Source organism: Talpa europaea (assembly GCF_964194135.1).
Source record: "Talpa europaea genome assembly, chromosome: 12".
In the NCBI taxonomy this organism is placed as follows: Eukaryota; Metazoa; Chordata; class Mammalia; order Eulipotyphla; family Talpidae; genus Talpa; species Talpa europaea.
In genome coordinates, this window is record NC_140079.1 from 70,757,280 (window position 1) to 70,820,981 (window position 63,702).

General features: G+C 52.1%; 3 protein-coding genes across 4 annotated transcripts; all 3 read left to right on the forward strand.

Moving 5' to 3' along the window:
* Positions 1 to 27,554: 27,554 nt before the first annotated feature.
* On the forward strand, positions 27,555 to 30,396 carry SLAMF9 (SLAM family member 9; the record flags this gene model as incomplete). Its single annotated transcript, XM_084250107.1, has 4 exons — positions 27,555 to 27,600; positions 28,231 to 28,572; positions 29,583 to 29,855; positions 30,191 to 30,396. The coding sequence occupies 4 exons, from the start codon at positions 27,555 to 27,557 to the stop codon at positions 30,394 to 30,396; spliced, it is 867 nt and encodes a 288-aa protein (XP_084106233.1).
* Positions 30,397 to 36,792: 6,396 nt separating this feature from the next.
* Positions 36,793 to 51,314, forward strand: IGSF9 (immunoglobulin superfamily member 9; the record flags this gene model as incomplete). 2 transcript variants are annotated; one of them, XM_084250478.1, is made up of 20 exons in its annotated part: positions 36,793 to 36,850; positions 37,019 to 37,204; positions 42,190 to 42,342; positions 42,964 to 43,118; positions 43,503 to 43,620; positions 44,837 to 44,978; positions 45,076 to 45,221; positions 45,311 to 45,453; positions 46,535 to 46,675; positions 47,035 to 47,151; positions 47,341 to 47,491; positions 47,626 to 47,749; positions 47,985 to 48,160; positions 48,403 to 48,653; positions 48,735 to 48,819; positions 48,921 to 49,097; positions 49,391 to 49,433; positions 49,706 to 50,548; positions 50,791 to 50,918; positions 51,133 to 51,314. In XM_084250478.1, 20 exons carry the CDS (start codon positions 36,793 to 36,795, stop codon positions 51,312 to 51,314), a joined length of 3,519 nt encoding a protein of 1,172 aa, XP_084106604.1. The 2 variants fall into 2 exon arrangements, with proteins under 2 accessions (XP_084106604.1, XP_084106605.1); XM_084250479.1 differs by having other exon boundaries at positions 45,359 to 45,453.
* A 6,642-nt stretch (positions 51,315 to 57,956) lies between these two features.
* Positions 57,957 to 59,392, forward strand: TAGLN2 (transgelin 2; the record flags this gene model as incomplete). Its single annotated transcript, XM_084251317.1, has 4 exons — positions 57,957 to 58,136; positions 58,413 to 58,587; positions 58,829 to 58,931; positions 59,234 to 59,392. The coding sequence occupies 4 exons, from the start codon at positions 57,957 to 57,959 to the stop codon at positions 59,373 to 59,375; spliced, it is 600 nt and encodes a 199-aa protein (XP_084107443.1). The 3' UTR covers positions 59,376 to 59,392.
* Between the last annotated feature and the right edge of the window lie 4,310 nt (positions 59,393 to 63,702).

Consider the following 63,702-nt stretch of genomic DNA (forward strand, 5'->3'; position numbering starts at 1 on the left):
CCTGGGATTAATGTTTCCAGTTGGCGCCTGCCAGGCTGCTGTGTAGCTGGACTCGGAAGCTGGTGGGTTCCGGCTTAGACCTTTCAAGTATCCACACATGGCTCCCCCCACTGACAGGGCCTGCAGACCCTTTCCTGCCCTTCTCCTTTCTTCTTGTCTGCAATGGGCAGCCTGCACACCCTTCAGTCCTGATCCCGAGACCCGGCCCTTCCGTCCAGGGCCACAGCCAGGGCCTCGGGCACAGGTGTGAGCCCCCTCCCTCCTCCAGGTGAGAATATTATGTTGTTTGGGGCTAACCGGCTCCCAAGTGGGCCTAATTGCTAATTCCTCCAACTCAATGAGATTCACTTCTGTTGAACTCCCCCTTCTGCCTTCCAGCCCTATTTCATGAAGAGGAGCCCCCCAGTAAGACACACCTTCCTCTGCTGCAGATTCTCAGTGATGTGTCTCCTGACAGCCACACTTACTCCTTCTAAATTCAGAATAAATCCAAGACTTAGCTGATGACATCTGCAAAGACCCTATTCCCGAAAAAGGACTCATACTCAGGTTCTGGGTTGATACGAATTTTAGGGGCCACTGCTGGGCCAGGACACACTCCTGCCTGAGTGTAAATCTACCTTGTTTGACTCAGTCTCACAGTCTACTGCTTCTTATGTACTTGAAGTGAACAAATGGCTGACATAAATATTTTTGGAAAACTAAGCATCAAGATTGATAGATTTTTATCAAATTTTATCTCTGGTTAAAATTCATGGGCCGTGAATCTGGCCAAAAGTCTACTAGTTTGATTGAATACTGCTGAGCGGCACCCCCTGGTGTAAATCCAAGAAATGCTTAGTATAAATTCAGTTCCGGCTTCACCTGCATTCTGGACCTAAAGATCAGTGCCGCATACTAGTTACCAGTTGCTTTTTATTCATTTCACTGTAAAATGAAATACCATTTTATACCATGACTGTAGCTGTTTATAAACCTGCTTTCTCCTTAAGTGGGAGGTAAAGCAAGCTCAGAGGAAGCAAAAGGTATCTATTTACATTCGAAAAGTAAAATTTTGGAACAAAGGAATTTTGGGGTTGCATCATACTATTTAAAACACAATGTTCAGGGCCTCCCTGGTGGTGCAAGGGCTAAGTGTCAGCATTATGAAGGTATCAGCAGCACGAGTTCGATCCCCAGCCAGGGAGCTGATCCATATGGCACAGCAGACCTCTCCTGTCTTGCCTGCTGCTCCCCTCAGCAGTGTATTTCCCTTGGTCTGCCTGTTCTGTTCCCCACTCTGTCTCTGGTGAATCCTCTCACCACCACCCCCCACCCCGCCCCGCGCCTGCACCTCTGGCCTTGTACCCCAGTTATATATGCATAAATAAATAAATGTTAAAAAAAACACAATGTTCATAAATATGTAATTGTAGACTTGGAAAAACATGTCAGCATCAAGGTAAAATGCTCTTTTAATCCCAACAATCAGAATTAATCATTGCTAATATTTTGGAGGACATTTTTTTCAGTCATTTTTTCTAACTAGGCACACATGTTAACATGACATTAAAAAAAAGGAGTTACACATGTATGCACACACTCCCAGGATTGTAGCTGCTTCTGCTCAAAGAAGCTTTGTTTTAATTTAGAAACATTCCCCATGTTTCTTCCTCCCACACCCCCAAAAGTATGAATGGTGGGTACTTCTCACCAACATTCCCTTCCAGGGTGGAAGAAGGAGGGGGTACTAAAAGAATAATAATAAATCACTATCCACAGGAACAGGAGGAAACTTGAAGTTAACCTGCAGCTCAGGAAACTGGGGGAACAAGGACCTAGGAACTAGACAGAAAGGGGATTAACAAAGGCAATGGGGAGAAAGCACGGGGGTGGGGGGGAGCCCAGGGCCTCGGAGGAGTGTGGGCAGGAGAGAATTCCCCAAGGCAGGGAACGTCTGATATTAAATGCGAGGTGGTTTCCTACCCTGTGCCATAATTGTATTCCATGACTCAACCCTTCAGCAAAAATTTGCTATTAACAACACCCTTGGGCTCGTGTTGCTTTGGTTGAAATGAAGCATGGAATAAAGTAGTACGTCGGGAGAGCGAGGGCTGGGAACAGAGTCTAGGAGCAGGCATTAGTGAGAACTGGATACTCCAGGGACGCAGAATTTTGTAGTCAGCGCTCTTTGTTTAGCTTGCTAGAGATGTCGCTAGATACAGATATGTCTCAGCAGCATGTCGTCATGTCATTAGATACTCTTCTCCGTCACCATAGGACTCAGCCTTGTATTTCCTCTACATATCCCACACTATAATTTTCAGTGGTACAATTGAAGGGACCCAGACAATATTTTAAAAAGCAACAGTCATTGTGGAACTGTGCTGAATGCAATAAAGTCGCGTCTCCAGTTTCTCTCCCCCAGAGTCTGGGTAGAGACCCTGTTCCTGGTTACCTGTGTGACACTATAACCCTGGTGAGTGCTGTGCCTGTCCCTGCTCATTCATGGCTGGAATTATTTCCTTTAACATCCCAGCAGTGAAACTACACCAGAGAAACCTTTCAGAACATTTGATTGGCATTATCAATTGCCTTCACAAGAAGTGGTAGCACTTGAACTTCAACCAGTCAAAGATAGCTCCTGATTTCAGACCTCCCTCCTCCCATTTATAGTTTAAAAACTAGTACCTGATTGTTTTCATTTTTGCTTTAGTGATTATTACTCACTAGGCTGAGTGCTGCTCAGCCACCTGCATTTTTATTTTATGGATTGTGTGTTATTATCCTTTGTCTATTTTCCTATAGGTTGATCATTTTTTCTTGTTGATTTTTGTGACTTCAGAAAATAAGAACATTAATTCAATGTTGGTTAAAATATTGCTGGCATTTCTCCCCTAATTTATTACTTGTCTTAAATTTTATTACAATGTTTTGGACCAGGTTGTTGTATGTTTTTATGCAGTCAAACTTGTCTATTTTTCCTTTATGGATTCTTTATTTGGAGTTAGGATGTAAGAGACTTTTCTGAACCCAACATTATATCTAATTCTTTTATGATTCATTTTTTAAAACCTTGAGATCTTAATCCTTTTGGAACATATTTTGATATAAGAAGTGAGGTGAGGCTTTAGCTCAACTTTTCTCCTAAAGGCAAGCCAATTATCTCAGTTCCCTTTATTGAATAATCCATCTTTTTCACTGATTGGAAATGCACCTCTGCATTATACTATACCATACTAAATATTCTTGTCTTTAGTGGTCCTTGCGTCCCTATCAAAAATATCCCAGCATTCTTTTTCTCCTTCATCTTTACTAATACACTCTTCTAATCTAGCTGGGTGATGGTTCCCTCACATTATAATTATGTCTCCAGCCTCCCTTATTGCTGGGTGTCAGCCTGCAGCTATGTCTGGCCATCAAGATGGAAGGGAAAGTTGTGTGTAACTTTCAGGACACTTCTGAGTGAGAAGGGCCAACTTTTCTTTATTTCTTTTCTTCCTTTCTGACAACTGTAACGTAAATGCAATGGCAGGAGCTCTGGCAGCTGTCTTGGACCATGAGCAGGAGTTACTTGTTTAGTGTTACTGAGAAATAGAAGTCTTATTGTCCGAGAAATCAACTATAGTCTGTTTATATTTAGACTTTTAATTGAGGATAGAAAAACAAACTTCTAACTTGTTTAAATAATCATATGCTATTTTGATTGGTCATTGCTGGGAAACCCAGTCCTCACTCATGGGGTGTCCTGTTGGAGTCTACTAGTATCTGCCTATTCATGCCATCAGGCTATGGAATTTGATTTTTAACATTGTAACACAGTTAAATATATGACAGTGCAGAATCTCTTCTTTTTCTGTGTTTTCCTGGTTATTCTCACCTGTTATTCTTCTTGGTCGATGTTGTGAAAATTCTATCAATTTGCAAAAAAAAAAAAATTGCTTGGCATTTTGATTGAAATCACATTAAATGTATGAATTAACATAAAACATAGCATTTTTACAACATTGTGTTTTACCAATATTGCATTATGTGATGAGGTTAAATTAAACTGGGTACTGGATTGGCACCCCCACTGGCTCCCCAACCACTGGCAATATTCCTGTACTACAGCTGCTCCCATCAGCACCATCAACATCCTAACCACCTGCAGAGAACAGCACTTGCTACTCCAGTACTTGCTAAGTGAGCAAAAAGAAACCACATGGTAAAGGAAATTCAAATACAAAAGCTAAAGTCCAGCTGTGAGCTTTTGCAGACTGTCACTAACTTCTACAGACCGTGCCTGACTTCTGCCCTCTTCTCCCTTGGAAATTACTTTCAGTAAACTTTGCTTTACTTTCAACCTCTGACTCTGGAATCTTCCACAACCTGCTCCAAGCTAACCTAGACCCCTGCCTACCACATCAGCATGTCTCAAATTTTCCTCTATATTCCTCTGTTTAGATGTAAACTTTTTCTTTTGTCAATTCCACACACTTTTTATATTTATTATTGAGCATCACTTTTATTGTCTATATTGCCAGTGGAATTTATTCCCATAAATTATTACTCTAAAATATAGTTGCTTTTTGCAAAGTTATGTTGTATAGAGGGCAGACAAAAATAGATTTTAAAATATAGCTCAGTTACTCCTGTCTCCTAGGGGAATAGCATCGCTTATCTCTGGAATTTATGATTCTCTTTCTTAAGCAAATGCCTCGTTGGGTATTTTTGGTTGAGAAATTCTCAGCCTGCTGTTTGGTCTGGTTAGACCCAGAGACTTGAATCATATATGTTATTATAGAGTGAGAAGAATTTTCAGGTTTGCAGGTGAGCCAGGAAGGGAGGGTGGAGGGTGAGGAGCCAGAGAGGAATCTAAGGATTGCTTGCAGGATGCAGGACTGGAGTAAAGAGCTGGTGTGGGTTGGTGTGTCTGAGGGGGATTAGGTCAGTGGGAAAGCTCCCTGTGGAGGATCAGGACAGAGGAGCCTTATATTCTAGGCTGGCACCTAAAGCAGTGTTTTACAGTAAATAGACCTCTTCATTTTCTCAGTGGCTTTGGTTAAAAAAAAAAAAAAAGAAGAAGAAGCAAATGCTGTATGTAATGGCAGTGCTTTGGAGAATGGCAGAATGAGGCAGTGTCCCATGTGGGGCTAAGAGATGTAATGGAAATCAAATTGTTATGAGAAGCAAGGTAAGAGCAAACTTAAGACCCCAGTGAAATCTAAAGGTTACAGCAAAAGGTAACAAGGAGAAATATTAAGTCTCTGGAGTGTCTTACTTAATTGGACATTGGATTTTCTACCTGGGATGAATGATCAAGCTATTTTGTTTGAATGAAAGAGAAAGGTAATCCCAAACTGGCTGGATCCTCTAAAGGCAGAAATGGGGGCTGTAGCTATACTCAATAACCTTATTTTGTTATTGGCTTTCATTTATTTTTTGGTTACTATTAAAAGAGTAAATACACAAGTGGAGAATGGCCAGATCATCTATAACCATAGAACTCTGACCCACCACCTTTGCAGCAACCGAGCCAGGAGTCAGATTAAAACATCTGCATCAGGGCCTCCCTGGTGACACAATCTATGAAGCTGTCCGCAGCCACTATAGCATGAGTTGGATCCCTGGCCGGCTAGGGAGTTACCCACATGGCGCAGCAGACCTCTCTTCTCTTGCCCGCTGCTCCCCTCAGCAGTGTATTTTAGTCCCTCTGCCTGTTCTGCTCCCCACTCTGTCTCTGAGGAATCCTCACTCCCCACACCTCTGGCCTGTGCCCCAGTTCCTGTATGCATAAATAAATAAATAAATCTTTAAAAAAAAAAAAAACACCTCTGCATCAGTGGGCTCCAGAAAGTCAAGTCTCAATCAGTGAAAGCCAGCTCCCCCATATATCTTCCCTGTTTCCAACTTAGGACCAACCAGAGAAAGCCAAATACACTCCCCAAAGCCGTCACCTAGGGCCATCTTGTTAGCCAGTCTCCCATGAGGACACTGAGGAGCCTCCCTTTGTATGTATCCCACTGTAAAGCGTCCTTACTCTCCAACCTGCCTTTGAGTTTCTGCCAACTGAAAAGTGAAGGTGGAGACCCATCTGCCCCACAAGCTCCAAATAAATAGCCTTTCTTTGTTTTCAGTTGGGTGGTTTTTGTGTATTTCCACAATATCGTTGAGCTTCAGAGACAGGTGATGATGTGGACTGCAGCCAAGACTTTCTTCCTTTTTGATAGTTACACATGTATGTATTTTTCCATTTTGTTGCTTAAAGCTGAAGCTACCACAACCGTGTTATATGACAGTGGCAATAGCATCTCTCATTATCTTAGCCTGTACTTTTTTGGGATGTTTCTAAAGTTTTGCCTTTAAATACAGTATTGCATATTAGTTTGAAATGGATATTCCTTCTTCTATTAAATAAGTGTATTTTCATCACCAGTTTATTAAGTTTTTTTCTATTTTAATATCAGAATTATGTTTTTACTGTCTATTGAGTTCATCTTTTTAATTTTTCTCCTTATGGATAATAACATATTAATAGATATTCTAATTTTGGTCCTTACTTGTATTCTTATAAAAATAAACCTACTTGATCACAGTGCATTATTCTTTTAACACTCTGCTGCATTTAATTGGCTAATATTTTATTCAGGATTTTTGCATCTATATTCATAAGTCAGGTTGGTTTGTAATTTTCTCTTTTTGGTGCTATTTTAGTCAGACTTTTGACTTAAAATCTATTTCATCTACTATTAATATTATAGAGTCTATTTATTTCTTGTTAGTGTTAACAACTGACGGTTGTTTGAAATACATATGTTTTGTCATGTTAAAGAACTATTTCTAGACTACTGTATTGGAGGATGCAATTCTTTGGTGATACTTTCCAACTTATTCTATATTTGCTAGTCTTTGCAAATCTTCTACATTCTCTTGATTCAATTATGGCAAATTTTATTTATATTTTATTTATTATAGTTTTAATTTATTAAATTTACCATTTTGTTAAAATTTTCATATAAGTTAACCTAAGGTTTTCATAGAAGTAAATTATTCTCTATATGTGTGGTTGTAATGTTTAGTTTTTTGTTTTATTTATTTATTTTTTAATTTGTTTATTTATGCATACAAGGGCTGGGGCACAGGCCAGAGGTGCAGGGGGTGAGAGGATTCACCAGAGAGAGAGTGGGGAGCAGAACAGGTGGGTCTACTGAAATACACTGCTGAAGGGAGCAGCGGGTGAGACAGGAGAGGTCTGCTGCACCATTTGGGCCACCTCCCTGGCTGGGGATCAAACTCATGCTGCAGGGGCTGCAGATAGCTTCATAGTTCTGTGTCTTAACCCCTTGCACCACCAGGGAGGCCTTAGTTTTTGGTTTCAATCTGTGGCTATAACTTATTGAAGCATAGATCTCCCCTAGATATTCAGACATTCCCCACCCCTGCCCCCAAGTATCACTTTGGCATGTGGACTATTTCCAGCTGAGGTCACTGGAGGCCCTGCAGGCTCACAGAAACATTTACTACTACTCCCTTAACTACCTGGAAGAATGAAAATTGGGGGTATTACCCAGAAATATGCTTTTTACCAGCAATAACCTTTCTATCAGAGAAAAAGACCTCCAGGGCAGGGCAATTACAGAGCATCTTCTCTTTGTCAGGTGAGTCACCCGGTCCTCATCACGAGTGTGTCCTTCCTCTCCTTGCACCCCAGGCCCCTACCCCATTCCTCAGCTCACAATAAATATCCCATTTATCCTCACTGTCCTTGAATCTCTTCTGTATGGATTCCCAGAATGTAATTCAATTTGTTCTTTTGTTCTACTAATCTGTCATATGTTAATCTGGTCGCTTGACCTGCAAGAGAAGAACCCAGAGGGTAGGGGGCAGTTTCCTCTAGTGCCCCCAGAAGCAAACAAAGGACGCCTTGTTTCACCAGCCCCTCTTTGCGGACTGGAGCCTGACCCCGGGCCATGGGAAGGGAGAGCATGCCTCAGAGGGAGAGGGTCCTGCTGGCTGACTGGAGGAGCAAGTTATTCACACATTGCTCCTGGCAGGGTTGGTGGGGCTCCTGTGTGTGGAGAGATCTCAGGGTGTTCATTCATACAGCTTGGGTCCGGCGCAAGCAGAAAGACCAGACATCTCAAGATACTGACACTGGAATTCCTTCCCAGGACACCAAAGCCTGGATGCCCTGGGTGGGAGGGACAGGGCACTCCCCTGCCCGCACCCCCTCTGGACTTAGTCAGTTCTGCTTCCAAGCAGTTACTAGGTAATTTTGTCTTTTAGCTCTATTAATTTATTTCTTCTGCTTTTTAAGCTTTCGCGTTCCTCTTGACTTGCATGGTTATTTCATATATTTTCACTTTCTTGGCAATTAAAGCATTTCAGATTGGTTTGAGGAATGACTGGAAAACTAGCTGGCAAAGAGCTTAGCACAGCATCTGTCACATAGTAAGTGCTCAGTAAATGTTAATTATGATTTTTATTGGACACTTTGAAGCTGCTTCTGATTACCCATTTCACCATCTTCTCTGATGGAGATCCATAGTATTTCCCAAGGGTTCTAGAGATCACAGTTTTTGTTTTCCCTTTGATCCATGGATAATTTTAAAGTGTATTTTCATTGCAAGTAGTTGGATTTTTTTTTTTTTTTTGTTTACTTGTTTTTCCAATTTCTAGTTTTATTCTGTTGTGGTATAGGATGTAGTCATGCGTAACTTCTGGATTTGGAATTTAGTTGAGTTTTTTGAAGGCTTAGTAAGCAATTAACTTTTAAAACTATTCCACAGGCATTGAAAAGATAGTATATATATACTTTTTAATATTTGCTAAATGTAGCCCAGTGATGACTTCTGACAGAGACTCTACATCTTTGTTTGCTCATTTGATCAGTTAAATTTGACAGAAAAATCTTTATTATTCTTTATTTATTATTCTTTATTTTGTTGAATGGCTTAGGACTTTAATTCTCCTCTGTTTAATATGTCGTTTTCCATCTTTTTATTTCAAAATACCTAGTCGCTTTGTTTTAGATGTGCCTCTTATGACAATATACGTGAGGATCTGTCATCTAAGAGAGGCATATAACATTTAGGTGGATTGTGATAACTATTACATTTCACTTTTGAATGAATTTGTCTGGATCCCTTCATAATAAGAAAATAAATTTTGATCTTTGCCTGTTGTTCCTGGCACAGATCTCCTAAAACCTTTGAAATTTCAAGGTGATAGAATAATGGAGTATCTTGCTATGTAAAAGGACTCCCTTTCAACCAAACCTGAGTTTATCAGTAGGTAACTCTTGGCCAGCCCTTAGACCACCTCAGAGATCCATAGCCAGAAAGAACTTTTAACACTGTCCTCCCTCTCCTGGGAGGGTAAATGGCCAATGATTAATCAATCATGCCTAAGTAACAAAGCCTCCTTAAAAACCCTTTGATAATGGCAGGGGGCCTCCCTAGCTGTGCAAGGTATTAAGACGCAGCACTGTGAAGCTATCCACAGCCACTGCAGCACCGAGTTCCATCCCCAGAGGCCAGGGAGCTACCCACATGTCGCAGCAGACCTCTTCTGTCTCACTCGCTGCTCCCCTCAGCAGTGTATTTCAGTCAATCCACCTGTTCTGCTCCCCACTCTGTCTCTGGTGAATCCTCTCACAGCCCCTCTGGCCTACACCCCAGCTCTTATATGTATAAATAAATAAATCTTAAAAAAAAAAAAAAACCCTTTAATGGTGGGCTGCAGATTGCTCCTGAATAGGCGCACACACACAAGAGCCTGGATGGTGGTGCCCCCCAACCTTCTGGGGACAGAGACTCCTGACACTCAGACTCTTCTGTGCCTTGACCTACGAACTGCTACCCACTCCCCACCTGTCCATTTGTGAGCTTTATTATGTCTAAACAAACAAACTTAAGGATATTTAAAAATTGAAGAGTTTATTTGAGCAAAACAGATTGGAATTGGGCTAAACCAGAGTGGTGGGGAGCAGCCCTGACGGGAGAGGAGGGATGGATTATATAGAGCAGAGCAGATGCAGTGGCAGTGCAAGGAAACTGTTGATGGGCTGGCGCTAAAAGCCTCAAGGGCTGCTTGTGACTGGTTGACCTTAAGTTTCACTTCATGACCTTGAGGCATTTACAGGCTTAGATTTTGTTTTGCCCACATAGGCCACCACAGTGTGAGAGCTGCCTCTAACAACCTCATTGTTTAAATTTAACAATAATTAGCTGTGAGAGTAACTCTAGAATTTTCCTGAGATCTGTGAGTTGTTCTAACAGCTGGTGGAGGGGGTGGGTAGAACCAAGTGTGAGTAGCTGGGGAAGCGGTGCTGGAGACTGGCCTCTGGGGCCAGACCGGTCTCACTGCCCCCCAGTGTCTGACACCAACTGTGGTACTTCGCATCAGAACTGAACTGAGTGGAGGGCCAGCCAGTTGGTGCTGGAATCAGAGACCCAGTTGTGAGAAAAACTCTCATGTTGGACAATGGTAGAAATCTACTTTTAAGGGGTGTGTGCTAATATTTTTAAATATGTGCTATTTAGACCATAAGGATTGAAGCAGGCCAGCCCCCACCCAGCCTTGTTGATGGTGGTGCCACACAGAAGGGGCGCTGATGTGAGTGGCTTTGGGACAAGGCCCCTCCTCGCTGATCTGCCTGCAGGAAAGGACCCTGTCTGCAGTTTCCAAACTCTTCAGGGTGCACTCCGGTGGCCGGCCTTGACCTCTCAATTTGGGAGTATCTTAGATGTTTCTTCTGTGGCTGCTGCAGAGCTAGGGAAGCTCAAGTCATGCTTCCTCACAGAGAAGAGGGGACAATCACCCTGGCAGTGTTTTCCAGTCTCATTTGCCTGAGTTCCCCAGGTGGAAGCTCATGGAAGTCCCAAGCACGTGGGTGGCTCTCCTCTTCAGACGTGGGTTAAAGTGTCATTTTCAAAAAGATAAAAGCCTGACTCATGTGCAAATAGAAAAGGAACCACATCAAAAATTTGATTCAACTAACTAGTGAATTAACATGGGAACCCGTTAAAAGTTAAAACTGGTTCAAAAAATATGAGAAATTCAATCCATATAGATTAGAGATGTAACTTAATAAAGGTTAAGATGGCTGGCTAGGTACGAAACAGGTGAAAGTGTTACCTGGCAACCAGTTGTAACCTGTGGGGGTCACCTGTTCCACTTGACAAAAAATTATTTTCATTTTTATTGGACAAAAATGTTACAAGGAAATTTCTTAAGTATTGTAATAGAACCTAGTCATAGGAATCAAGCATTGTGCTGAAAGAACACTCAGAAATCTCTTTTGCTGCCTTCCAAGCTACAGATCATTTGGGGACATAGTATTTTTCACCTTTTACTCATGATCACTTTAGACTGGGTAGAGGCAGCGACCTGCCCCCTGCCCTCAGGTCGCCCTCATACACATGGACCGGAGGATATTCATATTCAGCTGCAGCGCCTTCCTGAAAGAGGGTTTTCATTTCTCTTCTTAATGGATTATTGGCAGCTCAATATAGCCTTGGCTAAACGAGGCATCTTAAATTATAGAAGAAGCTTCTCCAAAATTTATCACAAATCTCTTATTAATTTAAAAATGCAAACATAGAAACTCAAATAAAGGAGAATTACATTATAGACTTGTTTAACCTAAGTAAATCCAACTATATACAGCACACAATCTCCTTAAATAGTAGGGAATTTCCACTTGCTCTTCCCCTCAGGGAGTGGAAGCCACAGTCGAGGATGAGAAGGAGGCAAAGATCTGCTTTCATTTTCTTTTTTTTCTTTTTTTTAAAGATTTATTTCTGCATACAAGAGCTGGGGTACAGGCCAGAGATGCGGGGGGTGAGAGGATTCACCAGAGACAGAGTGGGGAACAGAACAGGCAGACTGATGAAATACACTGTGGAGGGGAGCAGTGGGCAAGCCAGGAGAGGTCTGCCTTGCCATGTGGGTTTCTCTCTGGCTGGCCGGGGATCGAACGTGTGCTGCAGAAGCTGTGGATTGCTTCACAGTATGGCGCCCAACTCCCTGCACCACCAGGGAGGCCCTGCTTTCATTTTCTTAAATCTCAGTTTTCTCACGTGAGTGTCTTAGTATGCAGAGTGTGACTCTGATGTTTAAAAACACGTATATTTTTGAACCACATGGTTCCTAATTGAAAGCCACCTACTTCCACTGGTGACATAGTTCCAGTCTAGAAGAAGAAACCCAGCGTCAGCGCCAGCTTTCCTTCAGGCTTCTCACCATCTCCTTAACACCATGTTTAATTTGCCTCATACAAAGTCTTCAGATGTCGCATTAGTTTTCTACTGTGCATAATGAATTGCTGCACGTTCAGCAGCTTAAAAGCACACACACTTGTTAACACACAGTTTCTGTGGGTTGGGGGTCTGGACACAGTTTAGCAGAGTCTTCCACCGAGAGGCAATCAGGGTGTCCCTGGGCTGTTTTCACCTGGAGGCTCAGCCGGGAGAAATCCGCTACCAAGTTCACGCAGGATGTTGGCACAATTCATTTCCTTCATGTTGTACGACTGAGAGTCCAGCTATTCCTTGATGTCACCTGGAGGCTGTCCTCTGCGCTCTGTCCTGTGGACTTTCTCATGACGCCTCTCAGGGCAAGGAGCAGCCTTCCCATCTTAGACAGGGCCTCCCCCTGTCTCCTGAGGGCTTGCACCTGACCACATCAGCTCCCTTCCAGGTCACCAGTTTTTGTTAACTCAAAGTCAACTATGTTAGGATCTTAATAACATCTGCAAAATTCTTTCACCTTTATGTGTCCTATGGCTGGAAGCAAACCACAGGTTCTGTACACACTCAAGGGGAGGGGATGGCCTAGGCCTGGACACCAGGGGCCATGAGTTGTAAGGCCACCCTCAGGGTCAGTCTAAGCAGATCCTCCCTTTTTCTCTGTCTCTCTCTCTCTCTCTCTCTCTCTCACACACACACACACACACACACACACAAGATCCAGCCAGTAGAACAACAAACACTCTAGATATTTAACAGAAAATATCTGGTGTAGGAAATTACCTAAATAGTTATTGGAGAACTGAATAGGTGAAATAATGTAACAAAGAAAGTGCAGGAAGCAGCTATCCCATCCCCCACTTGGCTGGGGAATGAGAGACCAGGCCCAGGGCCCCAGCCCTGTGCTGGTGGAGGAGAGGCTGCACACAGCTGAGCAAGAGGCTGCACACAGCCCAGTAGGGGCCCGGAGTCCTGGAGAAAGGAGTTCCTGCTGGGAGCTCTGAGGTGGCCTCTGCTAGCTCCATTCTACCTCCCTCACCACACAGCCTTCTGCTGAGATTTCTCCTGGGCCCCTTTTATAAGGCCCCTAAGATGACCCCCAGCCCATCTCAGGATCCCTGTTTCATCAAGTCTGCAAAGTCTCTTTTGCCATCTAATGGGAAGTTCTCAGGTCTCAGGATTAGGATGTGGACAGAGGGTATTTGTAAGGAGGCACCGATCTGAGACCTCAGGCTTCCCACATCTCCTTTTCGCCGTCTGTGCCATCAGCCGGCCCAGCTCCTCGAGCTCCGTCAGATGTGGGAAGAACATGTCTGGTCTCTTTCTGGCCTCTCCTGGCCTCCCTGCCCTGCCCACTAGGTGCCGTCAAGGACTCTGCTGGGGGTTGCATGTGTTCCTCCTCTGAGGGAGCTGGAGATGTGTAAAGGGCCCTTCCTTCTGCTTTTGTTTCTCATTTTGGAGAAGAGGAGGGAGGACACTGGCCAGAACCATTGACCAGAGAGCACTTCTGTCTTCTTATAAGCTCTTGGAAAGTCATTGTAGGGTAAGGTAAAAGGTATCAGGCTTTTCTGCCCTCCCGCCATTAGGATAGATGGGGAAACCCTGTGGTCCTGAATGCATGCCTGATGGCGGGCACCTGGAGTGGGTACACCTGGGATGAGAGACTGAGTTTAAAAGGGCGGCGTCACGGGGACGCCAACAGAAGCCAAGAATGAACGGAAGCCGAGAGAAGCAGAGAGAACGCCAGAGAGAGCCCAGATAGAGTGAGGATTTGCTGGGGGCTGGGAGGACTGCCAGCCTCCAGGCCCCCCAGCACCCCTGCCTGCCATATGCCTGGTAAATCTAAATAAAAGACCTGCAAAAGCCACTGAGGACTCTGACTCCTCCTTCACCCGGTCTGCTGGATCAGAAAAGCTGCTCAGTGGTCCTTCCGGACCTTACAGTCATCTAGCCGGACAGCTGCTGTATTGTGATTTATAAGCTGTGTGTGTTTGGTCTTCATTCATAGTGTCTGGCTCACAGCTCCCTAAGCCTTAGAATTTCCTAAGTATTGAGTGACAGAGGTGTCTTATATGAATGAGGTAACTCTGGAAGCACCTAAAGATGGGAGCTGGTTGCCAACAGAACCAGCCCTGTATCTTCCAGTCCCACCCCTGACCTCCAGGGAGGGGAGAGGTGCTGGAGGTTAATCAAATGCCAATGACCAGTGACTTAATCAGACATTCATATGTAATGAAGCCTCCATAAAAGCCCAAGAGGAGGGGCTTCCGGGTGCATGAACTTGTACAGACTGGGGGAGATGGCGCACCTGGAGGGCATGGAAACACCAGGACCTGCCTCATACCTAGCTTAGGTGTAACTTCCATCTGGCTGTTCCTGAGCTATTGCTTTCATGATGAATCGCTTATCTAGCAAGTAAATAGGCTCCCTGAGGTCTGTACGTTGCTCTAACAAATTCAGCGAACCAGGAGGGGTCTTGGGAACCAATGATAATGCAGCCAGTTGCAAGAAGAGCAGATCCTGCCTGGGCTGGCAACTGGTGTCTGAAATGGAGGATGTGATCTTGGGAGACTCAGCCCTTTACCGTGGAAACCGGCACATCTGTGTGTGGATCGGGACTGGGTTGACTTCTCAGACCCCTGCTGGAGTCTGTGACTTGCTTATTGGTGTGGGGAAGCTCCCCCACATGTTGGAAATTGGTCTCATTGCCCCCCTGCCCTGCCACCACCCTGCTCTACTGTGTCGAAGCCATCCCCCTAGGCTTGGCCTCTCTAGCAATTCATTTCTTTCCTAGCAATGATCTTTCAAGTGAATTCATTCAAGTCCTTTAGTTGCAAGTAATAGAAACCAACTTGAATGAAAGCACAGAGGTTCCAGAAGAACTCTCCTTGGAGAGATAGGAGCTCTTGTGGTTTTTTGGCAACTTGAGGACTTCTTCCCTAGGCAAGGAAGTTTTCCTTGACCACCTTGGGCCCCCAACACATTGTCAGGGACTGTGACACTTCAGCCCAGGGGTCCTCCGATATCCTCCTGCCATAGGTGCCTCGCCCACTGAGGGATGAAGAATCACAGCGCTCTGTGAGTGGAAGGGAGGCAGAAGCCAGGAGCAAGGGTAAGTTGATGGGATATAAGCTGGAACTTTAATAGAAGCTGTTGTGTGAGTGTGTGGGGTGGGGTGGGGCTGGCGAGCAGAGGAGGGTGCTCTCTCCAGGGGAGGGAATGAAGCGGTAAAGACCTTCATGTGAAACAGCCCTGATTCTGTGTGATTGGCAAGAGTGTTGGGGGGGTGGTGCGCGGGGTGCGCGGGTTGGTTGGGAGTTGAGGACGGACAATTAGGGACAGGTTAAACATGTAGGGGTTTACATCTTTTGATTTTTATCTTTAAGTGGCCCAGCATCTTGAAAAGAATAAAAGCATAGGGTGTGGTGAAAATTGAATTTAGAGGAAGGATGACCCTTGCACTGTGGACAGTGGCTGGGAGGGAGGGAGACCAAGACCAAGGAAGCCATGCAGGAGTCCTGGCATCGCCAACCTGTGAAGGGTGAAGAGGAGGGATGGAGAATTAATCTCCTCTTATAAGGTCCTATTGTTACAGGGCAGCCCCAATATAAAATGGGCTGCCTGACTGTGGGTCCTCACCTGCGCACTTAAAAGGGACTTAATCACTGCAGGCACACACTAAAGGTTAATAAAAGATTTATTCACAAGGGAAGGGGAAATAAGGAAATGTACAACTCAGGGAGAAAAGTGGGAGATAAAGTCTTAAGTGCGTCCTACCCGATCCGCCGATCTGGAATCCCAAATGGCACTCTGAGAGCTGGTGGTGAGCCAAGAGCCCTGAAGCCAAGAAGAAGGCCCCCCAAGGCCCACGTGTCTGGTTTTTATACCCAACCTGGCTACTTAACTCCACCCTCAGGTCCCAGCAACCTTCCCTTTGGTGGTGACGGGATTTGTCTTTCTCAATGTCCTGATGGCTTTAGTCTGGAGTGGGGGTGGAGTCCACAAAGCCTGTATGGGATTAGCTCAGGACATCCTTTCCCCCTAGCACTGTTATAGGGCAGAGAGAGGGGCACCTTAGAATCCCCAAACTGGCTTCTCTAAATAGGTTCTGCCATTCACAGATCAAGACAAAACATATTCGGGGCCTCCCTGGTGGCACAAGGGATTAAGACACAGCACTATGAAGCTATCTGCAGCCACTGAAGCACGAGTTCAATCCCCAGTCAGGGAGTGACCCACATGGTGCAGCAGCCCTCTCCTGTCTCCCCTCAGCAGTGTATTTCAGTCAATCTGCCTGTTCTGTTCCCAACTGTGTCTCTGGTGAATCCTCTCACCCCCTGCACCTCTGGCCTGTACCCCAGTTCTTTCATGGGAAAGGACTTTAATATGATTAGTGTGCAATACAGAAAAGGGGAAGAATAAAGTTTCCAAATCATGCACCCAAAGTTACCCATCCCCTTGTGGGTAAGTGTCCAATCAAACAGGGTTGGCCCAGAGCCAGACCCCAAAGCATGCCACAAATCTAAAGTACCTTCTGGCAGGAACCCATAGAAAAGGGTTAGAAACAGCCAGACAATTCTGGAGGAAAAGAGCAAAATCAAAATCAAAATCAAAAGAAAAGGGGCTCCTGGTGGCACAAGGGGTTAAGCACCGTACTATGAATCAATCTGGGGCCTCTGCAGCACGCCGTGCAATCCCTGGCCGGCCAGAGAGAAACCCACATGGCAAAGCAGACCTCTCCTGTCTCACCCGCTGTTCCCCTTGTTAGGGGGAAAGGATGTTCTGAGCTAATCCCATACAGGCTTTGTGGACTCCACCCCCACTCCAGACTAAAGCCATCAGGACATTGGGAAAGACAAATCCCATCACCACCAAAGGGAGGGTGGCTGGGACCTGAGGGTGGAGTTAAGCAGCCAGGTTGGGTATAAAAACCAAACACGTGGGCCTTGGGGGGCCTCGCTATCGCTCGCCTCCCTGCTTCACGGCTCCTGGCTCAAGGCCAGCTCTCAAGGTGCCATTTTGGGATTCCTGATCGGAGGATCGGGTAGGACTCATTTAAAACGTTGTCTCCCACTTTTCTCCCTGAGCTGTACATTTCCTCATTTACCCTTCCCTTGTAAATAAACCTTTATTAACCTTTCGTGTGTGCCTGCAGTAGAGCATTGATAAGTTCTTTTAAGCGCGCGGGTGAGGACCCACAGTCAGGCACCCTGTTTTGTTCCCCACTCTGTCTCTGGTGAATCCTCTCACCCCCCCCCCCACACCTCTGGCCTGTACCCCAGTTCTTGTATGCATAAATAAATAAAATCTTTAAAAATTATTAAAAAAAGAAAAAAGTCTTGAAGAGTGAGACTTGAACATACTAATTGGGGCTGAGCTCTCAAATGAGCCCAGCATCCGTCGATGGGGGGAGTGAGTAGATTGCTTTTCGCTAACGTCTGTACATCACTCACATTTACAGTCCCAAGGGTCTCTCTTCAGTCAAGAGAATATTTTTTGGCTATCATACTTTGACTCCTAACTCTTGCCCTTTGAAGCTGAGATTGAGTTAAAGCCTTTTGCTTTAAATGCTTAACCTTGCACATTTACCAGAATGAGCTCATCCCTTCATCTAAGCCAGTTTACCTAGGAGATTTACATCTTTTCCGAGCATTTGCAAACATATCAGAGCAGTTTCTAAACAGAGATATGTTGTGGTTTCCTCTGATCTTCCTAGCAGTATTTGCATATTAAAAGAAGAAGGTCATGACAAACAAAGAGATTTCAGAGGAATGTCAGTGTGAGGCCCCTGGGGGTATCCCCCCCCACCCCCAGATGTGCCTGAGGAGGGCTTCTCTTAAGCAGGCACACCCGGTGGCTGCCTCCTCCTGGTTGTGACCAATAGCACAACATCTCTGCCCACACTGGCTTTGCAGGGTTTCCCACTCACCGCCATGCTAAGACACCACCAAGGGAAATCTGAACCCCACCAATAGAAGTTCAAGGGGAGCAGCTGGTCACACACATGGCCCACTCATGGGGGTGACATTCATCAGGGTGCCTCCTCATGAATCAGCAAATATCCCTCAAAACAAAAGCTACCTGTGTTTCAGTCACATAAATCTTTTCTGGGACCAGCTGGGGAGGGCCTGATGTGGAGTGCAAGCCTCTATGTGGCCAGAGGAGGCACACAAACATTTGTGAAGAACGTCTGCCTTCTTTGAGAGAACAAAATTCACAATGCACAAAGCTGATGCTAGAACTGGGGGTCTCCTGGTGGGGAGGCAACCACACCTCCCAGACCTAAGAATCTCTGGGCCAATCCATAGGCCAGAGGGGTTTGGCCGCTGTCAGGGGTATGCCCAGAATAGAGGTGTGGAGAGCCCTGACCAGCACCGCAGTGCCTGCCTGGCCTCAGAAGGCTCTGTTGTTAGGGGGAAATGATGTCCTGAGCTAATTCCATGCAGGCTTTGTGGACCCCACCCCCACTCCAGACCAAAGTCATCAAGACATTGGGAAAGACAAACCCCTTCACCACCAAAGGGAGGGTGACTGGGACCTGAGGGTGGAGTTGGGCAGCCAGGTTGGATATAAAAACCAAACACGTGGGCCTTGGGCTGGCTCGCTGTCGCTCACCTCCTGGCTATGTTGTAGAGCAACCCCAATACAAAACGGGGTGCCTGACTGACAGCTACACAGCTCCTGGCTCGCGGCCAGCTCTCAGGGTGCCATTTTGGGATTCCTGATCGGAGGATCGTGTAGGACTCATTTAAAACTTTGTCTCCCACTTTTCTCCCTGAGCTGTACATTTCCTCATTTGCCCTTCCCTTGTAAATAAACCTTTTATTAACCTTTCGCTTGTGCCTGCAGTAGAGCATTGATAAGTCCTTTTAAGCGCGCGGGTGAGGACCCACAGTCAGGCACCCCGTTTTGTTTCGGGGTTGCTCTACAACACTGTGAGAGCCCGCCCCTTGGCCAGGCTGCTCCTCCAACCTGTAGCTTGTACAGGGGCAAGTCCAGCTCATGGCTTGGCCAGCTACGGGGCTTGGTGGCGCCTGTACCATGCCCCATGAGCGTTGATTTTTCCTTCTGTAACAGGGTGGTCCCCAGGAAAGGGGGAGGTTCCCTGCCCCTCCCAAGGGAGGGGGGAGCTGAGTAGGAAGAGGAGAAGCTGAAGAAGAGACTGAGGAAGGAAGCAGGATGGAGCCAGGAGACCTGGAGGAGCTCATGGAGCCTAGAGACACGTGAAGAAACTGCACTTGTCTTTTGGTCGTGGACTGGGTGACACAGATGTGGGTGAGACCCGTGGGGAGGTGACAATGGCAGCTTTTATCTGGATGTTGATTTTGCTCTTTTCCTTCCGGGCTTGTCTGGTTGTTTGTGACCCTTTTCTGTGGGTCCCCACTGGAAGATGCTTTAGACTTGTGGCAGGCTTTGGGGCCTTGTTCTGGGCCGATCCCATTTGGATGGAGTTTTACCCACGAGGGGACGGGTAACTTTGGGTGCTTCATTTAGAAACTAGACTCTTTGCCTTACCGGTATTGTTTTCTAGTTTTATTAAAGATCCTTCCCATTAAAGTCTCATATGTTTTGTGTTGATGCGGCGGATGGCAGAACCCATTTAGAATAGGCAGGTTTGCGGGGTTTGGACTGCCCCTCTCCCTGTCCTATAACAGATTTGGCGTCCAATGTGATTTAGGACAGAGCCATCCGTGGTTAGTCAGCCCCATGGGGAAATTGGGCTTCCCTATGGCACTGGCTACCATAAGCGCAAATGTGATTTTTGGTTTCTCCAGTGTGTTTGTTTCATATGTCTATTTGCTGTTGAAAAACTGGCTTGGGCTTTGTGAAGATCTGTGTGTCTGTGTCTAATTTGTTTGTAGTGACTTGCTAAGAGATTTTAATTTGTGGAAATTGTTCTGTGCCAGTTTTACTCAAAAGATTAGGCAGTACATTGGACCATGTGGCCAGATCAAAGATGGCGTCTGAGGCACTTGGCGGGCTCTTGTAAAATTCAAAGGTTCTTGTTGCTAGGACTTTGGAACTTTTTTCTTTCTTTTTGCAATCTCTGCTGTCTCATTAGCATTTCTAAAGGCAATAATGGCTCTTCAGTGGTATGTTGCTTTGTCTTTGGTTACTTCCTGCTCTCTGCCTGATGGATTTTGCCAGCCAATTGTGGAGCAGTGGTGTTTAAATTAGCAAATGTATGCCTGGGTGTTAAGGAAAGAGTAGCCTTAAGCAGTAACTGGTAATTGCTGGTAGCCTTGATGGATTCTTAGAGATAACTTGAATTTTTGCAAAGTCTGGATCAGAAAAATTAACAAGATTTTGTCTGAGTCTGAAAGGATTTGCTGCTGTGAATTTTGTCTACACAATTTGTTTTGGGCATGTTTGCCATTTTGAATACTGGATTTGTTCAATTGCTGGTGTAAGACAAGATTCTAAGTTTCTGCTTCCTACTGAGGAAGGTCTGTTATGGAAAGCACTCTTTAGGGTGCATCATGTAACTATACCAGGTTTTCATACCTGTGTTGTTGTTGTCCCTCCCTAGTGTGGGGGAGGTGTAATTTGTGCTTAGATGTTTAATCTGCTCTTTCAGCTTCTGTCCCAGAGTGGCTAACAGAAGTAAGGAGATAGACTCCTTTTAATTGAAAGTTAATTACTGATAATTTGATTTTGCTTTTTCAGGTTCTATTCCAGGAAACCCAAGGATGCCTGCTTGGTGGCTAACAAGAAATGACTCCTTCTGCTTAAAAGTTAACTGTTACTTTTATTCTTTCAGTTGCTGTACAGAATACCCCAGGATTGACTTCTAATAAAAAGTCTTCAACACTGAAAACCCTAAGGTGATAAACAAGGTCGTGTAACCCTTGTGATTAATAAAACTTTTCCTTCCTATTTCCAAAATCTTAGGTTTGTAGGATGACAACTGGAAATTTTTCTGCCAGCAACACTCCACATTTTTTTTGGACTTTGACATTTTTTTTTCTGAGCCTATGGAGTAAAACTGCAGTTACATAACATTCTACGTGGCATAACTGAAAAAAGAAAACTGTCTTTGTCTATATGTTGTATGTCTGTATGTCCTTGTGTCTAACTGTCTTGACCTCCAGTGATTGACAAATTGGTATACATGGTGCCCATGGACATTGAAAAAAAAGTCTCCACTTATGAGAAAAACAAAAAGTTATGGTTTGATTGCCAACATTGTGCTACTGAACTAAGCCGGTGCCTTCATAGAGATTGAATATTGTTGTTTCTGCTAATTTTCTGATATTTATGGCAAAGCTTCCCAGAAATCTAAATTCAAGTACAAATTTGGTAGCCTGTCATTTGACTGATGCAAGGAAATTTTGTGGAACCTCAGTAGAGCTCCTGAGACACTCCACAAAGTTTCTCCTTTTCCTCCTGGGAAGGCATTACATGAATTTGTTTTATTTGGCTTTTACCTAATGAAGTAAAAACTGGAAGGGAAGCATTGTCACTTGGGAAAATGGTAAAACTTTGGTATGTACAAAATGTTAACAGTAGTATCTGGTATGTATGTAAATTGTCAATGGTGATTGTCACCTTGTAATATTGTATAATTCAATTGTTTCACACCTACAGAAATTGTTTCCGGAAATATAGGGAGAAAAGGTCTCAACAGATTCCTATTGATGGAACTGTTGAGAGTAAAAAAACTTTCCTACAAAGGACTGAATAGACCTGGAAATACACCTGACATTTACTAAGGTTGTTAGGGGGAAAAGGATGTCCCAATGCAAATTCCATATAGGCTTTGTGGACTCCACCCCCACCCCAGGTCAAAGCCAAAGACACTGGGAACTCCAAATCCCATCACCACCAAAGGGAAGGTGGCTGGGACCTGAGGGTGGGGTTAAGCAGCCAGGTGGATACAAAAGGCAGACACGTGGGCTTTGGGGGGCTCTCTCCATTTTGGGCTCTCGGCCAGCTTGCAGCGTCCGGTCAGCTCTGAGAGTGACTTTGGGTTTCCAGGTCGTCGGATCGGGTAGGACGCATTAAAGACTTTATTTCCCTATTTTCTCCCTGAGTTGTACCTTTTCCTTATTTTCTTTTTCTCTTGTAAATAAACCTTTTATTAACCCTTTTGTGTGTGTCTGTAGTAGAGTATTCATAAGTCTCTTTAAAGCGCGCGGGTGAGCACCCACAGCCAGGAACCCGTTTAATATCGGGGCTGCTCTATAACAAGGTTTCTTTGACATAATACTGGAAATTTTTTTATGCATTCTGTCCTGAATCCACGAAGTTTTTTGTTTTGTTTTGTTTTGTTTTGAGTAACCAGGATCTGCAGAAAGGTTGTAATTTTTTTTCCAGCAAAACTAACTTGTCACATTTTCTCTCCCCTTGATACCAACACAGCATACAAATGGTAGTAATTTTTGCTACTTATTTCAGAGTCTGTTTTTGCATAACTTCCATAGGGATTTTGTCTGTTTTAACAAAAAATTGGACGTGAGTTTGATTGTGTGGCTTTGTGTGGAGTTCTTCCAGAAAGTTGAAAAAGAGCTGAACCAAGAAGAGGAGAACCTGTTTGCCTTGTTTGTAGGGTTCCAGAGACCTCCAAAGAAGGTGAGGAAGCTTGCCTCCATTGGCAGGACTGGACAACCTGGCCAACGAAAATGCCCTGGTACCCTCGAGAAGAGGAAAGCCCAGGTGGAGTCTGATGAGACCAACTTTATACCTGAAGCATACATCGACTGGATGCCACCGGTTCGCTCTGATCCTGTATGGAATATTTCAACAAAGCCAGCTAAAAATTGCTATTAGTTATTTCTGCCCTGTGATTTTATGCAAAAATAGAAAAAATGGTTTAAAAGTAAATTTAATTTGCAAACTTTTGCTATGCTGTTAAAGTTTGGGATCAAGGTTGAGAAAATTCGTTTTTGCATAAGTTGAACCAATTTTAAGATTTTTTTTCTTTTGGCTTGGATAATGGACTATTTTCAAGTAATGGAAAACTCATACTGAACATTCATGGACAATGCTGCTGACTAATTGTTGCTTCTCTTACACACATTGTAACCCTGAAAAAAGACTGTCTCCTAAGATTACACCCTGAGATCTGTGCCACCATAGATATGGTGGAATAAAAATTAAAAGGGGGGATTGTAACAGGGTGGTCCCCAGGAAAGGGGGAGGTTCCCTGCCCCTCCCAAGGGAGGGGGGAGCTGAGTAGGAAGAGGAGAAGCTGAAGAAAAGACTGAGGAAGGAAGCAGGATGGAGCCAGGAGACCTGGAGGAGGCTCATGGAGCCTAGAGACACGTGAAGAAACTGCGCTTGTCTTTTGGTCGTGGACTGGGTGACACAGATGTGGGTGAGACCCGTGGGGAGGTGACAATGGCAGCTTTTATCTGGATGTTGATTTTGCTCTTTTCCTTCTGGGCTTGTCTGGTTGTTTGTGACCCTTTTCTGTGGGTCCCCACTGGAAGATGCTTTAGACTTGTGGCAGGCTTTGGGGCCTTGTTCTGGGCCGATCCCATTTGGATGGAGTTTTACCCACGAGGGGACGGGTAACTTTGGGTGCTTCATTTAGAAACTAGACTCTTTGCCTTACCTGTATTGTTTCCTAGTTTTATTAAAGATCCTTCCCATTAAAGTCTCATATGTTTTGTGTTGATGCGGCGGATGGCAGAACCCATTTAGAATAGGCAGGTTTGCGGGGCTTGGGCTACCCCTCTCCCTGTCCTATAACACTTCCTTCCTTCTCCCTTAGTTTGAAAAACGAATGTAGCACATGGCGAAGAATTCACTTCACTGAAGGGAGGTCCAGTGCTGCTGTTGGCCGCAGAGAGGGCTTCTGCTCCCCTCCAGAGGTCACGTCTGAGGAGAGTTTGGTTTGGACACCAGACATCTCCACAGTGTGACTTGTGATTAGGGCTGTGGGCCAGGTAGGGTCCTTTTTCCCTGAGAGGGCTGGAGATTAAAGCTCTGCCCCATGGGCTGTGTGGCATCGGCCCCAATAGTATCTGGCCAGCAAGGCCCAGTGAGCCGCTTTGTGTGCGGCTGCATGGACTCCCAGAGCATGCCCCATGCTGGGAATTGCCAATTCTGGAACAACACTCTCTACCCCTCCTTCCCTAACTACAAATCCAGTGCTTCTGGACCCCCACTTCTGCTCTCATTTCCTGTTCCTGCAAGTAGGGAGAGCCCCGAGGCCTGCCCCACTTCTGCATTTCCACAGCTGGGGAAAGACTTCCTGTTGTTGGTGTTGTTACTGTTAGGAGGAAATGATGTCCTGAGCTAATCCCATACAGGCTTTGTGGACTCCACCCCGACTCCAGACTAAAGCCATCAAGACATTGGGAAAGACAAACCCCTTCACCACCAAAGGGACGGTGGCTGGGACCTGAGGGTGGAGTTGGGCAGCCAGGTTGGATATAAAAACCAAACACGTGGGCCTTGGGCTGGCTCGCTGTCGCTCGCCTCCTGGCTTCACGGCTCCTGGCTTACAGCCAGCTCTCAGAGCGCCATTTGGGATTCCTGATCGATCTGCGGATCAGGTAGGACTTATTTAAAACGTTGTCTCCCACTTTTCTCCCAGAGCTGTACATTTCCTCATTTCCCCTTCCCTTGTAAATAAACCTTTTATTAACCTTTCACGTGTGCCTGCAGTAGAGCATTGATAAGTCCTTTTAAACGCGCGGGTGAGGACCCACAGTCAGGCACCCCGTTTTGTATCGGGGTTGCTCTACAACATTACCAGTCTGTTCCAGGGAAGGGAATCTCTCAAATTGAGACGGGTCCACTCTCACAGTCCCATGGCCAACAGCCAACCCCCCTGCAGTGTTCTGAGATCAGCAGCCCTGGGGAGAGAGATTTGACCAGGAAGCAGAGTGCTTGGCTCGTGAACGGTTCCCAGAGGTAAGTTCTTTGGGAATTTGATGGGAAGAAAGAGGGTGTCTTTCCCACTGAGCTCCTTGTGTCTCTGATGATGGGAGAGCTGCAGCCTTTGAGTATTTAATGTAAGTGTGTGAGTGTGGGGTGGGATACAGGGTGTCATATAATGAGAAAATGACACAAACACTCGGAAGATCAGAAATGAGGTCTGCAAATTTCCTCTAACAAACAAGCCATCAGATGAAGGTAAATGAAGGTGGGTGGTGTGGACGCCTGCAGGAGGAGTCAAGGAGTCATCTTGTTACAGAGCAACCTCAATTATTAAACGTGTTGCCTGACTGTGGGTCCTCACCTGTGTGCTTAAAGGGGACTTACTAATGCTAAACTGCAGACATACACAAACAGTTGATCAAAGGTTTATTTACAAGGGAAGAGGAAATGAGGATATGTGCAACTCAGGGAGAAAAGAGGGAGATAAATTCTTAAGTGTGCCCTACCCATTCCACTGACCTGGAATCCCAATGGCACACTGAGAGCTGGCGAAGAGCCAAGAGCCATGAGGCCAAGAGAACACAACCCAAGGCCTATGTGTCTCGTTTTATACCACACCTGGCTGCTTAACCCCACCCTCAGGTCCCAGCAACCCTCCCTTTGGTGATGATGGGATTTGTCATTCCCAAAGTCTTGAAGGCTTTGGTCTGGAGTTGGGGTGGAGTCCACAAAGCCTGTATGGAGTTTTCTCAGGACATCCTTTCCCCCTAGCAATCTCACCGCGCTGTCCTATCTCAGTGCTGTGCTGTCCGGGGACTGTCAGCCAGACCCAAGGGCCCCGGTAGCCCGGGTGAAGCACTCTATAGAGGTGGATGCCAGGGATTGTCACGGAGTTGTTGAAACACTCATCTCCTTCCCTAACACCATCCTCATGGCAGCCCTCTGGCTGTGTCTCCCCAAGATGACTGTGTCCTGGGGAGGTCTGGACAAGAGGGCTGCCACTGGCCTGTTGGATTCCAGTGCTCCCTTCCCCCTGTGTTCCTTTATCTTCCCTTCTTTTCCTCCATGTACTTTCTTTCTTTCTTTATTTTTTTAAAGATTTCTTTTTTTATGCATACAAGAGCTGGGATACAGGCCAGAGATGTGGGGGGTGAGAGGATGCACCAGAGACAGAGTGGGGAACAGAACAGGCAGAATGACCAGATACACTGCTGAGGGGAGCAGCGGGCACATCAGGAGAGATCTGCTGCACCATGTGGGTGGCTCCCTGGCGGCCAGGGATCGAACTCATGGATCAAACTCATGCTGCAGAGGCTGCGGATTGCTTCATAGTGCTGTGCTTAATCCCTTGCATCACCCGGGAGGCCCTCTCCAAATACTTTATGTTTGGCGTTTGTTAGTTAGTATTGCTCATCTCCCCGCAAGTCCCATCCTAACTGTAACGAAACCTTTCTGCTTTCCTGCTCACAGCTATCGCCCACGTCTGGAGGTGGCCAGCACTTCGTTGGAGCCTCATAAATATTTTTTGGGGAGGAATGCTAACTTTATAAGTCAGTTCACTTCAGCTCTGAATAAATGAGGTGGCGGCCTCAGTCTGATTAGCTCTGGGGCATTGATGAGCTGTTGTGCTCCGCACCCGAGCAAAATTTGCTAAGGAAAGTGTTTTCATGGGGCCCCAATCTGGTTGGAGGGCCACTGTTTGCCCAGCCCCCACCCCCTTCCTTCTAGCCTTCCCACCTCTCTCCCACCCACTGCACGGTGGACAGCTCTGACCATTGGAAAGTCTTGTCTTACCCCCATACCCCGCACTGACTCCCTAAGGCTTTGATCTATATCATATTCTCACACAATGATGTAAAGTCTTTCCATAATATTAACAAATTTGATCAGCACTCTGGGCCAAACTGCTGCTTTTAAGAGGTCAAATTTTTCTTCCCTTGAATAGTTTTTCAAGTGGGAACATGGCTAGCTTGAAATAGAAAGACTGAACTTTTATGCATCCATTCCAAATATCAGTTGAGTGTTCTGAGTGTCCAACCTAGGGACATACGGAGATGACCCAAAGGTGGAGTCTGCTTCTGGGATAAAGATGCCTTTCAGGTCATGTGCTCACACCATGGGGACCACAAGGAAAGTGGAGGCAGAGGACACAGAGAGCCAGCCCGCAGGGCTGATGGAAGTGTCTTCAGTGTTTGGGGCATGGGAGTGCATCTGGGGGTCCAAGACACAGGGTGCAAGCCTGGGATGGCTTCACTTAGGAATTGGGGTTTGAGCTGTTTTGGGTAGACAGGAAGAATGAGTCAGTGGACACGCTATACTTGAGAAGGCAGGGAGGAGCTTCTTGGGGATGGAGGAAGTAGAGCTACTAGCCGGGATGGGACAGAAACCATTTCCTTTCCTTGGAACTCTGGTGCCTCACTTTCACTATCTCAGGCAGCCTCCTGAGTGCTCCTCATCCTCACAGGCCCGAGGTGACCAGGCCACACCTGCTGCACTACTCGGGCTGCTACCATGGGGGCCCTTCGGTGGCTGCTCCTCCTCTGGCTGCTCCAGCACGGTGAGTGGGCCTAGCTCCAGGTGGCAGTGTCTAGCCCTGTTCCCCCACCTTGCCTGCATTCTGCTGGTCTTGGACCACAACGCCCTCACTGTGGGGCTGTGAGCTTTAGCTCCTCTGGAGGAGACAAGACAGAGTGAAGCTTCAGTGGCCTCCCCTGGTGGCACAGGCCAGGCGGTTGAACGCAGCACTGTGAAGCTGTCCAAAGCCTCTACAGTGCGGGTTTGATCCTGGCCGGCCGGCAAGAATCCCACATGGCGTGGCAGACCTCTCCTGTCTCCAATCCTCTCACCCTCCTGCATATCTGGCCTGTACCCCAGTTCTTGCATGCATGAATAAATAAATATATATAAAAAAAAATGAAGCTTCAGAGCAGAATCCAAAAATGCACAGACCTGGCATGTGGGAAGGGAGCAGCCCCAACAGCAAGAGCAGGGGGTGTTTGGATGGCAGGAGAGTGATGGATGCCCAACCCCTGGAGGTGCTCTAGTCAGACACACTGGAGCCAGAGGGCAGGAATGAGAGCGGGGGCCAAGACGCTGCACCAGTTGGGATAGAGACTGGTCCCTGCCAGGCTCAGCAGCCCAGAGACACCAACTGAGCTGTTTCCATTTTTTCTTCCTTTAACTGCAGCCAAAGGGGACTCTGGAGATGATGTGGATCCCATTGATGTAGTTGGGGTTCTTCAGGAATCCATCCTCCTGCCCTTGGAAATACCATCCAATGAAGAGGTTGAGAGCATCATCTGGTCCTCCTCCACGGAGCTTGCCAAAATAGTGCCCCGGACCGAGGCACATCCAAGCACCTTCACTTTGTATGACCTGCGCTACCAGGACCGCGTGGATCACCTGGACCCCAGCTATTCCCTGCGTATCAGCAACCTGAGCATGGAGGACGCAGGGCCTTACCAAGCACAGGTCAACCTAAGGACATCCCAGCTCGTCATCCTACAGCGCTATGAACTCCACATCTACTGTGAGTTTGGTCTGGGACCCAATCATGCCTCTTTTTTGGCTCTCCTAAGCTTCCCATGCAAAGGATTTGGGTCTTAGAACTCAGGTTATGGTTTGGGGACCTAGACAGGAAGGAGGGCAGGTCCACTGTCCCCTCTGGTCTGAGCTGCAGCCACAGAAATGACTCAGAGCAGCAGGACCTGGGAGACGCTGTTTTGAGGAGGTACCCAGCCAGAGAGGGGGGTGGTGTGCATACCTCCAGGGGCCTTCCTCTCCCAGTGATATTCTGCATCCTGGGGGTGGATGCCACCTGCATTTCTCTGTGCAATTTGAAGGCACATGCCTCCTATCTGAACCCAAATTTCTTCTTTTTCTTAATAAGTATTTTTAATTCATTTTTTAAAAGATTTATTTATGCATACAAGAGCTGGGGTACAGCCAGAGGTGGGGGAGTGAGAGGATTCACCACAGACAGAGTGGGGAACAGAACAGGCAGATTGGCCGAAATACACTGCTGAGGGAAGCAGCGGGTGAGTCAGGGGAGGTCTGCTGCGCCATGTGGGTAGATTCCTTGCGGGGGATTGAACTCGTGCTGCAGAGGCTGCAGACAGCTTCATAGGCTGCGTCTTAACCCCTTGCGCCCCCAAGGAGGGCCCCCAAATTTCTTCTTAATATTTGTCTCATTGACTGATGTCCTACTTGGAATCTGCAGATTCCAGGATGAATGGATGAAACTAAATACCCTGGGAAGGGTGCTCATGTTGTTGTTGGATCAAGGAGACAGAATAGGTCTGGAAGGAAGTGGGGGCAAGGGTGAGAGAAAGAAGGTCCTTACAAAGGAGAACTTGAAGATGCCAAAGGCGCCCCTGTTCACATAGCACCTGTCAGGAGCCAGAGGTTCTGTGTTGACTGGGTTTTATTGGTTTTATTTGTTTAGGTGAAGGGGCTCAGGAGGCAGCACCCATACCCCAGGTTGAGGAGCTAGGAGAGCAGACCCCACACATGATTACATAGAGGGCCTTTGTTCACTAGGGCGCCTGTCAGAGCCCCGGATCACTGTGAACATGGAGATCTTGGGGGACATCTCCTGCAATGTGTCCCTGACATGCTCTGTAGAGAAGGCAGGCCATGATGTGACCTACAGCTGGGTGTCCCTGGAGGACGGCACCAACACCACCCACGAAGGCTCTGTCCTCAACATGTTCTGGAGGCCTGGGGACAAAGCCGTTTCCTACACCTGCAAGGCCAACAACACTGTCAGCAGCATCAGCTCTCGTCCCATTTCTGGCAGACTCCTCTGTGCAGGTACAGCCCCTGAGCCGCCACTTCCCCCAGCGCTTCCCTGGAGAGCACGGGGAGTCCAAAACTTGCTCTTCTGCAGAGACTAGATCCCTGGATTGCCCCCCTTTTTCTTGTGCTCCCCACTTCCAAAGATCTGTTCTTCTCTTGCTCAGCTGCACTTGCTCCCTCAGTTCCTGAGCCTCTGTGAGTAGAATATGCATTTCCAGACACTTGCGAAGGAACTGCAGCTGACTATGAACTTGAGACTGCTGTGTGTATGGAATTCGGGGTAGGAGTCTGCCCGTGTGGACTTTGCCCCTCCCTATGGCAAGCTCCTCTCCTGCCTTCTTCTGTCCCAGATCCAGGCTGTCCTTCCCAGAAGGCTGGAGGGCCCTTCTGCATCCTGGCCAAAGGGCTGCTCCTCCTGGTGCTGTTGGCGACGCTGGCCGCGGGGCTCTGGCTCAGCTGGAGCTGGGTGAGACGTGAGATGCCGGAGGGGAAGAAACTCAGGAGAAATAGAATGAGGCTGAGAAAGAAGGACAAGCTGGGCCCTAGCCTGCCCTGATGCCCCTGGGGCCCCTTTCTGTCCTCTCATGGGGCAAATGATGTGTGGCCAAGGGACACAGAGTGAGGGAAGACTGTCAATAAAGTCGAGTGAAGAACCTGTGCCTCAGAGAAACTGCCTTAGGTCCTTCCCTGGGCAGCTCTGGCAAATCCCGAGCCTTGAGCCCCTCTCCTGCCTTCTTCTGTCCCAGATCCCGGCTCTTCTTCCCCGAAGACCGGAGAACCCTTCTTTACTGGGGTCTCTGTTCCCTCAGGAGCCCACACTACCCAGCCTACCCTCGGGGAAAGGCAGTCTAAAGGCTTGTTCACAACGAGGTGTTGGCATGTTGTTATTCCCCATCAACACACATTTCATTTACACTTTAAGTGCCTCTGAGCCACTGACGTGAGCTCCTAAGGGAGGTTGCAGGTGCGGAGGCTCCTCTGCCATCATTCCTACTCCTCTGAAGGCGGGGTGGTGTAACCCCCCGGCCCCCATGCACCTGCCCTGTCAGGAGGCTGTCCTGCATAGGGAGACTCACCCTGAGTGCCCCGCACAGTCCCTCTGGGTCTGAGCAACCCTGTGACCTTTCCTCCCTGTGCCCGATGGCCAGGACCCCGGTGCCTCTCCAGGGGGTGACCTCTGTGATGCTAGCGTGTCCCATCTGTCTCTATGGCCTCCGTGTCTCAGACTTCTCTGCACTCTTATCCTGGATAAATGCTTTCCCCCTTCATCACCCCCTTACCCCGCCATTGCAAATGCCCTTGATCTGAAGTTCTTGTTCTTTCCCAAGCTCCATGATCAGCCAAATTCCTCCCCCAGACTTGGCAAGCCCCTGCTAAAGCCACCCTCATTCTCCCCTTCAGGTATTACTGCAGGCGCTCTGGCGTGTTGTGTGTGCATGTGTGTGTTCCTGTGTGGGTCTGTGTGCATGCATGTGAGTGTGTATGTTTGTGGGTGTGCATGTGTGTGTGTGCTGGGGAGTCACCTAAAGGACTGGACAGTGAATGAACTGGGGGAGATGGGATAGGCAAGGTGGGGACAGCACTGGGCTGGGCCAGCTCTGCTCTGCTACTCGCCTCTGGCTTGGGACACTTTGTTCAGCAAGTGTCCGCTGAGCCACAGCACCTTCCCGCGGGGATACACACTTTGAGGGGGAGGCAGGCATGGGGACCGCTGGTTGGAGCTGTTTGAGAGGCCTGACTGAGAGGCCCCTTGGCACCACAGAGGCGGGGGTTTCAGAAGTGTGTGGGAGACTAGGAGGAAGATAACTCCTTCCCCTTTCTGAATAGAGAAAGTGGATCTCCAAAATGCCTTCCAAGAAAAGGAATATGAAAACTGTGCCAGGCAGAGGGAGGTCTTGGGGAATCTATGGTGATGGAGGACACTGCTTTTGGGTAAACATGATCCCCAGGGGAAGGGGTCTTAGCAGCCCCCTTGACTGGAGGCCAAGAGTCAGGGCCTTTGCTCTGGAAAGGAGCAGGGCCAGGAGGTAAGTGTGGCTTCTGTGTAGGTTTTGTGCTGGAGATGGAGCCCTAAGAGATCTCCAAAGGCTGGTCTGGTAACATTTTCTCTACTCCTGAGGGCCTGAGCCCTAGTCTCACAGGAGGCAGTCCCAGTCCTGAGGCTGACTGTCCTGCCACCTGGCCCTGAGGCTGACTGTCCCATAGCCTCCTGGCCCCAGTCCCTCACTCCTCTGACTCCTTCAAAAGGGTCTGCAGTCCCTAATCTGAAGATGGACTGGAAATGACCAGCTGGGATCCATCTTGCACACAAGGCCAGTTGTTTATCATGCAGAGTCAGATACCCAGAAAGTAAACAAGAATGAATGCCTTCCAAGGCAGGCACAGGGGTCTCCCTGGAATTGGTCCAAGTCCCTTCTTCTCACAGCCAGTCTCTGGCTGGAGAAATACTGAGGCCCTCAAGTAGCCCAGGGCACCCAGAAGAAGGCTGAGCCCCCCAAGACAGTGGCTAATCACCACCTGATGTTTGTAGCCCCTTCTGTCTGAGATGGGGGTGGGTGGGTGGGTACTGTCTAAGCCCCTGAGCCAGCACTGAGGAGGCTGCAGACACTGTCTGCCCTTGGGTGCTCTTTGTGGCTGGTAAAGATATGATTAGAGGGGACAGGACAGGGCATGATGGAGGAGGCAGGGAGGGCCAGCTGGAGCCAAGAGGTAAACAGGAGCCCTGGCCTTGATTAGCAGTGAGTCCAGGCGAGGAAGATGCAGCCATTCAGAAGACAATCCCAGTACCTGGCTTGGAGGAAGAGCTCAGGGAACTCTGCAGCCCACTTGCAGGGTGATAAAACAGTGCTAAAAAGGAAGCTGGAGAGGATGGCAGGCCCCCTGACAGATAAGTACGGGGGTTGGAGACGGGGTTCAGCGATGCACAGAACAAGCTCCAGGCCCTCCATGGAGCTCAGCGCCTCAGTGGGATAGAAAACAGCCAGGTGACAATCTTCTAGAAACCATACTCTTTCCTGATCAGATGGGGCCGTGCTGCCCTGGATGTGCTCAGCAGTGTCCTTCACTGACAACCTTTCTGATCTCCTGGTAACAAGCTGAAAATGTGGGTGGTAGTATCTTAGTTGTTTGAATAAACTTTCCCAGAGGGTAATGATTATGGATCACGACAACCCAGAGGAAAATCTTTAGTTTGGAGCCTTAGGGACTATTTTTATCCAATTTCACTTTTGGCATGGATAGGAAACAACTTGTAGGCCTACGTTCCTTTTTTTTTTTTTTTTTTTACAAAAAGTGGAGCTACATCTGAGTCCAAATGACAATAATAAATGCCACAAAATAAGCTTCTAGAAAGAACGACCCTATCATAAACTTTTAAAAATTGAAAACTATTTTAAACCCCAAATTTATAAAAACTTATTCTACTGTGCAAATGAGATGAGTTTATCGTCAGGAAAGCCCTGGAGACAGCAGAAATGAAAGCCTAGGTAGGAGGTGGGAGGTAGAGCCCGTTTGAACATGGGGGAGGGAGGTCTTTCCAGCATGTTGCTGAGGAGACAGGAGGTAAAGAATGCTTTGCACCTTGACATCTTTCCTGGGCACGCTGCCTGACCTGCTTCAGTGCCAGGTCCACTGAGGTGCTTTCCCTCATCAACAATAAGTCAGTGTATTACTAGGGGAGGCGATACTGAAAGCTGCCTCTCTGTGGGAGAATTTGCAGAAGGGATGGTGGGTGAGACCATACCTGTCCTCACCCCCTCTACCCTGTTTATCTAAGGCTGGGTAAAATGCACCTGCTGCTTCCACTGGGAAGAACTTTTCCACCAGTGCGGATCACTATAGATGGAGCAGGCAGGCATGGTGAGCATCCCATCAGGATGTGGTCCCTGGGGCTGTGGGAGCACTGGAGGGAGGCTGGGGCAGGGTACCTGTGAGCAGCAGGTAGACCCATTTTGTACCTGCTACCCTGGCCATCATCCCATGATTCAGGGCCGGGTGCTCTAGTTTGAGTCAGGAATCAGACTGGGTAACACCAGTGTGCACCTGGACAGGAACACTGTCAGCTTTGAGCCTGGCAGGAAGGCTTGGGGAGGCAGCATCCCTAGGGCTGGGTGGGGCGAGGAAATGGAAAGCTCTGAGGGCAGGTCTACACAGTACCAAGGGAGTAAGTCTCACAGGGGAGTTGGATGAAGTCTGAGTTGGATCTGACTCCAGGTCAGGGATGGGAAGTCTCAGGCCAGGTCCTTGTGCTCCGGGACCCCCATTTTGCGGCGTGTACCTAATTCCCAGGGTTTCCGTGTGGGCTACATAAGGGTCAAAAAGCACTTGTCCAGGGTCTGGCGCCTCAGGGATCCCGAAAATGCTCATCTATTCATGTCTCCTCTGTGGATGTCCATGTCCCGCCGCCTCTCACTCCTCTCGGGGCCTGTTCTTCAAGGTGTTGCGCCGGGAGCTCACCGCGCGCAGCCTTCCCCCAGTGCACTGTGGGCGGCGCCTGCACAGGATGGGGCGCCCGCCACGCAGACAGGTATTTCCAGTCGGGCCAGAGAACCGGGGGGAGGAGGATCCGGCCGAGATCGGAGCAGCCTGGGGCGGTGGATCCCCCGGGAGGAGGCGCTCCCGCCCCGGCTCGGGTTTCCACCGTCGGTCCCTAAGCGGGTTAGGGGCGGGATAGGTGGGGGGCAGGTCCACTGGGGACGACGCCCGGGAGCAGCCCAAGCGCCCCTGGGCCGGGGGTTCGGTCCCAACCTGGGCGGGAGGTGCGGCTCGGGGGACCAGAGCTCCACCCTGCGACCCGAGCGCACATGCACCGCCCCGCGCTCCGAAACTACAACTCCCAAGCGGCTCGGGGTCGCGCCCGCCCGCGGTCCCCCGGCCGCGGGAGGGGATTGGCCGTCTCCAGGCGACTGGGCGCGGGGCGCAGGGCGGGAGGCGGGCCCGCCCCCCATTGTGTGGCCTGAGCGCTGCTGGCGGAGGTGAGGGCGGGGGCGCATCGGGATGGAACGGGGTGAGGGGGGCAGTGCGGAGTTCTGGGGGACAGCAAAAAGCGCGGCGTCGTGGGGTGGGAGTGGAGTTCTTCGCGGGGTAGGACCTGGAGAGTGAAGTGGAATTCTTGGTGGGCTGGGGGTTCCGGGAGAACTGAAGGGGTGCGGGAGGGCTGGCGGTGGGCTTGGGGAGGGATTCTTGGTAGGTTCCAAAAGCAAGGAGGAGTAGCAGGGGTCCGGAGAAAATAAGGGAGAAGGGCACTGGGGCGGAGTGTCAGAGTGCGTTGTGGAAGGGGTGGGTGTCAGAGTGCATTGTGTGCTGAGGCAGGAGACGGAGGGGGAATGGCTGGGGGGAGAGGGCAGTGGAGGGGGGCATTGAGGAGAAGGCAGGGAGTTCCTTGAGGCATAGAAAACCTGGTGCAGCTGGAGATCAGGTGCGGAAAAATGGGAATGGGGGGCTGTGAGAAGTCGGGGTAACTGGAATAGGGATACCGAGTTGTGGGGGAGGCACAACAAGGTGAGGACTTACTAGAAGCAAAGGAGTTGCATGATCTTAGGAAAAGCAGAGGAATTTGGGGATACCTGCTTGCTAAGGCTATGGGAAAGCCAAGCCAGGAGGGACCTTGGCTTCCTTCCTCTCCAGGCAGAAAGAGATTTGTCGGGGAGGTGCTGGGGAGCTGGCTCTGGGAGTGGGAAGCAGAGGGATGTTTGCTGGAGAGTTGTAGGGAGTTAGACACAGGGTGCTGTCAGGTAGAGAGATTGGGCCAGGGAAAAAGGATGTTTTCTTACGGGTCACCACCCTTGAGGCCAGGAGTGGGGTGAAGGCTGCAGAGCAGAGCCTGCTGGGATTTACCAGGCCCAAGGCAGCTCTCCTGTGCCCTAACTCACTGCCACTGCCTTGGAGCTCTGGGGCAGCCAGGAATGCCTACCCTCCGTGCTCTGGGACTGGCTTTGTACATGCTAGGGACTAGTCTCCGAACCTGCCCCTGGGGCTGGAGAATGGGGTTGCTGCTGCACTTGGGTTGTGGTGTCTGGGGAGGAGAGCTGTCTGGCAGCAGCATGAGAGGTGGAGCCAGCTGCAGGCTCAGGACCTGCCCAGACCTGGAAGAAGCTGCCTGGCCCCCTACCAGCAGGTAGGGGTGGCCTCCCCGATCCCCAGCCCCCAGTGCCTAGCTCACTCACTGCAGTAAGCTGTGTTGGGAGCTGAGGGGAAGAAGACCAGCTTTCAGGTTCAGAGCTTGGGGAACTGGGGCAAGGAATTGATGGGGAGTGGGGGCTTGGGGGTATTTCCTGGGGGTTCTAATCCAGGCTTGCCTTGGATGGACTCTGTGCTCCTGGGGAAGGCTCTCTGGATCCCCCAAGTCCTTGTCACAGAGGGGGAGGTGATGGCACTGGCCTTGTTAATAGCATTGGGACTGAGGAAAGAGGAGAGTGAGGAGGCCAGACTGTGGGCTCTTACTTTCTGAGAGTTCTTTTTCTGAGTGTATAAGAGCCCCTGTGTCCTCCTGCCTGATTTCTGAGAACCTTAGTAACCCAGGTATCCCCAGAAGTCTTTGGCTTTTCCTGAGATCTTTCCCCTTCTGCTTCCACGGTGACCTCACCTCTCTGGCTCCCCTACCCCAACATGCCCTCATTCTCCTGTCCCTCCAGCCTCCTCTTCAGTCTCTGATCTGCGTGGCTTCACCCCTTGTTCCCCCTCTTTCTCTTCCTTTGCCCTCATCTCTCTCTGAGTGTGGGTTTCGTCTGTTTTCCAACACTGGCCAACTGGACATGGCCTTGCATTTTGTGTTTAGACCCGGTCTAGGGGAGAGGCTCCATCTGTGGTCACCGGCCAAGCCTTAACTGTCCTGAAGAGAGAACTGAATCTGCTACTGGCCAGAAGGACTGACCGGGCCTGCTGGGCTGTTTGCATCGCGGGCCCCTCCGCCTGGGCCCTGCACGGGAGGGGCCGGCGGGCAGGCGGCTGGGCTATGGTTTGGTGCCTCAGTCTGGCCGTTCTCAGCCTGCTCATCGGCCAGGGGGCTGACGGTGAGGACACCTGGGCACAGAAACCCCCTTATCCTGGGGTAGGGTGGAAGGTGGGGGGCCATTGCCCAGGTTCCCTGTGAGCAGATGAGGGTGGGGGGCAGGATTGCTCACTTCACAAACTCCCAGGGAGCCCTCAGAAAATATGCCCTCCTGCCACCCACCCCGCAGGTCGAGGGAAGCCTGAGGTGGTCTCCGTGGTGGGCCGGGCTGGGGAGAGTGCGGTGCTGGGCTGTGAACTGCCTCCTGCTGGCCGGCCCCCCCTTCACGTCATCGAGTGGCTGCGCTTTGGGTTTCTGCTCCCCATCTTCATCCAGTTTGGCCTCTACTCTCCCCGAATCGACCCTGATTACGTGGGTAAGACTTATCCTCAGTGGGAGGAAGGGAGGCATCTCCACAAAGTCAGCTGGAGTTGGGGAGGGGGGTGGAGGCCTCTTCTTGACCACTGGTGTGCCTGCAAGCGGGGCTTTGCTCCCAGCACTGTTAATTCACAGAAGGATTCCTGCATTTACACGCACACACGTGCACAGGCACACATGTACACTTGCACACAGCATGTTATAGCTGTGTGTTTAGAGCGCCACATGTTCTGTTCCAAAGGAAACCCCTCAACCTTGTTCCAAGTGCCCATCCCCATTCTCTAATTGCTCCTCCTAGATCTCATCGTGAAGCGCCCCCCCCCCCCGCCAAAACACCGTCTTGATCACCCCTTGCCTCTCCCTTAGCCCTCTTCTAGTCACTGGCTCTATCTGCTCACCCTCCCACCCCCATTATCTTCAATGCTAGTTTGGGGGTTTTCAGGGAGTGAGCTGATGGGCTGCAGTGTGGTTGGATCTGTGTGCTTCTCCTGTGGGGGTGCAGCCTGATTCTGAGCACAGGCGAACCTGTGCACGCAGCGGGGCTGGGGAGACTAGATGCCTTAGAAATCAGTAGATAATGGGTTGGGCTGTGTTGCTGCCCCAGGTGGCTCCTGTGCAGACTTAAAATAGTGCATGGGCCTCTCTGGGGCCTCTCCTGCACCCCAGCTGCTCCCTGGAAAGGCTCAGCTTCCACCTAATTCAGATGGAGCCATGATCCTAGTGGTTTAATGCAGGGTGCCGAGGACCACGTGGGAGGACCCAAAGATGATCCGGGCTGCCTGCTCTTCCAAGGAGAAACCCCTGGGAAAGGCCATCTGGGAGGCCTTGAAGGGGGGAGGGGCCCCACCTTTTAGTTTGAATCTGGGAGAAGCCTGAGGATTGGCTGAGCCCTCTCTCGGGGGCAAGCTGAGCAGACGGTGGAGGAGGCTGGGGCAGAGGCTGGGGCAGGTGCCACAGAAGGGAAGGTTTATTTTCAAACTGGGGGCAGTTGCTGGCAGACAGCCTGGTGGGAGCATTTGTGTCTACACAAGCCCATGAGAACAGATGAAAGGGGCCCCATCTAGGACCAGTGCAGAGAAGCTGCTGCTGTGCCTGCCAGCCCCCTCCCTGCCTCTGCCTGCTGGGCCTGGGAGGGGCTGGGCTGGGATGAGCTGGCAGACTAGCTGTGGTTGACTGGGGAGGCAGGGGGAGGAGCAGGGAGAAGGGGTTCCAGAGACTTCAGGAAGATTTGAGCTTCCCCTTCCCTCCTGTTTGGGTCCAGCAGGCAGAGAAAGCCAGAGGAACTCTAGTTCTTTTCCCCCTGTGGGGCTTCTCTGTATTCTGTTCCTTTGAACTGCCAGGGCTGTGAGTAGTAAGCTCCAGGTCTTGTTCTCCCTTCCCCCAGTCCCCAGCTGCTGGTCAGGTCAGAGATGGGTGCTAGGCTCAGGGCCTGGAGGGGGCGCTGCGGCCAGTAACTACCTTGATTCTGTTGGAGTGCAGAAGGGGTGACTTTTTTTTTTTTTTTTAAGATTTATTTATTTATTTATACAAGCACTGGGTACAGTCAGAAGTGTGGGAGGGTGAGAGAATTCACCAGAGCCAGAGCTGGGAGCAGAGCAGGCAGAAGGACCGAAGTACACTGCTGAGGGGAGCAGATGTCTGCGGGCCTTGTGGGACCCTCCTCCAGTGGCCGGGGAGCAGCCGGGGATCGAACCGGCACCGCAGAGGCGTAGGGCAGCCTCGCAACCCAGCACTCAATCGCTGCGCCACCGGGGAGGCCCAGAAGGAGTGACCTTTTTGCGGGGATTCCACCGCAGTTGCTAAGCAAGGGAGGTGGTTGCTAAGACAATGCTGTCTTGTCATAGGCCCTGCAAGTGCAAGGAGTAGAGGGGGGCTCTGGGAGCCTGGAAGGTGGGAAGGATGGAGCACGAGAGAGCTTAGAGTTTCGGGAACCTCACTCAAGGGAAAGTGTCCAGTCTTTGAAGTCTTTGCAGAGTCTGGAAGCATCTAGCAGAGAACACTGGCTGTATAGACTGGGACCGAAGTGGTGACCAGCAGTGTGAGACCAGGTAGGACCAGTCGGCTACTGTCCACCAGGCCCCAGCACAGAATTGGGAAGCTGGCCAGATGTCTGGAGGAGGCTGTTCACCTTATCCTGCTCTACTTCCCTTGGATGGATTGCAGACTGATTCTTCCAGACCTTCCAGGCCTTGGGACAGAACTTCCAGGCCTTGGGACAGCTGTTGGTCTATGGCTTTCATGCTGTGTCTCATTCTTGGGAGCTTCAAGATACCCCACACAAAAGAAGGGACATGAGCTTTCTCTTGTCGTGAGCTGTTTGACAAAAATGAGTTCTTTCAGTCTCCATTTTAGAACACTGCTGCTCCCTCCAGTCATCTCTTCTATGCCTTTTATCCTTTAAGCCCTTGTGTAGTCATGCTTCTGTCCTTCTGTCCTCTCTTGCTCAGTCTCCTGGAACGACTGGGCACAGGGAGCACCATTGAGTGTGAGTCCTGCTGTCAGAGGGCTTGAGAGGACAGATGCTGTCTCCTGCTTCCTTGCCCCTGCGTGTGGGAGATCTAGCGCCCTTTGGGCTCTGACCCTGCAGTGGAGGGTGACCCCAGGAGGCTCAGCGCCACCTGCCCAGAGCCATCTTCCCGTTGTGTGACATAAGTCCCACCGTCCAGATGTTTGAGGAAAGTTGGGGACAGAGTGTATTTACTGGATGTCTAGCCAGCAACCATTTGGAACTGTTGCCCATGAGCTACCCGCACCTCCCATGAGAGACACCAAACGTGCCCAGTGCTGAGTGCCCAAGTCCTTCCTCTATGTGGAATCTTGAGAGGATAGAATACAGCAAAATGCCTAGTGTCTCATGGCCCATATTTGGGGTCAGTCTCCCTTCCCTTGCCTGCCTTCCCTGCAAACTTGAAGATCTGCAGTGAGGAACTGCTATGGGGGGGACAAAGAAGTTGGGGCCTAAGTCTGCAGGGCCCCAGGCCAGCGGATCAGTGTAATTAGTTGGTGGCGGGTGTGATAACATTAAATATTTACCTGTAAGACCCATGCTTATCTCTTAGGTGGGGATTTAATATCTCTTAGGTGGGGATTTAAGCACCATGCTCATTAGCTGGTCCACCCATCTGAGAGAACCCAACCCCTGGATTGCATTTTTTTTTTTTTAAACTCAAAAAAGTTTTCATTTTTAATTTGGCTTTCTGACTGTATGCTTGTGCCTGCAATGCTTTCACAGCTTTCTGCTCCTCAATAAGAAAAGCAGACTTGATGCTGACATATCTGGCACATGTGGAGCCCCTGTAGACTGTGCTGACATGTTTTCTTAGAAGATAAAGCCTGTGGTCAGTCCTCCAGAGGCCTCCCCCTGGCTGTTCTCTTCCCCACTCCCATCAGGGAAACCGCAGGCTGAAGCACACTTTGGAACAATGGCCCTAGGTAGAGGGGAAGCAGACCGGACAGCGTGGGAGGTGCAGGTGTTACAGGGCAGCCCCATATAAAACGGGTTGCCTGACTGTGGGTCCTCACCCACACGCTTCAAAGGGACTTAATACTCCGCTGCAGGCACACACAAAAGGTTAATAAAAGATTTATTTACAAGGGAAGGGGGAAATGAGGAATTGTACAACTCAGGGACAGCTCAGAACTTCTGGCATTAGGAAGGGCAGCTTCCAGGTTGGGATGGGCACTGCTCTGGGGGGCTTGTCATCTGTCCCTGCTGGAGGCCAAGGAGGAAGGGCAGGCCATAAATGAGGAGGGTGGAGAGAGTGCCTCCTCTCACCTGTAGCCCAGGTAAGCGATGCTGCGGGAACAAGCCAGGGGGCCATCACAGGGAAAGAACAGATATTTGGGGGGTAGGATTTAAAAGATTTACTAAATGGGTGGGTGTAGGGTGCTGGGGAGAGGAATCATTACAAGTGGGTAGTTTGGTGCCTGGTGGGGCTATTCACTGGCATGGGGTGGGGTGTGGGGAGTATTATCAGGGGAAGGGTGGGGTTAGGCAGGACCTGTGAGGCTTTGATTTGAAATCTCAAACTACTTGCTCAACACTTATTTGGTGCCCGGCACCATGCCACCTTCCTTCCCCCTGGTATGCCCCCTCCACCTACCCAGACTTTCTTTACTCCTTTCAGAAGAGGAAACAGGTGGGGAGGGGTTAAGCCACTTGCTCAAGGGGTACACAGCAGAGCTGCACCCCCAGCCTCTCTGGCTGCCGAGTGCATGTCTTTTCTACCAGGCTGCCCCGCAGGGACCCATGAAGCTTTTTGTGTGCTAGCGCCACACAGGGGAGGGTGTTGAGGGGCGTGGAGGTGCCCTCAGACTAAGCGGGGTGGTGTGATGTGGACTGAGGGTGGTTCTTGGTGTGCGTCCGTGTGCCCTGTGGCCTTGTGGACTCTGGGCAGTCAGCCCTCTTGATGCCTGGGGCATGAGGGTCAGGGCGAGGAGGCTGCTGACCTTGCTGTACTGACTGGCTGGACTCTTGCCACCCTAAGACGCTTAGGCCTTTGATAATAGCTTTGCAGTATTAGGGGCATTGGTAGGCGGCCTGAGTCCCCGCTTAGGCCCCAACCTGCTGAGGTTTGCAGGAACAGAGTCCCCCTGGCAGGAGGCGCTTTCTGGATGCTGGGGAGAACTGTGAGGCCGAGTCCATGGAGCAAGTCTCTCGCATGTCTGCCCACAGTACTGGAGCTGGGATGGCCGAGCTCTGTGTGCTAAATGTACCCATGACGGGCTCAAGTCTGGCCACCCAGTGCCCATCTGGGTTTCTCTCTGCTACACTGGGGCGCAGCTGCTGAATGGCAGAAGGGATCTCAGGGGCTGATTCAGGGATTTGCTCTAGTGACCCCACCCCTTCTGTGCCTCTCTGCAGCTCTCCCTCAGGGGGACCTAGAAGGACAGTCTGTTCTTGGCCTGAGAGTGACGGTGTGCATAGGGTGTTGAGCTCCCAAGGGGTCTCTCCAGCACCACTGATTCAAGGCTCCTCCCCAGGGCGAGTCCGGCTGCAGAAGGGGGCCTCCCTCCAGATCGAGGGGCTCCGGGCAGAAGACCAGGGCTGGTATGAGTGCCGGGTGCTCTTCCTGGACCAGCAGCACCCTGAGGACGAGAACATCAACGGCTCTTGGGTGCACCTCACAGTCAACTGTATGAAGCTGAGCCCCCGGGGTGGGTGGGGGAAGAATGAGGGGCCCCTGGCTTGGTGGGAGGAGACTATAGCTCCCATGACCCTCCCTTGCTGATAGCACCTCACCTACCCCTTTCGCTCCCCTACCTCGCCTGTAAGTTCTTCATACTGAATCCTGTCAGTAGCCAAGCTCTATATTGGGACTTCCCCTTCTTCTCTCCTCTCTCTCCCGTGCCCCTAGAGGGTGGTGGGTGGGGAAGGGTGGGACTTGTGCCCTAGAACAGCTCACATAACGTAGCATTTCAGTTTTTTCAATGCTATTTAATCCTTTGCCTCCTGATTCTCTGTCAGCTTTTGGAAGCCAGAAGGTCACAGTTTTTCCTGTTTCACAGACGAAGTGTCTGGGTCACAGATTAGGGACAGAGCTGAGTATAGAAGAGGCCTCCCAGCCTTCCGAACGATGTTCTTCCAAGGGCACCCTGCTTTCCCACTTGGTGCCACCCTGTAGGCCACATAGGGGCGGGGTGTCTGACATGGCCTCCGTTTGCTTGGGTGCACAGCCCTGAGCTGGCTTGGACCCTGGGGTCCCGCTCTTTGGTCTGAGAACCCCTTTGTTGGCCTCATTGCCTCTCCCCCCACAGCGCCCCCGAAGTTCCTGGAGACACCCCCCCAGGTGCTGGAGGTGCGGGAGCTAGAGCCACTGACGCTGCGCTGTGTGGCCCGTGGCAGCCCCCAGCCTCAGGTGACTTGGAAGCTCCGAGGACAGGACCTGGGCCAGGTCCAAGGTCAGGTGCAGGTGAGACCTGGGGTTGGGAGTGGGGGGCTTAGGAGCTGCTGTGTAGGGCACCCCTGAAGTGGGCTGATGCTGCCCTCTGTCAGCCATCATTGGGAGTGCAGGATCTGATCCAGCAGAGGCAAAAGGAGTGGGGGCCTCCCTCACCACCACCCCCCCCTTCCTTTACCCACTCCTGCCCTCCCTCACCGAACCCTACTCACCAGTCCCTGCCTTCTCTCATCTACCCCTACCTGCCCCGTCCTTCCTCACTTTTCCCCTTCACCTGCCCCATCACCTGCCTTCCCTCCCTCATCCACCCTCTCCTCACCCACCCCTGCCCTCCTAACCCATTCTTCCCCTCCTCACCCCCTCCCTCTCGCTCCTCCTCCCTCTCCCCTCTCCTAGGTGCAGAACGGGACGCTGTGGATCCGACAGGTGGAGCGAGGCAGCTCCGGTGTCTACACCTGCCAGGCCTCCAGCACTGAGGGCAGCGCCACCCATGCCACCCAGCTGCTGGTGCTAGGTGCTGTCTGGGGTGGCAGGAAGGCGATTCTGTTAGAAGGGGGGTGTACCTTGAGGTGGGGAGGAGATGGGCATGGAGAGAGAGAGAGATGCACTACCAACATGCGCTGCTGCCTAACACCAGCATCTTCACTTTAGAGAATCTGCAGGACAAATAGGTAGATAGTGCTCTGCAGTGTCACCCTTGGAAAGGGCTGGGTGCTGGTGTTCAACGCTGTATGTGGAATCCCTTTGAGCCTCAGTCACTTCATCTATATGACAAGGCCCATGCTGACCTCCCAGGACTGTTCAAGAACTAAATCAGGTTGCACCAAGCACTGTGATGGGTCATAGAAGGTCCTGGCAAGACCTTCCCTTTGGGAGAAAAGCTGGGAGTGGAAGGCCCAGATCTGCCTTCATGGGGCCTCTCATCCCCATGGGAAGGAGGACTGGGCAGTGTTGCTCACCTGGTGCTGTGGGGAAGGCAGGTTGGGTGCAGTCCCTGGTGCCAGGGGCGGCCCGAATGTGGGTCTTGCCTCCATGCCAACCTTGTGTGAGTCGCCTCACTGTCATCTTCACTTCTTCATCTCTCAAGTGCCCACCACAGCAGAGGCACTGTGGGGATGCTGGGAGGTGCAGTCAGGTGCTGAGCAGAAAGCAGTGTGCCCCCAGAGCCTGCTGCATCTGGGGTTCAGAGAGTAGGGGCAGGTGGACATGAATGAGACTGATCTGGGCGCACCAAGCTGCCCAGTGGCCTGAGACCTCGGAGGTCTGGCAAGGGAAAGATGGCTGACCAGGCATGGAGGGTTGGGTCACCGGCCATAGACTGAGCTTCTCATGGCAGGAGAGGGAGCTGTTGCGGGTTCTTGGGCCATAGGGGCATTTCTGCATGGATGGGGAGCCTGGAGTCAGGAATTGCCGCTGAGTCTTGGTAAGGTTTGGGCACCTGGATTAGGGTAGAGGCAATTTAAGATGTGACAGATGAAGGATACAAAGGGTAAATCAGCAGAGTGAAAACATTCATTTCCCTCAACAATTTCTCGGGAGGATAAACTGAGTGAATGGGTTGTCACTGGTGGATTAGGGAGAACTGGGGAAGAAGAGCTTGTTTAGGGGAGAAGAGGAACTTTTATTATGTACAAGGGGTTCAGCAAGGCTTTGTAGCAACCAGCCCAGCATTCCAGAGGGCAGATGGGAAGACTAGGGCTGAGCCTCCTTCCTTTTGTGCTCCCCCACAGGGCCCCCGGTCATCGTGGTGCCCCCCAGGAACAGCACGGTCAATGCCTCCCAGGATGCCTCCTTGGCCTGCCGGGCTGAGGCCTACCCCGCCAATCTTACCTACACCTGGTTCCAAGACAGCATCAATGTCTTCCACATTAGGTGGGGCCTGGGGGAGTAGAGGTGGGGTCTGGGTGCTCTCTTTGAAGGGCCCCTTGACTGAGCAGAGCCTGAGCCCTTCCCACATGTGCCATTGCAGCCGCCTGCAGGCCCGAGTGCGGATCCTGGTGGATGGCAGCCTGCGGCTACAGGCAGCACAGCCCGATGATGCTGGCCGCTACACCTGTGTGCCCAGCAATGGCCTCCTGCACCCACCCTCGGCGTCCGCCTACCTCACTGTGCTCTGTAAGCCCAACCCTGTGCCCTCCTAGCATGCTGTAGTCCCCAGGGCCAGCCCCTGCTTCTCGCCCACCGTCTGCCTCTGCTTCCCCCAGACCCAGCCCAGGTAACAGCAATGCCTCCCGAGACACCCCTGCCCATAGGCATGCGGGGAGTGATCCAGTGCCCAGCTCGTGCCAACCCCCCGCTGCTCTTTGTCAGCTGGACTAAGGATGGGCAGGCCCTGCGACTAGACAAGGTACAGATTTGGGAGCAGGCGGAGGAAGGGCTTCACTTGGTGTCATTCTAGTTAGTTTAATTCAACTGGGTGACTGGGGAGCCTACTACACCTCTTACCCGGTGCTGTGTGGGGTTGGTCAGGGAGCAGGGCAGCCTAGGGGATAAGACGGCCAGGGATGCAGCAAGCACTTTGGGAAGGGGGGCAGGCGCAGGCAGGAACCCGGGCCCAGAGGCAGGGAAGACTGCATGGCATTTGTGATCCACACCCATCTTGCTGGGAGCCCCAGGGCCCCTGGGGACGTGATTGGTGTCAGAAAGCTGGAAAGACAGGTCTGGGCTCACAGGAAGAAGTGCGGATGCCAAGTTAACATGACCTCATCCCACGCTGATTGGGATCTTTCGTTCATCTGCAAAGACTAAATTCCTTGTGGGCTGGTATTGCATCTTTGAATCCTGGTGTCCCCGGGGCTTCTGCAATTGTAGTACTCAATATATTTTTGTTCAGTGTTTAAAAAAAAAAAACACCTAAAGTCAGCTGTAGGAGGGAGGTTTGAGCGCAACCTGCATCAGAGGTGTGAGCAGGAGCAGAGCTGGTTGGCAGAGTGGGGGGGGGTGAGTGTGGACACTGCGAGCGGTTGCAGGCTGTTGAAATGGTATAGGTGAGAGGTCCTGACGTCTGACTCAGCAAGCACCTGAAGACGGGCCTCGCTCAGACAAAGGCCCTCCCCAGAGGTCAGCTTGAGGACGAGGCGGTGAGGCGTCTAGTGTTAGCCAGGACAGAGGAGTCTTTATGTAGAAATAGCAAAGGTAGGAAAAGGAACTGGTTTGGGGTGGAAGATAGTGAATTTATTCCTGGTGCTGGGGGGACAATTAGGAGAGGTTCCAGTAGGCAGGGAGTCCCACACGGCTCAGCACCAGGGGGCGCCATTCACACTGTATTCTGGGTTGGCGCCCCCTGAGGGTGTGAGGCTGTGTTACACCGGTTGGTGGCAGAGGAAGGAAGGAGAATCCTGTGTCCTCTGCATATCTTCCTCCCCGGTTGTCCCTGTGGCTCCTCTGGCTCTGCTGAGTCCCTTCACTTGTTACTCCTCTCCCTCCAGTTCCCCGGCTGGTCCCAAGGCCCAGAAGGCTCACTGATCATTGCCCTGGGGAACGAGGACGCCCTGGGAGAGTACTCCTGCACTCCCTACAATAGTCTTGGAACTGCAGGGCCCTCCCCCGTGACCCGTGTGCTGCTCAAGGTGAGGCTATGTGGCTGATGTGTATGCAGAGGGCTCCCCAGTCTGTGCTGCCCAAGGTGGCCTCTGTGGCAGAGATGAGACATGGGACACACAGCTTAGCCACAGAGGGTGGCCCTGCCTACCCCAGCACTCTCTAACCTGACCAAGCTACCTCCCTCTCTGCAGGGAAAAGGATAGACTACCAAGGGGAGGTGAATGCTTCTCTATAGGCCTTTTAGCCCCACATTGTCCTCCGACTCTCCTGGGAACAGACAGAACTAGAGACACAGTGAGGATGGAGATTTGAGTTGGGGAGTCTGGAATCCAGGATGGGGATAGCAGTGTGAGAGGCCCCTTCCAATGCCAGCTCTGGCTTGCAGGCTCCTCCAGCTTTTATAGAACGGCCCAAAGAGGAATATTTCCAGGAAGTAGGGCGAGAGCTACTCATCCCCTGTTCTGCCCATGGAGACCCTCCTCCTACCATCTCTTGGGCCAAGGTAAGGCTCCCACCCACTCTGCTTGTACCCATGCCCGTGATACCCCTGCTTCTGTGCCCCTGACCCTATGGGAAGGAGAGGGCTATTGGAGGCAGGATGGGGGGGAGTGGGGCTGCCTAGAGTCATGAGTAGCACCCTTGGTGAGGGGTGGCTGGTGTGTCCTCATCAGGCTGACCAGTGGTTCTGTAGGTGGGCCAGGGGCTGCAGCGCCAGGCCCAGGTAGACGGCAACAGCAGCCTCATCCTACGACCGCTGACCAAGGAGGCCCATGGACGCTGGGAGTGTACCGCCAGCAATGCCGTGGCCCACGTGGCTGCCTCCACAAATGTCTACGTTCTGGGTTAGTAGATAGCTGGCACAGCCAGCTGGGGCTAGAGGAATCCACATGGCACAGGGGACAGGGGTCTGGTACTGCCTTTACTTCTTCACCTTCCCCCTGGGGCCTGACCACTGACCCTCCATCCCTTCCACCAGGCACCAGTCCCCATGCAGTCACCAACGTGTCCGTGGTGCCTTTGCCCAAGAGTGCCAATGTCTCCTGGGAGCCAGGTTTTGATGGAGGCTATCTGCAGAGATTCAGCGTCTGGTACACCCCACTGTGAGTGACCACCCCCACCTTTTTCTCCCCACCCTGATTTTATCTGCCCTCTGTTCTTTCTCCCATTCCTGCATTCCAGCCCTTCCCCAACTCTGCTCCTCCCCCCCAGCTCCTGAAATCTTAGGTGTTCTGGCCTGAGATTGGAAGGTTGAGAGGAAGGAAAGGACTCTCTGGACTCTAACCCTCCTGGTCTTCTCATTTCATAAAGTGCCCCCCATCATCTCATGTCCTCTAGGGCCAAACGTCCTGACCGAGCCCACCACGACTGGGTGTCTCTGGCAGTGCCCGTGGGGGCTGCTTATCTGCTGGTGCCAGGGCTGCAGCCCCACACCCAGTACCAGTTCAGTGTCCTCGCTCAGAACAAGCTGGGAAGTGGGCCGTTCAGTGAGATTGTCTTGTCTGCACCTGAAGGTGAGACCCCCCACCAGTACAGCAGACAAATGTGGGGAAGGGCAGTTGCGAAGGCCTGGATGTGGAGGATCTGGGTGGGAGAGGGCAGAGGTGCTGGGCAGTTTGTTCAGAAGGGTTTGTGTAAGATGAACCAGGTTATCTTTAGGGGCTCTGGGAGAATGGCTGGGTGCCAGGGGAGTAAAAGGCTGGGGGCAGGGGGCATTGCAAATCCTATCTTTATGTTGCCTGTCTGTCCCATCCAGGGCTTCCTACCACACCAGCTGCTCCCAGGCATCCCCCTACAGAGATGCTGCCACTTCTGTCCCCTCCTCGGGGCCTGGTGGCAGTGAGGACCCCCCGAGGGGTACTTCTGCATTGGGATCCCCCAGAGCTGATCCCTGAGAGGCTGGATGGCTATATCCTGGAGGGGCGTCAAGGTTCCCAGGGCTGGGAGGTGCTTGACCGGGCAGTGGCTGGCACAGAAACGCAACTGCTGGTTCCAGGACTTATAAAGGTGTGTGGGGGAGGTGGGCTTCAGGGTCGTCCTAGCTGTCTGCTCCATTCCCCAAACCTGACTGGCTGGACCTTTCCCCAGGATGTTCTCTACGAGTTCCGCCTAGTGGCCTTCGTAGATAGCGATGTCAGCGGTCCCAGCAACACCGCCAACATCTCCACTTCAGGTGCGAACCTGGGGGAGGCAGATCACTGGCTTTGGGGGTACCCAGAGCCTGCTCAGCCTTGGCACCGACCCTCCCTTCCTCCATCGTCTCCCCCGACCCAGGCCTGGAGGTGTACCCGTCCCGCACACAGCTGCCGGGCCTCCTGCCTCAGCCGGTGCTGGCTGGTGTGCTGGGTGGAGTCCTCTTCCTGGCCGCTGCTGTGCTGGTGAGCGTCCTGGCCGCCTGCCTCATGAACCGGCGCAGAGCGGCCCGCCGGCGCCGCAAGCGCCTCCGCCAAGGTAGAGCTGGAGACCCGCCCCAGGAAGCCCAGCCCCCTGAAGGCCACGCCCCGAGGGGAAGACCCGCCCCCCCCAGCGCCTCGGGCCGAGGAGACCCCGCCCCGGGAGGGTTCCGCCCCCCCCTCCCCCGCTCGTGTGCCAGGGAGAGGATGCAACCCGCGTGTGTGCCAGGTTCTGGCAGCCCGTGGCCCTACATCCATCCTGCCCGCTCCAGTCCGGCAGAGAGGGCCTGGTGCCTGGGGTGGGGAGCCTTGGTTTTGCCTGTGTCATCTCAGGTTCTCCTGCCCTGACAGATCCACCCCTTATCTTCTCTCCTCCCCGGAAATCAACTCCACAGTAAGTACCTGTGCCTTCTCCTGTCTTCCTTCTGCTTTCTGGCGTCACATGTCAGTGTTCAGTTTCCCAGTGCGACTAGGATGGGGGCCAGAAGTGAGAGGGAGGTGGCCGGTCCAGTGATCCTGTACCTCCTTCCCATCCTTCTACCATGGAGGGGTTCATGTCTGCTTGCTTCCCCTAACTCTGTTCTGTTGCACGCTCTCAAGACCTAACACTGGCTCCTGGGAGGGGGACTGGCCCCCTACCATAGACCCACTCCTGTCCCTCGCCAGCTCTGCTCCCGGCTCAGGCAGTCCTGACAGTGTGGTGAAGCTGAAGCTCCAGGCTTCCCCCGCCCCCAGCCTGCGCCAGAGTCTGCTGTGGGGGGAGCCCTCCAGGCCCCCCAGCCCACCTCCAGATCCTCCACCTAGCAGGGGCCCCCTACCCCTGGAGCCTATTTGCCGGGGACCAGATGGGCGCTTTGTGATGGAACCCAACGTGGAGACCACCCAAGAAAGGTCAGGTCCTGAGCCCGTGGAACCTCGCACTGCAGCCCAGCGTCAGGCCAGGTCTTTCGACTGTAGCAGCAGCAGCCCCAGCGGGCTGCCCCAGCCCCTCTGCATCAAAGACATCAGCCCCGTAGGGCCCCCTCCTGCAGTCCCACCCAGTCCCCTCCCAGGTCCAGGACGCCTGCTCCAATACCTGAGCCTGCCCTTCTTTCGGGAGATGAACGTGGATGGGGACTGGCCACCCTTTGAGGAGCCCGGACCTGCCCCGACCCCAGATTACATGGATACTCGGCCCTGCCCCACCTCATCTCTCCTGCACCCCCTGGATTCGCCCCCTGTGGCACCCAGGGCCATGCTTCCTGGAGCAGCTCCAGAGCCTGCTTACACAGCGCTGACTGACTGGACCCTGAGGGAGCGGCTTCTGCCAAGCCTCCTTCCTGCTGCCCCCCGGGGAAGCCTCACCAGCCAGAGCAGCGGGCGGGGCAGTGCCTCCTTTTTGCGGCCCCCCTCCACAGCCCCCTCTGCAGGAGGCAGCTACCTCAGCCCACCTCCAGGAGACACCAGCAGCTGGGCCAGCGGCCCTGAGCGATGGCCCCGAAGGGAACATGTGATCACGGTCAGCAAGAGGTGAGGGCGGTCCCTGACCACCCCGTCTCGGCCCCTATCCTGCCCTGTCATGTCAGGCTTTCTCCCCACCCTTCCAATGCCCTCACCTCTGCTCCACCCTACCCTGGACTAATGGACCTTGTCTCCTGTAGAAGCTTCTGCTGAGGTCCAGGGCTCTTCAGGGGAAAGAAAGACTAACCAACCTGATTTGGGTGACCTAAGCTTCTATCTTCCACTCACACCACACATTTGTCTTTACACAGGAGGAACACGTCTGTGGATGAGAACTATGAATGGGACTCAGAATTTCCTGGGGACATGGAATTGCTGGAAACTCTGCATCTGGGCTTAGCTGACCCTCAACTCCGCTCTGAAACTGAGCCAGAGCTAGGTGTGTGATTTCCCAGAAAGGCAGGCATCCCTGGCCTAGCTATCCCAGCCCCCACGGCCTTTGACCCAGTCTGTCCCCAGTCTCCTGTGGCCCCAGGCTCTCTGTTCTGCTCTCCTGGCTTGTCTGCACCGGTAGGCACTGGAGAGCACCTGGTTGGAGTCGTCACCCTGGGAGCTTCAAGACTCCTTCCTCTCAATGTTTGGCCCTATTGCAGGTGCAAAGACCCCAGACGAGAGCTGCCTTCTGAACACTGCCCATGCTCCTGGCCCAGAGGCCCGCTGTGCTGCTCTTCGAGAGGAGTTCCTGGCCTTCCGTCGCCGCCGAGATGCTACGAGAGCCCGACTACCAGCCTACCGACAGCCGGTCCCCCACCCCGAGCAGGCCACTCTGCTGTGAAGGCCCCAGGTAGAAGGCTGGATGAAGACACAAAACCCTGCCAAGGAGGCGGCCAGCAAGATCCAGCTCCAGTATGGGGCACTGTCCTGCCCCTTTGGTGCTCAGGCACAAGCCCTGATAGTGGGCTTAGTATGAGATGTGTGTGCTAGCCCCTGGGGATCGCAGGTCTGGGTGTGTGTGTGTGTGTGTGTGCGCGCGCGTGTGTGTGTGTGTGGGTGTGTGTACATGTAGTGGGGGTTGCTGGTTGGCTGGTTGTAGTATGGGTGAGGTTTTTTACAGGTGAATAAAGTCTGAAAAACGTTTGCATGTCACCTTTCAATCTGAGAGGGAGGTAGGGAAACCCTTGCTATCTTAAAAAGGAGGGAATCTTCCTGAATGAATAGAGATTCATTCAACATCCATCCAGAAAGCACTTATTGGGTGCCTACTGAGGTTATTGAACTAGCCATTCAACTAGATACCGAGAAAAGATGCCTCTACCCTTGGGGAGGCCATCTTTGTAGTGAGTTAGCGAGGCAGACAGGTAAAGAAACAGTTACAGTCTGAGGCGGTGTATTCAGAGATAAAGCTATGTGCTGTGTATTATGATTGTGCAAAGGAATCACAAACCCTGGATGCTTACAGCGTGTGCTGGGACACATGCTATACGTGGGGATCCCCCAGAACATGGAAGAACAGAGCATGGCCACAGTGATGACAGCACAGTGGAGCATAGTGTGCCCGGCATGTTAAATTGCTATAACTCCATAGGACAGGTGGCATTATTAGCTCTACCCCAAAGGGAACTGAGGCACAGGGAGCTTTAGTAGCCCCACAGTGGGTCCCACAGTGGGGAAAGGTAGGGCAGGTGAGCAGCCATCAAGGGAGGGACAGTGTCCCAGGCAAGGCCTACCTTCCCTGGAGGTACCGAGGACTAGGAGAGGACTGGAGCTCTCCCAGGGCCGGATTGGGGAAGAAAATGGAAAAGTGGGGAGAGGGTGGTGTTGGTGTCCTTGAAACCAGGCTAAACAGGGGTTCCTATAATAGACAAGACCTCCACGGACAGGTGCAGGCAAGGCCGCCTCCAGGGAGCAGATGTCTGTAAGGGGGACCCTCCTTCAACCCCTAGCCTTGCTCACCTTCAGCCTCCCCTCCACCGAGGCTTCCTCTTCTCATCTCTCCAGGCTTTGGAGATGCCCCGTCTTTTGCTGGGTCCCGACACTGACCACGCCCCTTGGGCCCAAGGCGAATGACCTCACTCGGCTCCTGCCCAGACTTGATGTACCTGAAGAGTAAAGTCGCAAGCAGGTGCTGTCCAGGCCTGCAAACTCCTGTTGCACCCTAGCCAGTGGGAGGAGGGAGCGTGTCCTCCCGTGCCTCCATTTACCTAGGCAACCGCTTTAAATCAATGGCAATGAACAGGCCCGCAGTCTTGAGCTAACCGAGTCGAAAGTTTACCCGAGGCCCACCCGCCTATGGGGTCCGAGGCCGAGACCAGTACCGGTTTGGGCCGGGACTCCTGGATCCTCTTGCGCGGGTGGCGTCTCCCTGGTCGAGCTGCGCCCTGAGCTGCGGCTCCTTTAAACCCCTGGGCCTTGCCCCGCCTCGGGTCCGCCCCGTCCGAGGCGGGAGCCGGCTGAAAACCCCCGGCCGGACCCTGGCGCTCCACTCGCCGCCGCTGCCCCTGCCCGAGCGCCCAGCTCCCGCGGCCCGCACGGTGAGCAGGAGGGAGGGCGGGGGTGTGCGCAGCCAGGGGGTGAAGAAGCCGGGCCCAGGGGCTTTCCCGTGAGCTGGGGGGGTCAGAGAGTGGGAGGCGAGGGTCCGAGGCGGCTCTGCCCCGCCCGGTGCGTCGGGTGTGGCCCTCCGTCCCTGCCTGGCATTGTTGGGCGGTGAGGTCAGGCGAGGCTGGAGGGCGCCCCAACGGGGCGGCCGTCAGTCGAGAGAGGGACTTAGGGACTTGGGGACTGCGCCCCCCAGCCGGCTCCCGCGGGACCTGCGCGGGAGGGGAGGGGTGTGGAGCCGGCTGTTGGCCCCGCGGGACGGCGCGCACAGGTTCTGCGCGCCCGGCTGGCTCCCCGGCGGGGCTTCCCGTGCGCTGCTCTTGCTGGTCTCGGGCCCACGTGCGCAGCCCTCTGCGTCCCCGGGCGGTCCTTTCTGTTCCTACTCGCGCCCTCTCTCGTCCTAGGGCCTCAGGGTCACGGGAGGGCGTGCCGGGTACGCGCCCCCCATTGGCTCGCTTTCCCAGGTCCCAGTGGGATTTGCAGCTCCTTCCGCCCCCAGGAGAGACCCCTGACCCCGGCGTGGGGAGCACCCCCGACCGCGCCCCGGGGCGTTCTCCCCGTGTGAGTGTGAGTGTGGGGTGGGGGATGGCTGCTTTACAGTCTCCCGCCTCCGCCCAGGTCCATACCCCCACTCTTGCCCCCTGCTGCTGGGAAAGCCGGTGGTGGCCGCAGGCTGGCGGGCCGGCTGCCCAGACCACTGCGTCACCCCGGCAGTGGGGTGGGTGGGTGATTCATCCCGCAGTAACGGCGCAGGGTGTGGCTGGGGGGCGGGCTGCAGGAACGGAAGTGGACCACAGCCTTCCCGCTCTGTAGGCCTCCGGGGGCCTCCTGGGCCGAGCTGGGGGACTCGGTGCCTGGCAGCCTTGGAGAGAATCATGGCAGAGTGGGGGGCCAGCGTAGAAATCTGCTGTGGAAGGTGACCTGTGGCTTCCGTGGACTTACCCCCATTTCTTTCTGACTGGGAGCGCCATCCGCAGGCACAGCGCCCCGTGTCCTAAACTCCCAACCCCCTAGAAACTCCTTCTCACCCCACAAGGAGGACCTAAAACTGCTAAGGAGGCTGTGGTGGGGTGGAGCCATCCAGGGCCCTGCCATTCCAGAGCCCACAGATGGTCTTTGTCCTGCGGGCACCCGCCTCTGTCCACTACCCAGTCCTTCCTTTGTCACTGGGGATGGTCTCTGACCCCTCCTCCCATCCTTCTCCCTGCAGGGTTTCAGGTATGAGGCTCTCTGACTCAGAGCATCCCTTTCCTTCCCAGGACATTTCTTTTCCCTAACTCTTTCCTGAGTCCACCTCCTTCCGTCCCAACCCGTAACTCCCATCACCTCCAAATGCCCCAGAGCTCCCACTGGCTGCAAATGCCCCAGTGTCCCCTGGCACTTGGCTATGTCTGAGGACTGCTGTCGAGGACCCTTTTCCCAAGAATCCAGCTGCCATACTTGACCTGAGCCAAGTGGGTGTTCCTGCCCTTGCCCCCTCCCTGCCTTGCCTCTCCTGTATTTGGTATACAGAAGCCATGGCAACGCCCCCCCTCCTCCTCCCTTCCTCCCCCAGGAGCTTGTGGCTTCCTGTTTGCAGAGCTTCAGCTTTCTCTTGTGCTCACACTTTGGGTGTTGAGGGGCTGCCCCCTAATGATAGGTTTTCACCCACTGACCAGTCTGCCTGCTCCTGCCAGGCACTTCATTTTGTGGGCAGGTGCCCCCCTTGTGCCCTTTCAGAATTGTCTTTATCCCATTCTGTTCTGAGTTGGGAAGCTCCCCCTGGGTCACATCTGCACAACACCCTACTCCCTCCCTTCTTTTCTCTGGCATTGGCATGGCGTGGGGTGGGGTGAGGTAAGCTTCCAGCCCAGGGTCTGGGTGGGGCTGAGGCCTGAAAGGCCTTTGGGGCCCCTCCCCCCTTCCTGACTATTGTAACCTTGTGGGTGGGGGCACCATTCCCACAGCACCAGGCAGCTGGGTTTAGGCTGCTCACAGTCCCTGCCAACCTACCTCCCAAGTAGGCAACTTGTTGCCTTCCCTTCCTCTGAGGGAGGGCAGGGACAGGTCCGGGTATCACCAGGGTGGGCCCCTTCAGCTGTAGCAGCACACTCTGGCCTGCTGTGAGGTGGGGAGGGGAAACAGCTGTGGCAGGCTGGCGTTGCTGGCTGCAGTCCAGAGCTCCGCCCTGGGGCTCTGCCACTTCTGGGCTCCGGGACAGTGGCTCCAGAGTGGAGCCGAGACCCTGCAGCTGGAGGCTGTGACACTGCCAGCTGTGTCCAGTCCCCAGAGTGGGGGGAAGGGTCCTCGGCATACATCCCCGGTGCCTGTAGTCTGTGGGAAGCGGCAGGTTTCCAGCTCTGCTCTGTCGTTCTAACCCTGGTGTCTAGGTTAATCATTCTCTGGGCCACTCTGGCCTCCTGGAGACACAGGTCTGAGCCCTGTGACCATCAGGTTGTTGATTCCAGAACAGAGACTGGACAGTGGGCTTGCGAAGGGGCTTGCTGGCACAGCAGCCCCCTTCCCTTTCCTCCTGTTTCCAGCCATACTCTGTGGATCAGGGACGCAGGCTGACATAGACCAGGTGGTGACTGAGCAGCTGGGGGAGATTTTCCCTTTTGGTCTTTCTGTGTGTGGCTGATGGTATGGGGGCAGGGCCCTGGACACATTGATCTGGCCTGGCATTCAGGCTGCGGGTGGGGGTGGGTGCTTTTAATAAAGTTTAAAAATAACCAATTTATGCGAGGATCTCTGCTGGAAATGCCCTCCTTGATAAACTGGAGCAGAAGGAGCAGCCATGTGGGTGTGTGGGGGAGGGGAAGGGTGGCACAACCCCTGGCTGAAGGGGTCTGGGTTTGAAGAGCTTCTGCCCATGCTTGGCTCCCTGAGGCCCCCTGCTGCTTCTACGCCTGTTTAACCTGAGTGCGTGGGAGAGGGAGCCAGAGTGACTTCATCCCTTAAGTCTGACCTGGCCAGGAGCCAGATGCGGAGAGGAGCATCTGTGTCTCTTCCCCAAATACGGATGCTGGTCCCGGGGGGTGGGGGGCTCCCTTTTATGAGAAATCAAACCTAGTGCTCTATTTTAGAGCAGAAAGACGAGCCCATGCAGGGCTGGCATGGGGAAACAGTCCCTTCCCAGCCCCTTGCTCTCCCTGGGCATCAGTGGCATTACAGGATTGCTGCCCCAGCCCTGGTTGTGGGACCTGGGCAGTGAGGTGGGGGGTGGGGCCGGCTGCCCACAGTTGGGTGCTACCAACTCAGCCCAGTGGTCAGGAAACCACCTAGTTCTTTCCATTGACCCCAAATGAAGTAATAGGAGCTCCCCGCACCTTTTCCTCTCTTCTTGGATTTCCCTGAAAACACCACTCAAGATTCTCGTGGGGTTTTTTTTTTGTTGTTGTTTTTTTTAAGATTTATTTATTTTTATACAAGAACTGGGGTACAGGCCAGATGCATGGGAGGGTGAGAGGATTCACCGGAGACAGAGCGGGGAACAGAACAGGCAGACTGACTGAAATACACTGCTGAGGGGAGCAGCAGCTGAGTCAGGAGAGGTCTGCTGTGCCATGTGGGATTCTCGCCGGCTGGCGGGGATCAAACCCGTAAGGCAGAGGCTGTGGACAGCTTCACAGTGTGGCGCTTAACCTCCTGCGCCACTAGGGAGGCCCAAGATTCTCGTCTTTCATGTTGCCTATTCCTGCCATGACACTCGGCTATAAGTTAGTGACTTAAAGCAATACACATTTAATGTCTTACAGTTCATTGGCGGCCTTATTCGCTGAAGTGAAGGTGTGAGAAGGGCTGCTGCTTCTAGGGAATCAGGAGAGAACCCATTTCCTTGCCTCTTCCAGCTTCTAGAGCCACATTGACTCAGGGTCCTGCACCCCTCCAGCCCAGCTTCCTTCTCCCTACACCTCAACCCTGCCTTCCACTTTTCCTTCTTTTTAGGATCCTTCTTTTATGCATGGCCCACCTCAGTGATGCAGAATAATCTTCCTATCTCAAGGTCCTTAATTTACTCACATCTGAAAAATCCCTTTCTCCATAAGGTAACTCCACAGGGGCTGAGAATCAGGATTTGGACACCTCTGGAGGCGGTTATTTGGCCTATCACAGCTTCTCAGAAAGGAAAGGAAAATGTGCTTTTATGGCCTGGTTTCTTATGGGAAATTCCTTTTGCGTGCTGAAATCTGTGAAGGGCCCACTCAGGGCTGTCTCTTCCAGGAAGCCCTCCTGACTGCTTCTGCACTTAGGCGTCTCTGAATTTCTTCACCATGTTGTTTGACTCATTTAATGTTTGGCATTCCCCCACCCCCAACCCATTCATTTAGTGTACAACCCTCACACTTTCATATGTCCTCAGTCTCGCTGTGGTACTGTGGGCAGCTTTAGGACCCCGACTTCTGTGTTTTCAGCATCTCCCGGCACATGTAGTACGTACTCAGTTAAAACCCAGTGACTGACAGCAAGTGATCCAGCTGGTCCTCGAGTGTCTGACCTCCGTCTCCCCACTGCTCCATTTCTTCCTCCTCCCCCCAAGTCATTTCCCAGGACTGTTGTAAAGGGCAAGGTTGGGTTAGAATGACCAATATAAGTGGTCATGGAACCATTTAAATGAAATCTAATAAGAATTCTTAAGATAATCGACAGACTGCCTGTCATAGGAGTAGGGGGACCCAGAGATGGCCTCCTGACTCCTCCCAGGGAGATATCACCCCATCTGGCAGCAGTTCTGAACCTTACCCCTGAATTGACCCAGCATTCAGGCTGTGGGGGTGAAGTGGTGCTCTAGGGATATGGTGCTTGTCCTGCAGGCGGAACCCCCACTCCACAGGCTGTAGGTACTGACTGTGGGCCTGGGTGTGTCCTCTCTAGCTCCCCACAGCTACCACCACACTTCAGAATGGCCAACAGGGGACCTGCCTATGGCCTGAGCAGGGAAGTACAGCAGAAGATTGAAAAACAATATGATACGGACCTGGAGCAGATCCTCATCCAGTGGATCACCACCCAGTGCCGCAAGGATGTGGGCCGGCCCCAGCCTGGGCGCGAAAACTTTCAGAACTGGCTTAAGGACGGCACGGTGAGAGCAAGGCTTGGCCTGGGTGCGGGGGACTATTTCACCTGTAGAAGACATTAGTTGGGACAGCTTTGTCCCAGCCTTTCTTTCAGTAGAGGACCGAGGCCTTGAGGTGAGTGAGGGAAAGCCCTAGACGTCCTGAGGTGCTCTCGGGGAGGGCACTGGAGCAGTGAGGCTTTTGCTCTGGGTTCAGCACCCAGGGCAGCAGGAGGAGCTGTGCTTGTGCTCACTGTCTCTGTGGCAGGCATTGCCTCACCTCCACACGTCTGCTGCGCCCAGGTCCTGTGTGAGCTCATCAACTCGCTGCACCCTGAGGGACAGGCCCCTGTGAAGAAGATTCAGGCCTCCTCCATGGCCTTCAAGCAGATGGAGCAGATCTCGCAGTTCCTGAAGGCCGCGGAGTCCTACGGCATCAACACCACTGATATCTTCCAGACTGTTGACCTCTGGGAAGGTGGGCCAGGCTGGTGCTGCCAGCTGGAGACCAGGACTGGGCCAGGCCACTGGTTAGGAGGAGGGGCCTGAGGAGGGGTGTGTGTGTGTGCAGGTGGTGTGTATATGTTACACAGGAGTCCACCATGTTGGGGGGTGGTGTGGACAAGAGTAAAAGATATATTAGGAGCAGGATCTGCTGCTTAGAGGAGAAATCAGATGTCAGGTCCTAATAGCTGAGGCCTCACCCCCTCTCCTTCCAGGAAAGAATATGGTCTGTGTTCAGCGGACACTTATGAACCTGGGTGGGCTGGCGGTAGCCCGGGATGATGGGCTTTTCTCTGGAGACCCCAACTGGTTCCCTAAGTGAGTATTGCTGGGCAGCCAACCCTGGACAGGACACTGTCCCTGCCCATCCCTGTCTCTAGGAAGCAGGCGGTTCCCTTTGCAAAGCACCATGGCATTTCTGTCTCCCCAAATCCTCACAGCTCTGCTGGGAGGGCCAGGGACAGTTCCTCTGAGAGATGGGAGGTGGCTTCTGACAGCTCACAGCTCTCCAGAAAGTGCTGGTGCCATGCTGAGCCCCAGCAAAGCTGTGCTCTCTCCAGGGGGGAGGTTTCCTGGGCCAGCCTCTGACCTCTCCCAACCAGCACTCCCTTTCCACCCAGGAAATCCAAGGAGAACCCTCGGAACTTCTCGGACAACCAGCTGCAAGAGGGCAAGAATGTGATTGGGTTACAGATGGGCACCAACCGTGGGGCGTCTCAGGCGGGCATGACTGGCTACGGGATGCCACGCCAGATCCTCTGATCCCACCCTGCCTGGCCCTGCCCTCCCGTGAATGTTAATATATAGATATATATTTAGTAAGTGACATTCCTGAGAGCGCCAAGCTCTCCAGCTCCTCTCTGGGGGGTGGGGCCTGGCATGGCCCCTTTGGGGGTGCCTGAGGGCAGCCTCTCCCCCAATTGCTTACTGATACATTCCCTTCTCCAAACCCACTAAAACTGGACCAGCTTGCCTCATCTTTTCCTCTGGGACCAAATTTGGGGGCTTCCCCTCTGGCTACTCCCCCCGAGCTCTTTGCTCTTATCCATTCCTTGGCTGGGGGTCAGTGTCGCTGCCTCCGGCCTGCCTGCTGCAAGTGCCTGGCCCACAGCGTGGCCACAGAGACGTAATTAACAGGGAGGAGCCAGTGGTGGCTGCCCCACTGGACCTTGCGCTCGTGTGCCAGGCAGCCTGCCCTGCAGAGGCCCTCTTGGCTTCCCTTTTCCTGTCCCTACACCGTGACTGAGCGTTGGGGTGAGGGGCAGAGGAGGAAGAGTCCCTACGATGGGGCAGGGCTTGGATCTGATTTAAATAAAGGATCTCCAATTTCTTCAGTTGGCCTCCTGTGTGTCTGGGCAGCTGAACCCGCTGTTGAGAAGGGACGATAACAGACTGGGAAGAGGCTGTAAGGGGCAAGATTTCCAGGATAACCTCATCTTGACTCCCCCATCCTCTTGTTCCCTTGCCTTAGGAGGGCAGGTTGCCGTGAAGAGACAGCCCACAGCTGCTCTGGGGTGAGGAGCTCTCATCCCAGGGGTGGGAGGCGTGTCCGTGGTGGGGGAGTCCCTCACTGCTGTGAGGATGGGGCAGGCTGGCCTTGTCTGGTGGCCCCCTCCTGACTGAACCGCTTCTACGGCCCTGCAAGAGGGTGGACAGTGACTGGCTCAGCCTGAATCCTGGAGAGTCTCCGGTGGGAGGCCCCACAGGCAGGCTTGGGGTGAGGTAGCCTCTAGGTGAAAGCCAGGGGCAGGGGTTGGTAGTGAGGAATTGCCAAGCCAAAGAATGAGCCAGAATGTGTTGGTGGTGGTGGCTGGAGGGAAGAAGTCCTGTTCCATTGATTCCAGGTCCTAGTCAGCTGCATGCTGGGAGTATCTAGCAGTGGGGTTCCCTTCTAGATAGGGGATTTTGGGACAGGGTCATTTTAGGATCAGGTTGTCCCCACCCCTGACCCAGGCATGTTTCCCAAACCCTGGGACATTTACCCCTTGTATCCCCCGTCCGATCCAGGGTCTTCCAAAGGGAAACTCAGAGGCCCGGTCAGGTGCCCCCTGGCCAGGCCTCCAGGTCCCTCCCCACCTTCTACTCCAGCATCTGCTTTCTTAGAGGGGAAAACCATAGTACTGTGCCTGAGGGTGATACATGACCTGTGGTTGGTGACCAGAGAGCTGCTTTCCACCCCTCCTTGCCCCACTGCTGCTCCCTCTGCCAGAAGTACCTACATGCTGGCACCAGCCCTGGCTCAGGCTTCCCCCCACAGGACAGCAGAACAGCCCCAGCAAGCCATGGTGTTTGCTTGCTGCCCACTGGCTGGTGTCTGGCAGGTGGCAGCATGGATAGGCCCAATCTACTGCTAACTCCAGGGTGAGGGGTAAGGGATGGCAGGACAGGGGGGTGAGAAGGGTGAACTATCTCTTCCTCACCCCTTCCTGAGGCCTTGCAGAATGCCAGTGAGGGCATTTTCTCATTGCGGAGAAAACCTTGAATTCGCTGATATGAATACTAAAACCCAAACATTCGTACCCTTCCCTGCTTTGACTATAGCTACAAATTATTGGCCACAGGTCTCACCACTCTCTGGGCCTCACAGTCAGACATGAGCATGGCCTTGCCCTAGTGGGGGCCTTGTGGTGGACATTCCTGTTGTCTCCAGGTCAGCACCCTTTGATGTGAGGAGTTGGGGGATGGGTCTACACCTGTCACTGCAGCAAGCGTAGCAGGCCTTGCCCATCTCGGCTCAGCAAGGATGGGGCTGTGGGGGTCAGGGACCAAGGAGGGTGTCCCTCATCTGGGGCAGTATGGCAGTCCTGCCCTACTGGGTTGTCAGGAGGCAGGCTTCTGTGAAGGGCACTGGGAAGCAGGCTCCATGGCAAAAGATCAAAAATGGTTCTAGAGGCCCTGTCCCATTCCCTGGAATAATTCTTCCAGTATGCAGCCACTGGGTTTGCGGGGAACTGGCCAGAAGGTCCCTCCTGGCTGGGCAGGCACCCACCAGCACGCCCCTGGGGGCATCTCGCTGTCCCCTTTAACCATCCCACAACAGGGTTGCCCTCCCTCTAGAAGTGACCTCAGCATCTTATCTGTTTCCTGTTTGCTCATTAATCTTTTGTCTTTTGTGAGGTCAGAGTTCATCCCTAATTTGTTCTCATCTCTGGAGGTAGGGAGAAAGAGTTCCATGCTTGGCACCGTTTTTCTTGTCAACTCCTAGCTCCTTGTTCTCTGGCCCTTCATGGGGTATTCCCTGACACTTTGGGGTGCCTGCCACAGGCACCTAAAACACCTCTTGTCAGAGCTCCCCACTGCCATACCTTCACCTCCTTCAGGTGTTCCTTCAAATGCCCCCTTCCAAGCCAGATCTTAAGGGATTCTTTAATATCCCACCTTCACCTGCTCTCCACCTTCCTCCCCTCTTTCTCTTATCACCACCTGACACCCTATATATTTCACTTATTTGTTTTCTGCCTCCACCCACAGAGTGTACACCTGGTCAGGGAAGGTTGGTGTTGGTTTTGTGGAGGAAGAGTAGTGCCTGGCCTGTTGGAGGTGCTTGGTCAATATTTGTTGAAGGAATGAATGGGTATCATACTGCTGTTGAGCTCCAGAGCACCCTGGCCTGCCGACACAGCCCCAGCAGCCCAGGGCCAGAGTCCAGCGCAGTGTCAGGGCTGAGCTAGAGCCTCTCAGCTGTCAGCGTCTGGTGCTGCCCACTGTCGATGCATGTCGATTCATCTACTTGGTTTGTTTCCAAGATGTCAAACCTTCTTGGAGCCAGTGCTTGCTGCAGCCAGAGGAATGGAGGTTGGGAAGGGGTTAGACAGTGGTGTGTACTTAGGGCAAACGGAAGGAACTTGGAAGATGAGGGGAAAGAGGAGCAGAGGTAGGAGTGCAGCCTTTACTCAGCCCTCTCAGCCTGGAGTGGAAAATCCCTAGAGGCAGAGAGAAAGTAGGCGCCATCTGTGTGGCCGATGGAAAGTTGGAGAGAAAGTGAGGAGGCGGAGGAGCAGGAAGAGGCTTCAGATGCCCCACCTAGTTTGGCTCACCTGTGGGGGAAAAATGCAGGCCTGGGCCTTCTAGTCAGGTGCGTGTAAATGTTCACTGGCTTGGAGCACTCACTCCCAGGACTAGGGCTCAGGGTGAGGTCTCTCTGACAATGTGGTAGCTGGTGTGCATCTAGGGGAACAGGGAGCTGGCGCTACAGGCAGTGCACTGTGCAGGTGTTTGTCCTTTGTGGAGGTGGGAGGGGTGGGCCTTCATATGTTTGCACAGCGCTCCTTGGAGAACAATGCTTCTCATTCCTGCCTCCACAGCCCAGGGAGACCTTTAAGGGCCTGGCAAAAGGCCCACAGAGCAGTGGAACAGGGAAAAAGAGGTGGAGGATAGGACCCTGGGGAGGGAACACTGAAGGACCTGGGATTGCATTTGTCAAAGATACAGGATAGGGCAAATTAGTAACTGTCTCTTTGCAAAGAAATGCGTTTCAGTCCCAGTGGCCAGGGAGGTAGATTAAAAGAAAATGCACTGTGTAGCAGCTAGAGAAATTTAGGTTAGACAAGGAAAAACGGTCCTCTTGATGCAGAAGGTTATTAGCCTCTGGACTCCATTAAGGGCAGAAGGAATGTCTTCAATACTATGACAAATCCTATCTTCTTAAGGTGGAAAAGGGCAGTTCTGCCTGGAAACCTCCCTTAACACACCTGTGTTTTAGTCATGTATTTGTTCATTAAATAACTATTGGGGTTCTGCTCTGTGTCAGGCCTCATAGAACACATAAAGATTTTAATACATGATCTCTGCTCAAAGAGAGCGTAGTCTAGAAGAGAGAAAAATATAATTCAGCAAGTCTGTGACCGTGCCTGTTAGAAATGCAAACATGGCTGTTTTGGGAGGATGGCTTGCAGCTGCCAAGTGATGCTGTGGTTGTGGTGGTAGGGGGAGGGGGCTGAGGCTGCATAGCTCAGAGATTCTCTTCTTGGATATATTAGGGAAATAGGGTGCTCTTTGGGGGGCTGTTCTAGATAAAGAAGCAGTCACTGGCTCTGTGGTCAGAGGTCAAGTGTCCTCAGGGAGGTACATTTATTCCTTTCTGGCCTGT